Source organism: Apodemus sylvaticus, chromosome 6 (assembly GCF_947179515.1).
Source record: "Apodemus sylvaticus chromosome 6, mApoSyl1.1, whole genome shotgun sequence".
NCBI classification, from domain to species: domain Eukaryota; kingdom Metazoa; phylum Chordata; class Mammalia; order Rodentia; family Muridae; genus Apodemus; species Apodemus sylvaticus.
Genome location: NC_067477.1, coordinates 110,163,301 through 110,235,389, shown reverse-complemented (window position 1 = coordinate 110,235,389; position 72,089 = coordinate 110,163,301). Strand labels below are relative to the sequence as shown.

Here is a 72,089-nt window from a genome sequence, read left to right as displayed (position 1 = left end):
ACTTTGTGGTTGTCCCTTACATAGGATGTAATAGAGGGCCTGGACCAGCTCTCTCAGTCACCCTGTAAGCATCCTGTTCTAAACACAGACAATGCATCATTGCTGGAGGACGTCAAAGCACCAGAGATGGGAGATTCTAGAGGAGCAAAGGTCTGGAATATTTCCCACGTATGCAACAGAATCTGTGCAGATGAGAACAGTGTAGACCCACGTATCCACTCGTTCCCACAGTAAGTGGAAACCTACCGTGCAGTCCATCCACTGTTAGGCAGGCTGAGTGATGAAGGAGGTATACGCTGCTCCTCTAGTCGTCCTCAGGAAGCATCTCCACTAAGGAACTGTGAGCATTCACAAGTGGATATCATGGTTTCACAACTTCTTAAAGCTCTACACAAAGTCCCCGAGCATTTATGGATTTGTTTTATAAGAAAACTGGTTCATATCAGATTATCAAAGGATAAGTAGTAAGAAAATAAGGTTATATCAGTTTTTATGATTTCTTTATATGGTAAGGAAAGTGGTCTCATTCCTTAAATTAAAAATAAGAGTGGAAGTCTTTATACTGGCAGAAACTGTCATTCATGTGGCTGTCTGTCCCAACATCTAACATTTGAAACAAGAATCCAGACAGCAGCTTCTACCAATCACATTCTCTCAGCTTTGATGAGGACTTGATTTTCTGTAGAAATATCAGTTAGATTGCCTTGGACAAAACTAACATACAACATCCATCCGGCTTCTCCAACTCTACCCTCACTGTGGCAACATGTTCAAAAAAATGAACAGCATGATTTATGGTGCAAAGCAGCTAGCTACTCCTGTCAATGGAGGGATGTAAGAATGTGGCCCTGCCGCAGTAGATTCTGATGCAGAAAATGCAGAAAGCAAAGACCATGTGGACCCCATCCCCAAGCCCATCAGAGTGTTACTGTTTGAGTTGGCTCACTGCAATGCAACAGCCCATCTGACTAATTGTTCAGGTGATCACACCGTGTGCTTGTATGTATATATATATATATATATATATATATATATGTGTGTGTGTGTGTGTGTGTGTGTGTGTGTATATATACACATATATATATATATATATAGTGTGTGTGTGTGTGTGTGTGTGTGTGTGAGAGAGAGAGAGAGAGAGAGAGAGAGAGAGAGAGAGTCTGATTTTTTAAAAATCTGGATCCAAGCCAGGCGGTGGTGGTGCAGGCCTGTAATCCCAGCACTCTGGGAGGCAGAGGCAGGCGGACTTCTGAGTTCAAGGTCAGCCTGGTCTACAGAGTGAGTTCCAGGACAGCCAGGGCTACACAGAGAAACCCTGTCTCAAAAAAACCAAATCCAAAAAAAAAAAAAATCTGGATCCAGACAGATCTAAACTTTGTTCTTATTCTTTTGTGGAGAAAGCAAGTCCTTTTCTAATTTTAGAATATTCCTAATGTTGAGGAACTGAAAGAAAAACGTTTACATGTAGGAATTGTCCTCTAAATTGCTAAAGAAATGTAAATTAAGTCTAGCAGTTTTAGCAAAAGATGAACTGCAGTCTAATTCCACACGTAATAGCTTTCCAAGTAAAATAAAATGTATATACAAAGCAGGATTTTTGTCTTATTCACAGGTAGGACTTCACCTGAGAAGCAAAGACATAGGAATGATTGGAGGTGTTCTGGTCCTACTTATGGTGGTGTGTACCTTACAGATAATTTGTATATTTTCAAAACAAATTTATTCACTAAAAATTGCAATCATGACAGGTAAAACTCTGTCTTTAATTTATTCTCAATTATTTTAAGTTAATAAACCTCTTTATCAGAACTAGGTCATTACTCACAGAGTAATAAATTGTAGAGTTATCAGTTAACCATATCACGTGTCTTCAATTATGTAATGCTGAATGAGGACAGTTGTGTAAGATTTGCACAAAATAAATTCTGACTGGCTGCTAAGGTAATTGATATAGTCATCTTTGTGACAAGTGAGGCTATAACATGACATTTTTAAAATACCCATTTAATGCGTGGCAGTGTGTTTTAAATGATAATGGAAAAGATGATTAAAGTTATCTCAATGGCATCTTCCAGATAGCCTTTTTGTTGTTATTACCTGGTCCATCCTTTTGCTAAGGGACTGACCAGGTAGCCCCTGTAACAAAGAGTTTGTATTTCTAAGTCTGAACTACTATCTTTTTTGAAATATTTCATTATATAAAGCTTTAAGCTTATTACTGAATCATATAAAGAATAAGAAAGTACACTCTGTACATTTTCTCCCAATCTTTTGTAAAGAGAAGAGCTAGAAAGAATTTCTCATAATATAAGGAAGAGCATTCCCTTGTATCTAACCAGTCAGGGGAAACTAGAAAAGACCTCCATATGTTAATGTGTGTGAAGTTTCTCCTTAAACATTCACTAAACATTGAAGTGCACTGGGTTGGAGCAGATTACAGTAGTAATACACAACATGAGATCTGCCCATACACTAAATTTCTAAGTGTGCAACAAATTGTTGTAAATTGTATAAAAAGCCAGTTTCTCACACCCAGTCACTGTACTTGACTGAAATAGCTGGTTAGTGACCCCCATCCCCTGAATCTTGACAACTACCATCCCTTCTGTCTCAACTATTTTAAATAACTCATTCTAAAAGTAATTATGCAGCATTTGTCTTTCTTATTTGACTGTCTTATTTCTTATTTCATTTAGCATAATTCCCTTATGATTCATACACATTAGTGCATAGTAAAAATTTTGCTTCTTTTTAATGCCCAATAGAATCCCATTGTTCACAAATATTGTGATCTCTTGCTCTCTCTCTCTTTCTCTCTCTCTCTCTCTTTCTCTCTCTCTCCCTCTCCAGGTTTGTGAACATGGGCTTTGTCTCCATGTCTTGGCTATTGTGCATAATACAGAAATGAACAAGGGCTGAGGGGCCTACCCAAGACTCTAAGATCAAATCTCCTGGATAAATGCTCAAAAGGTGGATGATTATATCATACCAGAAATCAATGTTTTAAGATTTATCAAGTACATCTGTGAATAAATAATTCTTCAAAACGTGAGTAGGAATGGTTCCATTTTTATCCTGGTTGATCCTTTAAACTACACGTCTTATGAAAGGAAACTCATTTTAAGACATCACATCGTGCATTCAGGAAGCGTTCCTAACAATGCTGTGATTTAACCAAATGACAGTTTTTCATGGAACAATGGAAACGGTCTCAGAGGAGAGAAAGAGTGAACTTGTCATCTGAACAGACAACTAAGGCTTGGGAGGGGAATAACATAAATGACAGGTGCGAACTGATTATCAAGATATGATTAAGCATCACATATTTGTCACGGAAGATGGTGAAAGTGGATTCTTCTCACATTCGCAAAACAAAAGAGAGGAAAGGCTTCGCCAACTAATTAATTCGTTCACACGTCCAGCATGTCACATTTGAAATATTTGCAGGACATTGTGCCAGTCACAAACAGTCTGCTGTGCCTGGCAAGCAGTAACAAAAGTGAAAGTGTGTACCCACCATTCCAACTGTTCAGAGTATCAGGGGGATGAGTGGCCAAATGAACAATTACAGTAAAGCGAATGATTACAGTAAAACTGGAAATTTCTATCAAGAAACTATATACAAAGCACATGGGTAGCATTGGAAGTATCAATTAAATTTGCTGGGGATTTTTGTGAAGGCTATACAGAGAAATTTATGGTTGTTTTGTCAGACAGATGGAAAAGGAACATTCCAGGCAGATAGACATCTCCAAGGACTCCGAGTCATGAGACGGCTTGAACCACCGAGGAAACCAAGGAGTGATTTTGTGTCTGCTGCAACCAGAGAGCAGAGAATCTGTTGCAATAGTACAAGAGACCTGTTTAGATGGGTAGTGATTGAGGAGGCAGAGGAAAGGACATATTTGGATAGTCAGCTTTCCAGGTTTAATCATTGATAGGGATAAGAGTAGCGAGTGAGAGAGGGAACCGCAGCAGCTGCTGGGTTTCTGCCTGGGGAAAATAAGCATCGCTTAGTAAAATCAGGAGGATACAAGAGGTGGAGGTTTGTTTGGCATTGAAGATGCTTGAAATGTTGTATTCCACGAGATATCTGGTCAGCCATGGTATTCAACTATCTAGAAAGCGGGAGTGGGGTAGGGAACTAAGTTGAAAATATAAATATAGAGCCATCCGTATATTGCTGTAAGTTAAGGAGTTGCGATGTGACGTGGGAAAAGGAGGTAAAATGGACGGTATGAAACACTGAGCAAACACCGTCTGCATAAGCAAGGAGAAGAGCTATGGGACACAATGAACTGAGAGCAAGCAGCAACACCGGGACTTGAGACGTGGACAGTGCATGCAGTGACAAGAGCCACAGTGCTTGCCGAGGAACTGCCGTAGCGCTTTCTTAGTACTGTGCTAGCTTACGTCTCTGTCTACAGTGCATGAAAGTTCTCTGTCCCTATTTCCTCCCCAGCATTTGTCAACGTTTGTCTTTTTGATAATAGCCATTTTATTATCTATAGGGTGAGACAATGTCTCAATATGGTGATGTGCTTTAGTGTACTTGTATGCATATATGTGCGTGACCATGTGCACATGCATGTGCAGGGTGCTTACTATAGTGCATATGTATAATGCATTTGTGGAAATCAGAGTGATTTCCAGGATCAGGCTTCCTCTTTCACCATGTGAGGTAGCATCTCTTCTGCTTGTTCCTGCTGCTGTGCACCGTACTCCAGAATCTCCCAGCTCTGCCTCCCACCTCACAGTAGGAAACTAAGATTACAGGTGTCCATTACCATACCTATCCCTTTACACGGGTTCCAGAGAGCACAGATTAAGATCACCAGGCTTGAGCAGCAAAATACCTTTGCTTGCTGAGCCATCCCTCAGGTCTTCACTGTGGTTCTGGTTTTCATTTCCCTAATGATTGGTGATGAGGAATCTTTCAATTAAACCAAAACAGCTGGAGTTAGGTTAGTCAGGGAAATCATTGAGATGCTGCCACTGGGTTCATGCAATACGCTTCAGCAATGTTAGCAAGGCACTATTGTGGCTTTGAGCAGAAAAAAAAAGAAAGGACTACATCAGAGTGCACTGAACTGAGAGACAGAAGAGAAGGGATGGAGGTGACATGTATGACGTATATCGTGAACATGTTTACAAGGAGAACAGGGAGTGATGGGTAGAGACCATGTTCCAAAATACTCTTTAAGATGGCAAATAAACTGGAGAGATTTTATGTACAAAGACCATAACAATTTTCATATGTGCTATTTCAGTGCTTTCTATATATTTTTCCCAATTAACTTAGGAATCTCCCTGATGGATAATACTTAAAATTGTATTAAGCACCTACCATGTTTCACGTAGTAAGTGGCAAACAAAACATGCCAGGCTCGTTGTCTTACTTCATCTGACCTTCACAATTCTTATGAGGGGAAAAAATATTATTCCACCCATTTTTCAGGCAAGCAAAGAGGCACAGAGAAGAGAAGTATTTCTAAAGGGTTTAAAGCTCGGAATCAGCATACACTGTGGCCTCAAAGTCCAAGCAGGTGGTATCAAGATATCTCCTATTGACCTTATGGAGACAGAGAAGCTGATTCTAAGAAGTTAAACAATTTGCCTACTTTAAGACCAGTGAATCCTGATGCACCTGAGCACTCAAACCTAATTCCTGGCTTGGAACAACCATGTTGCCGAGAGAGCAGTCTCGAGATAGAGGAGACAGCCATGACAGGCGGCACAAGAAGCTGTGAAACCATCTGAGGGTCAGAACACAGCAGAGCAATTAGCCTGGTGTCTGAAACATATCACCAGGTTCTGGGATGTACAAAGCACAGAATTGGAGGGGAAAAGAAACAATCCTTGAGACCCTGACTCCTTAGCAATTAGCCAAAGCAGACAGAGAAAGGTAAATGTGCCTAGTTTGAAAAGTTAGAGGCCAGGAGATGGTGAGAAGAGGGATGGAAATAAGTCATGTGACCATCACACATGTGTGCATTTGCATGCATGCATGCATGCATGTGCGCACACGCGTGGTGTGTGTGTGTGTGTGTGTGTGTGTGTGTGTGTGTGTGTTATCAGCACTTATCATTAACCAGAGTTCTCTTTCCCTACAAAATGGCTTCCTGTCTCCACTTGCATATACTCCTCTGCTGGTTCTTGGAACAGTAGAGAAACAACCCAGCATCCTCTCCACCCAAAGAACAGGAAGTGCTGGTTCGAGGTCTGGTGCATCCAGTGTGGCTACCTTTAGTAGATATCATCTCACCGTGCCTTTATTCCAAAGAAACCCAGAGAGTCATAGCAAAATAACATTTCCCCTCCCTTGGACTGTCAGACTCAACTGGTTGGCAGCTTGCCCCAATAGTGGGGAATAAAACAAATCCTGAATTAGTAAGAGAAAAAAGCAGGAGCTCAGCATATTCTTTTGCTTACTCTTCACATTCCTCTATAACTTTCCGCTGCTTTCTGGTTTTACGAGAGTGACAGTCGAGTCGTCTGTGTCTTCCCCATGTGGATAGTACATGCAGAGCACGGGGTAGGGCTCAGACAGAAGTGCTGACAAGATGAATGACAGCATAAGAAACAAATAGAAAGCACAGAAATGCAAGATGACCTTGCATTTTGTGAAGGGTTCTCAAAAAAAAAAAAGAAAGAAAGAAAGAAACTGCATTCAAAACAGAAACTGGGGCTGGGAAAATAAGTGCAGAAAGATCCTGAGAAATGAGAAAATAGGAGTTTGCTCCTCTCTTCCCCATGCTGCCTCTTCCGGGGGTATCATTCCCAACCCCTAGGAGGTCTGTCATATGATAACTCACAGTATCGAAGATGGTATTTTTCTTAAAAGAGAAATTGCACGGACAGGAGCCTAGCCTGACTGCCCTCTGAGAGGCCCAACAAGCAGCTGGCTCAGACAGAAGCAGATACTTACACCCTATCAATGGACAGAAGCTGGGACCCCTGTATTTGAATTAGGGAAAAGCAGGAAGAAGTTGAGGAGGAGGGTGACCCCATAGGAAGACCAGCAGTCTCAACTAACCTGGACCCCCCCCCCCCCCGAGCTCTCTCAGACACTGAGCCACCAACCAGGCAGCATACACTAGCTGGCCCGAGGCCCCTGACAGATACAGCAGAGGACTGCCTGGTCTGGCCTCAGTGAGAGAAGAGGCACCAAACCCTTGAGAGACTTGAGGCCCCAGGGAGTGGGCGGGGGGGGGGGGGGGAGGACAGGGGAATGTCCTCTTGGAGACTGGGGAGGAGGAATGGGATGAGAAACTGTAAGAGGGAGGACCAAGAGGGGGATAACAACTGGACTGTAAAAAAAAAATGATTAGAGAAAATTTAAAAAATAAAAAAGAACTGTGGGTCTGTGGGTTTTGTTGTAAATTGTTTTGCTCATGACTCCATTATGGTGGCAGAGTAGAGCTTTGTGACTATCAATACTGTCTATCTCAGAGGCAGTCTCTCTCTCTCTCTCTCTCTCTCTCTCTCTCTCTCTCTCTCTCTCTCTCTCCCATATATATACATATATATGTTCAATTATAAATTAATATATATAGTTAATTATAAATTATAAGCCAATTCCCCTAACACAAACATTTGTCAGTTTTTGAAAGACAGAAATAGTGGTGAAGCAATGGAGTAAAAGCAAAGCCATGCAGTGGCTGTGTATGCTGTGTGTTTACACATGTATGCTGTGTGTTTACACATGTATGCTGTGTGTTTACACATGTTGGGATAAAGAAATGGCTGCATTCTTCTAAGTTGGGATGATTTTGGATTTAATTAGAAGTCTTTCATGTAAATTTTAGATATAAAGATTCTTCCACTGCTACTGCTCTTCTTTTTGTAACTCTACAGGACAATGGAGGACGGTGGTGACAAATGAAGAAAGATCAACACTAGGACTTGTAGAGTGGACAGAGCTGCAGGGCTGATCCTTCAAAGCGTAAATCCAGCTCATAATTCACAGCACAAAGAGGAAATATTCTGACATGCAGGTTTTACTTCAAGAGTCCATTTTTTTATTTTTCATTGAACCAAAGGAGATGTTCAATATTCGTAATTTGTGCACTGTAAAGATGGTGATGTCATGAGTAACTCAGACTAAGAGACAAAAACAGGTATTGGTATTTCTGGAGGAATCCCATCCTGTTCAGAGCAGGTCTACCAAAGGCTGGGCTGAGAAAGTTCTAGTAAGCATGTATAGAGGGTACAGCATGGCTTCAACACACACGGCAATAACGAAAGTATATGGCTAACACTTATATTGTGAAATAACTACTATTATCATAATGCTGTGACCCTATATTAACTTATTTAATCCAGATAATAAGAACATCTTTAGAAGGTAGGACTGTGACTATCTCTGATTTTACAGTGAGAACACTAAACCATAAGGATATCAAGCAACTCTCTGGAGATCAAAGGTTCAAGCCCAGACAGACTAACTTTAGATGCCAGGGTCTTAACCTAGACTGCTGTCTACACTGCTATTTGGACATAAAGATTTTTGTCTTGGAATGGGGCTCTAGGGGTTCTAGGAGACTTGATCTCATGGGCTCAGAATCCTGGAAATCAATCTTTAGTGTTCATCCTTCCCTCCCTGCCCCTCTCCCATTCTCTGCCATTTCTTATTCTTCTGGCATCTCTATTCTCTGGACCCTCCTCCACCCCATCTTTTAAACAGACATTGCAGTTTCTTGTATATTTATCTCTTAGAATCCTTGCCATGATGTATAGGAATTTTAAGAGTTGATTGATATATATTGAAAATACCTACATAGATTGAATCTGGAACTCATAGGGGGCATTTTAATGAGATATAAAGGCAGCTGAAGCATGGAACTGTAGCTCTGTATTTTCTTGGTCTGCCAAGAATCACTTTGGTCTATGAGAGCAGGCCATGCCCCAGGCCCTCCAGTATTTGGAAACCACACACACCTTCCTTCTAGGTGCTTTATGTTGCCACACAGAAGAAGTGTGGTTAGTAAGGTAAATTAGCAAGCACAAACAAAAAACTTTAAAAGGGAAGTTACAAATACTAAGCTTGTCAGCATGATCATGTCAGCACAATCATATGCATGTGTGTACAGCATTATCATACACATGTGTACAGCATGGTCATACACATGTGTACAGCACGATCATATGTATGTGTGTATAGCATGGTCATACACATGCACACAGCATGGTCAAACACATGTGTACAGCATGGTCACACACATGTGTACAGCATGGTCATACACATGTATACAGCACAATCATATGTATGTGTGTATAGCATAGTCATACACATGCACACAGCATGGTCATACACATGTGCACAGCATGGTTATACACATGTGTACATATGTACATACACATAGTCATATGTATGTATGTTCCACATATGATTGAAAATCTCAGTTTTCTTAACTGAGCCTCATCATCTCTCTCTTTCAGCACCCGGTAAAGGACTCAGGATAGTGGAAGTCATGAATAAATACTGTTTTACTGGTCAGCTGATTAGCTGACACTCAGAAGGTTGTTTTTGTTTTAGAGACCCAACTTCATTTGTTCTTAAGAACTTCAACACCCTTGTCCCATAAACAAAAGAAAACCTGTGAGGATATAAACAAAAACAACAGTATCAACATGTAATATTAAACTGATATTTTTAGAAACTGAAAAAAAAATTCTCAGCATAACACATATTCTTTTTTCAATTACCCATGGAGCATTCACCAACAGAAATCATATTCTAGACTATAAACAAACCTCAACAAACTTAAAAGACTTGGAATCATACAGAGTAAATGCTCTGACCATAATAGAATCAAGCCAATGCTGTGCTCAGAGAAGTAGTACAACATTTTCACTTTATTTTGATATCGTGTTCTATTAGCATGCCTTTTGTTCATAGGCTGGCTTGATGTCCTCAGAGCCACCTTAAAGATATCACATCTAAAGAGCCAAAAAATGTTTCCTCTAACACGTCTTTGAAGACGCTTGGCCTTGCATATAAATGAACCTTTTCTAATTTCATAGCTTTTGGGTCTGTGCTTTTCCTACAAAGTGGTACTTTTATGTCTCTTATTTGCCAGACAAATCATTCACAACACTGAAGCACTAATCCCCCCCCCCACCAACACCCTGATTAGAGGAAAATGTGTGGCCGTGTTATCTCTTTTTATTGTTTCTTTTAGTCAACGTAGAAAATAAGGAGCCTCATCATTACATTTCCAGATGCACAGCATTGTGCTTGTGTTTTCTTTTGAGCTAAGGAACTGCTAAGTTGAGGGCACAGAAGAGAGCCTCTGGGAAGCTGCTGTTTATCCCTCTCCGGGGCAAAGTCAACAGGCCTTATCATGCTTCTTCCTGAGTTATTTTGCAGCAGTGAACAAGCTATCTTGGTTCCGGGCAGTTGTTTTCGAGGTTTGTCTTCCACAGAGGATGAATACCACACGGGGTGGAGACATCATGCTGACCTGCAAGATGCCACAGCAGCATTCTCCAATGGTGTCCTTTCCCAAAGCACTCACCACAGCTGAAGCGCCTTTGTGGGAGCGAGTGGAGGAGGGGAGGCCACACTTGGGAAACAATCACAAAATCAGTCAGGTCACAGTCTCTGTCACTTAGTGAACTAGCAAGGTCTTTGAGAAGCCGTCCAAAGCCATTCTTGGAAGACACAGGAAGTGCAGGTCAATGCTACTGCACACTCTAAGGAGCTTGTAAGTGTGTTTTCCAGTTACTGGGGGCTGAGGACCCCTTTACAGGACAAATACTCCTCAACAAAGTGAATAGAGATGGTCTTTGGAAAGTAAATAGGTTCAAATTAGGTCATGAGTACAGAATCCTCATGAAATAAATGTCCTTTTATGACAAAATGCCAGAGAGCTCTCTCCCTCTTAGGCTCTTGCTATGTGAAAAGACATCAAGAAGGCAGTGTCTACAAGCAAGGAAGAGAGTTTGCATCCTTCTCTCATGGTGCCAAATCTCCAAAAGTAAGAAAATAAATTGTTAAAGCCAAATCCAAGTGGGCTAAAGCATTGCTGGATGCTCTGAACCCCAGTATCTCTAAAAAGGTGAACAAGCTATCTTATAAAAGGTTATAAGAGGTCACTAGCATGGGCCCTGATCCAAAAGGATTAGCATCCTTCTAAGGAGATGTTTGGAGCAATGGCACACACAGGGAAAGAACTTGGGCAGAAGATAGGCAGGAAGAAGATGGCGTCTTCAAGTCAGGAAGAAGAGACTTGAAGAAGCATGCTAACACCTTCCTCTCAGACCTCCAGGATCCAGAGTTGTGAGGGGGAAAAATGATTTGCTGTTTGAACCTCTCAATCTACAGCACATTCACAGAGCAGCCCAAGCTGACTAATGCTGAAGCTGTTTGAAGAGTCATCTAGGGAAATTCCACATGTGCTAGCATCACAGCTCATAAAACAATTCAAAATAAATCACTCAGAGATAGTGCGGCACTGAATGAGATGATGAGAAAGACACTGTCGGGCAGAACAGGACAGATCACTTTCATAAAGAGTATGGCTGTGAGAGATGAGTTTTGGCCTCTGGGGCAGGAGAGTGATGCCCAAGAAGACAAATATAAGAGAAGAGAATGGGAGGGGAGGAACATAGACATGGGACACTTTCACTCCCTCCACAGGAGACCACCAGGAATGTGGAGCAGGACCCAGAGAGTAGCAGCTTCTGCTCTGTCCAAATGATGGGATCAGGTCACCAATGAGGTGAGCCTGAAGACTGCCAAGCCTTAGGGTATGCCACCTCCCTGTCACTCTTTTTAAGTAACCTTCCAGTGTCTATACTGAGCAAAGTAGCAAACAGCTCATCAGCCTTTCTACAACAAGGAGGCTCCGTGATGCTGTCCGTGAGGTAAGAACAGCGCCTTTATCTGGATTCCAGCATTTATCACCACTTGCAACTGGAGATGTCCAAGCAGAAAAGATAGGGAGTCCAAAAAGGTATATGATTTAAAACAATGCCCTGATTTGCTCTTTCATGTCGTCGGAGTCGTCCAAATTAAGTGACAGAGTTGGCCTTAAGCTTTGCCTAAAAGGGACAGCAAGTGACAGAGTGATTCCAGCCACTCCCCGTGGACTCCAGTTTAGAGGACTGACCTGGTCCAGATAAGAAGACATATGTCTCATTACATATTGACTCAGTCCAGGTTTTGTTTTCTGGGTGTGATGCCGTGTCTCACACATCAGATTGTTAACCCAGTAGTACTCAGTGCTCTGAGCAGTAGTGCGCAAATGCCAGGTGGATATCCGTGGAGAAAGAACTAAGCTGGGCACAGCTCTTATGTTTACCTGCTTGGGGAAAAACAAAACCTACGAAGGCATGCGGAAGAGAGAGAGCCCCACAAACAGCATTTTTGTCAAAGCAAACACAGGTGTCTCTGCTTCTCCTCTGAGAAATTTCATCAGAAAGATGGATACCATGAAATCTATAGCCCAGGAAATACCCTTAAGCCCTATAGCCTTTGTCAGCAATGGAACACCCACCACAGGGTTTTCATATTATCTCCCTGGGTGCCCTCCGGGAGAGTCAGCTACCACTCAGAACCTCCCTATTGTTTTCCTAACAAATGTCATAAAGAATCTTGGCTCTCCTCGACGTCTTACCGAGATTCAAGATGGCAGAGTATGAGCTTCAGACCATAAAGTCAGAACCCCTGAGTTTGAGCTCTAGCTATTTATATAGCAGGTGGGCCTAAAATATATGTTAAAACAGGCAGCTCCAGGTACCTCACCTACAATATGTAGCTTAAACCCCACAGTTATCAGAATTAAGGGGATTAATGGACACTAAGATAATCAAGTTCAATCCTGTAGTATGACAGTAGCTCTTTCCCTAGGAAGACGTCAAAGCACAGAGATGCCATTGTTGCTCATTTGATGTGTGTGTGTGTGTGTGTGTGTGTGTGTGTATGTATCTCTATACATACAGAAAATTGCTTTTTCTAGGTGCCCATGCTTGTAAATCAATGCAGTGGAATTTGATTTCACATAAGCTATTTTTGCCTTGACTTTCTCACGCGTAAGAATGATGGTTATCATTATCTATCTTACAATTTTTACCATTCAATTATTAAATGAGGTCACTTCTGCTCAAAGACAATAAACAGAACAAGAAAGTGTGGTATATGCATACAATGGAATTTTATCCATCCATAAAGAAAAAAAACAAAATGATTAATGAAGTAATTAAAAATGTCATGTCCGTGGAAATTGATGGGGCCAGTAGTTAGTGTGTCGAATGAAATAAGCCAGACTCAGAAAAATAAATGCCACATTTTTTTCCCCGCATGGAAAATTTGGGCTTAAATGTACACTTATTTACACATCTACATAGGATGTCAAAGTAGAACTGGGAACTACAAGGGGAGACAAAGAGGCGTAAAGATAAAGGAAGGACAAGATAAGGTAATTAAGGGTGAAAAAGACAAGCTATGGGGCATTTTCTCTCATACACATAATCTAGGTTTAAACACACACATAAAAAGAGCAGGGAGATGATTATTTTAGGGAGAAAGAGGAATGAATAGCAGGAGAGGAGGAGAGATGGCGGGAGACAATGGGGGGTGGATATTACATAAGAAAGACCCACCACATTGTACAACTACTAGAAATGAATAAAAATGTAGGTAAATGAAATGGCCTATGAAAAGAAACCATTACAACGTTTGGACCTTGGTAAATTTTAAGTTGTTTTTTTCTATATTCTTTGTTTACATTCTAAAAGCTTTCCCCTTTCCCAGTCCCCTTCCCATATGTCCCATAAGTCCTCTTCTCTCCATCCATTCTCCTGTCTTTCCCCCTCCCTTTTCTCTGTCCTGGTACTCCCCTACAGTGCTGGATCAAGCCTTTCCAGGATTAAGGCCCTCTTCTTCCTTCTTCATGGGGATCATTTGATATGCTAATCGTATCTTCAGTATTCAGAGCTTCAGGGCTAATTAATAACCACTTATCAATGATTGCATTCCATGTAGTACATACAATGCCAAAGTGTTTTCTGCAGCTGCTCAGGAGCGGAGAAATGAACAGCCCACTGCAGAGCCCCCAGACCCCTTCGTGAGGGGTCACCTCCTTTCCTCGGGTTGTCTCCAACCTCAACTGCCCAGCCCCAACCCCACTCTAAGATTTATTCCTCCCGTTCATCAAAACATAATCATCTCAAGGTGCCTGCTGTCCCTTTGCCTTATTCCTGTTGTTAATGCTTTCCATAAGAGATGTTGGCCCACTTCCTGCCTTATTTCTCCGACCACACATACTTTCTAAAGAAACGGGGAGAAGGTCATTCTCGGGGCTCTCTGGGCTCCAAAGGAGCTGGTGATTTCAGTTTCAGACACTCAGAATGTCTCATCATTCCTCCTCAAAAGACAGGTCTCAGGTCTGTCCGTGCAGGGGCATACAATGCTCCAGGGCCAGCCTGCTCCTGCCACTTTGGGAAGCACTGTGAAGGGCAGAGCTTAGTAATCAGCAATGTATCATTAAGCAACAGAGTTGATGTCATTCTCTTAGGGACTAGGTCACACCCTATGAGCAAGGAGGCAATGGTGGCACTTCAGAGCCTCTTACCAGCTCACAGAACCTAGAAATTTCCCAGGGCATGGCTGAAAAGGAATCCTCTATATAACATTAACTCAAAATGGATTATAGACTCTTGTGACAGGCCTGAAACTGTCAGCCTACCAGGAGGAAACACAGCAGCAGATTTGCTTGACCTAGTTTTAGACAATGCCTCTTCAGAGATGCCACCAGAAGGACACGCGGCAGGTGAGAAGAATACATTGGGCTTCATCAAAATTTAAAGTGGGTGGACTGCAAATCAAGTTAAATGACAGTTCAGATTGGGAGAAAATATTTACAAACCCTGCATCTGATAATGGACTTGGATAGAAAACATAAAATCTTAGAATTTAACAACAACAAAAAATGCCCAAGAAACTCAACTGAAGATGTCAAAATCCAAGAAGCTGAGGCAGGAGGATTTCAAGTTGGGGGACCACAGTGAGACCATGTCTCAGAAATGATGATGATGATGATGATGATGATGATGATGATGATGATGAGCCAATGAGCATGTTTTTACATGTTTACTCATTTAATAAGTGAAAGTGCTTATCTTGGGGCTGAAGGAATGGCTCCAGCATTAAGACTACTTGCTGCTTTACCAGATGACACAACTTTGGTTCCTAGTACCCACATTTGGCATCTCACAACTTCCTGCAATTCCAGCTCCAGGAAATCCCATATTTCCTTCCAGTCTCTATGTGCACACATGCATAGATGAGCTGGGGTTTATTCCCTTTTACAAACCCGTAAATGCTAGCTGACTAGGATGCTACTTAACATCTTCAAATTCCAACAGTCAGGCAGCCTATTAATGTTGCTGGTATTGAAAGACCAATGAGCATGCGTATTGTAAGGAGAATTATTCAAGGACCTCTGGCCCTTTAAGACCCCAAACCTTTGCATTTCCATGAACTAAAGAGTAATGTTCATTCTAAATTCAAACCCACAGAAAGTCAATTACATTTTTTCACTTTCATTAAGCAATAAATTATAAGTAACTATTCTGATACTAATTAAAGAGTCATTTTTTAGAGCAATCTCTAAGCAATTTTATGAAGTCAATATAGTACAATTAGCATAAAATGACTATTCCAGATTGTAAACTAGGTGAACCCAGTTCAGTTATTGTCATGAAAAAAATGTTTTTAAACCATGTAAAGCAATGACAAAACAAACAAACAAACAAAAATCCCTAATTGTCTTGATCTCAGTTTCTCCATTCTAAAGTAATACAATTAGTCTCTAGTTGATGTCTATGATCACCTTTATGTCTGGGGCTCCTAATTCCTGTTCCTAAATCTTCTTTCACAGCTCGTAACAAGGAGCTTCCAGCCCAGTGCTCACAGCCTTCTGTGTGATCTACAGTTTTAAAGCCACACATGCCACACTCAATGTCAAGTATATTACGTGCTGTTATGGTAACCTGCAATAAAAATGATGACTTAAATTAGTCTGGCAGACCTGGCCCTGGCCCTGGTCCAAGCCTGGCATATTGTGATCCCTCTACATCCCAGGTCTCACTTTTCTCAAGATCCTCAGTGTGCTGGCTACATCTGAGACTACCAGTCCCTTCACACATAATCCTAACTTGCTACCAACTTCAGTAACAGCACTCACCCAATGGCCCAAATCTGGCCCAGTATTCAAGACCAGGTTCAATATTATCCATTCTGGACTCATAGGCTACACTAGTCCTCTTCAGTTCAGGGGCACTGATGCCACACAGACATGTTTGGCCTATACACATACATGTTTGACCTATACACATACATGTTTGACCTATACACATACATGTTTGGCCTATACTCAGAATTTTGAGCTTCTTCTCACCAGTAAGCCATCACAGGACAGTGTTTGGGGGAGGGTCCCCCAAACCTGACAGACTTACTTATGCATCCAGCTGTCTCTCCCTAGCACAGGCCTTACCCTTCTGAGCACAGTGTCCTTCTGGCTTTAGTCTTATGAAAATATAAAGTTATCTCTTTTAATAAAGATGGAGCCATATAGCTAATTTGGTGGGTATATACTTGCTGCACCGATTTCCGGAACCCGTAGAAGGAGCTAGAAATGGTGATGCGTTTGTGTGTAATCCCTGAATTATTATGACAGTATGGGAGACAGAGAATAAAGAATTCCTCCAAAGCTCATGGGACAGCTAGCCTGGAGTACTCAACACAGCATCAGACAAAAAGACCCCACCTCAAAGCATGGAGACAGCAAGGACCAACTTGCCTTGTTCCCTGTTCTTTGCACACTCATTGTCACACACTCATGCATAAGCACACACATGTTCACACACACACACACACATAAAAAATATTTTAAATGATTAATAAAAAGCAATTAACAACACCGAAGTGAATGAGGTCAACACAGGAAGGAAACATAAACCCAAACTTGAATAAGAAATTGCAGAGGCTATGATTGATGTGTCCTGTTACCTTGTCCCTGGAAAAGTTTGTCTTCTCCTCCCTCAGAAATCTGTTAACCTCTACCTTGTAGGCAGCATATATATATCTCTAATTCTGAGAAGAATTAGAGAGCCTCTCAGAAAGCCATCATGTTCAGGAATTCTGAATCCTTAGCCTACCCTAAGCTTCTAACCATGACTTAGTTTAGTAACAATGTGCTCCATATATTTATTTCTTAATTCCCCAACTTTCCATGTGTTGGCAACAGTCAGTTTTAGATAGAATAGGCCTTGGAGATCATCTGTCCACTACAGAAAGAGACTGACACCAGTCTCAAAGGCTGCCCCACAATCTATGCTAGCCATTCCGTCTCTCATAGCTTCAAGTTCATCTCACATCCTAAATCCAGACACAAAACATGCAGCCATGTTGAAGCGTACTTATGAAGGGATACAGAAAAAACACCTCTCCCAAGGAGCGTGGGACATGCAACAACAGTACTTATCCCTTGGCCATGCTCTCCCTCATCTGGCATGAAGTGCTTGAGCTTAGGAAGCCAAGAGAAGGATGCATAATATACACATCATGGACCTTGCCTGCCAAGCTCATTTCTCTGGAAAGTAAGATAATACGCAAACAAGTGAAAAAAAATTAAAGAATGATGCAGGCTAAAATATAATTAATTCTGTCAGCACTAAACCCTATTCATCACACACATGTGTCAGGGTCCTTCATGATTCCATACTGAAACTGATTGGGAAGAAGTTAGGGCCGGAAGCCATGAAATCTACCTGGAATGGTCCCAAGGGAAGACTCCTTTCAGGGGCCAGGAAAGGAGTGGAGGGATGATTTGAAGTAAACATAGAGATAAGCCCTACCCAGGGGATCTCTCTACACAGTGACTCCTGCTGCCCTCTGACCCTTCTCCCTAGGAAAGGAATGGCCACCTGACATTCTGACCTTATCTCTTGAGTAGCAGAATAGCAGAATATAAATGTTTGCTTTTGCTTCCTCGTGAGAGATTAATAATCATTCACCTGTAGAGTTTCCATTTGGCTGACACTGCTCTCCATCAGAGCCTTCCCCCCTGAACCATCCACCAAATGCTCCCCTATTATCTTGATGTGTATGCGTATGTGGGCATGGGTGTGTTCCTATGTATATATTTAGGCTTGTGTTTATGCATGTTGTGTGTGTCATACACGCTTCGTTATTAGCACGTTCTGAATTGCTGGGCATGGCTCCATCTACAATCTCTATAATTCTTGAAATTTACTTCCTAGCCTCCAGACATCATTTGCAATTATAATGCTGTCATGAGCAGCAAAGAGATGGCCTAATTAATCATTGTCCGTGCCAGTCCCTATTTGCCACACGAGTTTTGCCGTTGTTTTCCGTAACTGCCTGGCTGGGAATAATTTATATCAAAATGTATTTCTTCATTTTATATCACTGAAAACGTTTACTTAGCATCATGGTCACTGTCCATAAATTCCCTGGAAGCAATGGGGTATAACTAAATGGCAGAGATTCATTTATTATATTCAGCAAATTACATCTAAGCAGCTACTCCAGCACTCAAGCCCTACGGTGTTCAGCATAGCAGGCTGTTGGGGGCTTTAAAAGCCTCTGGGTTCCCCTGACCTTGGTCACCCACAAAAAATCAGAATAAAGAGTCTGCTCCAGAGGTTATAACTGTGTTGCTTAACGTGATCTGGTTCCTTGAAATCCCATTGGTCATATGACTTTCTGATAGACACTCCAGAGCCCTGTGATTATCTGTTCAACCAACAGGCTTTGCATTTGGTAGCCGAAAAGTCATAGTGACTAGCTGAGATGAGTCTCTGTGTAATGACAGTGACAGCTACTAGCCAGCCTGCCTTAGCTGGGTCTCCATTTTCTTTGGAAAGAGTTGTAATGTTAAACATTCAGAAACCTGAGCTGTCGAATGGATAATGAGTCAGGATCACAATCCCTCCCAGATGCCCTCGCCACAGCCCTTTCCTTTGGCCTTCAGTCGCCACCTGTGTTCTGTTACCCTCTGCCCCTGTGTTGTGGTTACTGAGTTCAGACATGTACCCAACAAACATGTATCCGCTGTAACATACACAGAAGGAGTGGTAACCATTATCCTTTATCAAATGCCTTTATTTCCCAGTCATCTTGCTAGATGGTTTGTGTTTCACATCATTTTCCTTAATTTTCAAAAAAAAAAAATCCTAGAAAATAGATACTATTAATCCTGTGACCACACAGAGACCTAGAAGGCTGTTGTCTTACTAACCTCCCGTGACCAGATAGAATTCAACCCCTACCTCCTCCCGAGCCAAATACCCACATAGCATGTGGCCTCTCTAGGGACCGTGATGTACTCTGCTCGGCGAGTTCCTTAGACCCCGGGGTCTCCTGGCTCTTCATTCTATTTGAAGTCTCTCTGCAAAATGGCCTCTGAAATTTCCAAGTCATTCAGTGCAATGAGCTGAGAAGAGAGAGCTCTGCTTAAGAAAGACAGAAGAAGGTCACAGTGGTGGTCATGAATACCACCAGATGGCTTTTGGCCAAGCTGTGTGGTGCCTGTGCACTGCGCCCTGTCCGCAAATAAGAACAGAGGGGAGACCCAGCCTAGGGGACACTTTCCAAAGACCACCAAGAGAAGAGAACAGAGCTGAACTCAGTACTCCAGAGGCGTGGGCTTTTTCCTGTAGAGATGGTTCTGAGCATCCAAGCACCTCAGCATCTTCCCTGCATCCAGCATCTTCCCTGCATCCAGGTCATTGAATCCATCCTTCATACCCCCATTGATGCTGACAATAGGGCGTGGCCTTCATCTGTCAACCACAGAGTGAGTCTGGACTTTGTCCATTTACTATAATCCTCCTCCTCACTTCTGTTCCTGACCATTCTTCCAGTTCCCCCAGAGCAAACATGTATGGGAACCATTTCCCCAAACACTAACAGTGTTAGACCCATGCCCAGAGAAACGAGGCTTCAGAGTGATAACTTCACTGGTCCTTTAGTGTTGTGGGTCTCGGTTAGCCTTCAGGTGGGACCTTTAGAACGACCACCTTTACACATGGGCATGCACACCCCAAAGCAACAAACCACTAAAGAGAGTTTAGCTGCCCATGGGGAATTTGTGGTTACAGACAACACTGCAATGAGGACAGATATGAAGATACCGGTGCGGAGACTGACTAATTGTGATGATGAGTCTCTTCTGAGAAAATGGGAGGGTGTGTATGCTCATGGAGGCCGCGCATGCTCGGTTATGGGTCCATAGCAAAATGGGAGGGTGTGTATGCTCATGGAGGCCGCGCATGCTCGGTTATGGGTCCATAGCAAAGTGGGAGGGTGTGTGTGCTCATGGGAGGCCACGCATGCTCGGTTATGGGTCCATAGCAAAGTGGGAGGGTGTGTGTGCTCATGGGAGGCTGCGCATGCTCGGTTATGGGTCCTTAGCTGATGCTCTAGAAGCATCGGTCAGACTAATCAGAACATTTGAACGAGTTCACAAAAAGCTTGTCACATATCATGAATCAGGTACAACTGGCACACTGGGGGCTCTGGACATAAAATACTTGCCCTGTGACCAAGAGGACCCGATAAAGATGGAGACAGCGTGCTCTTGGAGCCCCAGGGCTGAGCACTTGGACACACAATCATTGGAGCTTGCTGCAGCTGCTCTAGTCAAACTAGTCAGCGAGTTCCAGGATCTGTGAGAGACACTGTCTCAAAAGCTAATGTGAGGAGCGATTTTGAAAACACTCAAAGTTGGCTTATGGCCTCTGTATGTATGTATACACAGGTTCATTCACATCTACACGTACATGCCCATGAACATATATATATATATATATATATATATATATATATATATATATATATATATATATATATATATATATGTTCATGTGTGTGCATGTATGTATGTATATGTGTATGTGTATATGTATGCATGTATATGTATGTGTATATACACACACGCATACACACACACACCTGACATACTGTACCCTTTTGTCCCTAAGCTACAGCCTATTTCCACTCCTTCCCAAATACCCCTCCGTCCCCAAACACCCACACAGATTAATGTTCACCACGCCCTACCTCAACTGCTCACCTGCAGCCTCCTCTCCGCGGGACTAGACTGGAGATGCTTAGACAACACAGCCCATCCCAGACATTCGACTCTGCAGTCCACCCCAATTCCACCCTAGCAGCTTCCTTCCACGACTGACGCTGCCCACAGTGGACCCTGGGAGCTCGTCTCCTCTGGGCACCCCTCTTCACTAGTTTTCTGGGAGACTTGGACACCAAACCCAGCACTTACCAGACTTCCCAGGTTGCCTCTCCCCCTTTCTCTTTCCTCCTCACAGCCACCTGTACTGGCTAAATTAGTCAGGACTGGACTGTTTATTCAAAACCAAAGTCCACCAAAATGGGAAGGAACTTAGGAAGACACCTCCACCAGTACATTAAGAATAATTTTCTAAAGGGCTCCGCAGTCAGAGCGGGAGCAGGGCACAGGGTAGGACGTTGTCCCTGTGGTTGGTGGTCTCCTGAAGAAAGTCAGGGCTGGCTTACAGGATAGTAAGTCCACTATCCACCGCCTGAGACCCCCTGAAAACAAACAAGTTCCAGGAAAAGCCCCAGGTGGCGGCGGCTGAACCAGCAGTGAGACCCCCATCAAATCAAGTCTTATCCACCTAGAAACAAGCTTGTATGGAAAAGCAAACAGACTCGGGCCGTGCCCTTTGGACCTTTGGCAATTCTCCTTAAGCCAGCGCCTCCTATAAATGGAGCACTTTCAAGTGGCCAGGCATTCTCATCGGTGCCTGTGGTGGATCAAGTACCTGCCTGAGAGCCGCCTCCGAAGACCCTGCAGAGCCAGCAGCGGGGCTAGGCCCGTGGCCAGGCCACAGCCGGGAAGCCACCCCACCCATCCATCGGCCATGGGCCCACGGAGGCCTGCTCTGCGGGCGGCACCGCTGCTGCTGTTCCTGCTGCTCTTCTTGGACACCACCAGTGTCCGGGCTCGTGAGTTAGGGGTGGAAGCCTGGGCGAAAGCCAGTGTGGGGACAGAGTGCTGGGTTGTGCTTCAGACCACCAGTTTACATGAGGGAGTAGAAACGGGTGGCAGGCTGGCTATTAGGTAGCTTGGGCTAGGTGAGAGGGAAGGCAATCGCAGGGGTCCTAGGGGAGGGGGTGATGAAAACCAGAGCTAACAGGTGGCTCCGGGTGAGGGCACTAGATAGGAGAGTTAGAAAGAAGGCTTTGGAAAGCTCTAAAATAATTAAGACCGTAAGGGGTCCCTTCTGTCAGCCCCTGGAAGTCACTGGAAAACACGAGAAAGCCAAGGTTCTCCTTTTCTCTTACAGAAGATGAAGTCCTGGAAAACTTCAGCTTGAACTGCCCAAGTAAGGCATTTCCTCACAAGCCGCCGCCTTGGGCACCTCCCACCCTGACTCTTCCCTCCATCCCCGCCTCTGCGCCTGATCCTAAGGACCCTCCTTCCATATATTATCCACGGGCTCAGATTAGAAAGCACTGCTCAGATCCCTGCAAGCGAAGGTGTTGAGTCTCTGTGCACCCAGTCCCCTCCAGCAAAGGATCTCCACTCTTTCTATATTGGCCTTCTGTTCTGTTCCAAGGCTTGGTCCCGAGGTGGGGTCGGGATGAGACTGTGGGCACTGTAGAGAGACATTACTGTGCCGTTTATCACTGACTAATCATTGATTCAGAGTATGTGAGGGTGAAGAAATGCCGACTTTAACCTTTGCGCAGAACTCCAGACCCCTCCACCCCTTCCTATTTACTCTACCCTAGGGGTCAGAGGATCATCAGGCTTGCCGCAATACCCAACTTCCTCTGGAGAACTCTAGGTGGAGAGCTCTAGGATGGCCTCTCCTCTGATGGGGCAGCATCTCCATCTGGTGGTCATATGGCAGTACTACATCAGGGTTCCTAATCAGTTGTTTTCTCACCCCAATCACAAAATTCCTGTCATGGACAATGGAATCTTCCAGAAGTTTCTTCTTAGGGAGGGGTTGTCTGGAAGTCAACCAGACACTCTTAACAACTAACTTTGTCTCGGGTACTTCATAGGTTCTAGTCACATGATAGCATCTTCAAATGGAGAAAACACTTAGCCCTGTCTCTTTGAAAACTTAATTTTTCAAAGGGCCTTCCCATGGATTTTTGCAGTTCCATTAATTGATGCTTGACCCCCCCCCCTTCACGTACTCTAGACGATCTACTCAAGGAATCCCGAATGATTTAAACACCAGACTCAGTAAGAAAAGTAGCGATGTTAAATCTATAAAGACAAATGATGTGAAATCAAGCACCAGTAACTTGTGCTCAGTGACCTTTATCACCTGTGCCGCTGTCCCGCTCTGCCCAGCAGCAGCTGCCTCGGAGAGATGTTTCATCTTCGGGGCTGACTCATTTCCTCTTCGTTTTAGAAGACGCAACTCGATTCAAGCACCTCCGAAAGTACGTGTACAACTATGAAGCTGAGAGCTCCAGCGGGGTCCGGGGCACTGCTGACTCCAGAAGCGCCACCAAAATCAACTGTAAGGTATGGAGGAGGACAGGGGCTGAGGAACCTGCAGCCGGAACCCAGCCTTGCTCCACCGGGGGGTCCCTTATAGAACCTTCTAGCCGTTCCCGGCACATGCTGGAACTTCAACTGACAATATGCCGCCTGAATGAAGAGACTTCCATAGAAAAAGATTTCCAGCCAAGCTTTCCGTCCCATTAGCTTCCAAAGTGTAAATGGAGGGCGTGGCCTAGGAGGCCAGCAGGACTGGCCTATAGAGCTGACCAGGAGATAGACCCAGTAAGTATAGGGAAAAGGTGGTCCTCTCGGGAGAATGCTGGGCGTGTAGCATTTTATGGTGTCAACATTTAAAGAAACATTTAAAGACCTGGTTTGTTCAAATAATGTGCTACTACTTCTCAAGAGATTTGTTAGACTTTGTCTGTTGTCATCAATCGTAGACAAGGGCTGCCGTTGAAGTCTGTGTGGGGAAGAGATGTCCATTTTGCTAAGCTACCCTCTTCCCTCTTGGGCCTTACTGCTGATCTGCACCGTCAAACGCAGTGGGCCTTAGCCACAGGTTAAGTTGAATGAATGCAACTTTTATTCTCGCTGGCTCTATTTCAGTGTAGCCAGCATCCACCTGTGGCTCATGCTGCTACATTAGATCAGACAGCACAAACACGGAGCTTCTCCATCATGCTGGAATGTTCTTTAAATAGTTCCAGAACACAACCAAGGGTCCGTTTCAATCCTGCCCACCTAGGAAGCTCTCATCAGACTTGTCGATACAGTCTGGGGAAGCGATGTCAGGAAAACTTTTGCTTTTCCTGCTTGCTGTCTATTCTTTGCTTCATTTTGTTTTCTTAAGTCTCGGTCCACTCTGCATTTCTGCTAAGCAGACACCCAAATTCTTTACGTGTAAAGTGAATAAATGTAAAACCAGCACAAGGACCTTCTCCTTTTCATAGAGGCAAACATAAGAAATTTCCTAACGTAGGAAGAAAAAATCCAAATTGAGGCATGGGGAGGCAGAAGATGTGTTTAGAACATGTGGTTCTGGGGACTCCATAACCACGTTCCCAAATACTGTCCCCTCCATGTCCTCATTGGACACCAGGCTGCAGAAATCTCTCCCATTCTGGATGGAGAACCTCAAGGAAATATTACTTTCCATTCTCAGGTAGAGCTGGAGGTCCCCCAAATCTGCAGTTTCATCATGAGGACCAGCCAGTGTACCCTTAAAGAGGTGTATGGCTTCAACCCTGAAGGCAAGGCTTTGATGAAGAAAACCAAGAACTCTGAAGAGTTTGCAGCTGCCATGTCCAGGTAAGGTGCGGGTTTGTTATGTCTCTTAAGTATCCGAGCTTTGTGAATGTTGTACGGTGGTGCATGCAAGCGTGCATGGGTCCATGGAGATAAATGTGTGTGTGCGTGTCAGGCGTGCCTTTGAGTGCCTACCATGGATCAGGATGGTGTGAAGTTTTCACATCCATCTAAAAGGGAGAAGTATTATTGACTCTCCTCTACTTAAGTTCCCTTGATTATCATTTAAATTGTTCTAACAGATCTCACGGTTGAAGCACTTTTGAGGCTATAAAGCTGAGATTGTTTGCTTAAACAATCGAGACCTTGTTTATAGAACCAAACGAGGAAGATGCCTGGGGGTCTTCGGGGTAGATCAGGCGGCAGTTGCTGCTCTGAGATCATAAAGGCTGCATGGAGCCCTATGTGTTTATGAAGGTGTGGCATCTGTGCAAGACAGAACAAAGGGCAAGCAGGACCTTAGCAGTCTCCTACCCATGACTGTGCACTGGAGACCAGTGTTGCCATTTATAGCTGACATCTTTCCCAACGCATCAGTGACAGTGCAGTACACAATATGTATTCCCAACACCACCCTTGCCTTACACCACTTAGCTTAGGAGGCCTTAAGTGTGTGGAATACAGGCAGACGCATGGATGTTAACATGGTAGTAGGGGATACCTTCTTTTGCCTATTTTTAGATTCACTAAATGTCAAAACCTAGTCCTTTCCCTGAGAAATGGGCAAAAATGTTTCTATCTTCTGTCAAAACATTTTACTTTATTAGAGACCTAGATGAGAGGGAAAGGCTGAGGTGGCAGGAGAGAGAGGCAGTTATTCTATGGTTCTTTCTCAGCTACAAACACAAGAGATCCTCTTCTTGACCATGAGGACTTGCCAGTCTTGCACTGCTGTGTCTAGAATATTCTGAGAGGTTCAGAGCTATGGGACATGAGCCCAGTCCTCTTCCCCTGTGAAATTAACCAGGGCCTTGACAGATCAAGCCATCCCCAAGGGAAAGGCAGCCCCTAAGATCAAAGTTAAGCTGAACTTCCATCTTGGCCTGAGACTAAATTAGAAAGTGAAGTCTGACAACTGTATGAAGAGAAGCTCAGATTCCCTGGCCGTGGAGAAAGGCAAATGACCTGTTAGGAGAGGATTTCTTACTCCACACCCACCAAGCTACCAACGTTGAGATGGTACCTATTGCTACAGGGAAGAATGGGATATTTTCATCCACTAGTGGTAGAAATGAAAGCCATGGGGGCAATTCAGAGTCTGGTTGATGATATTTATGCTTTGACAGAGCAGTTCTCATCTCTGGAACTCTGCTCAATCCAAATAAAGGCAGCCATGTGTGGAACTAGATGTATATGGATGTTTATTTCAATATCATCTGTGTGACCACAAAGGAAACCCCAGAAGAAAGAATGACAATGCTCTCAAATGGTGCAATGTTTAAGGATCCATATATAACCATAGAATGAAATGCTGTGTACATTTTAGTAAAGACTCTGGTGGAACCACACCAAGTCAATCAGATGTTCCCAGAGTATAATTAAATAAGAAGACCAAAGTGAAGAAAACATGCATAGTGCAGTGTCATTTCTGTAAAACATGGCAAAACCACTGTGTTAGCGTCCCCCTGAGTCTGTATGGAATCACCCAATCAGGTGCTGAGATTGTAGGATACCAGAGATGTCCATAGAAACAGGAGAAAGTCATGGGGAACAGAGATGGGGTGGGGGATGAGTCAAGTCAAAAAGAATAGAAGAAAGAGAAAATTGACTCTTAGTTGAAGACTGGGGGGCGGGGAAATGTGTGGGAAGGGGGACTACATGTATAAAGAAAATTCATCAAAGAAGCACTGAGGTGCTTCCCATGTCCCTGTGGGCTCTCCGAAAAAGAATGGCTTTTCTGTGGACATGTGACTCCTTTCTCCTGGACAGGTACGAACTCAAGATGGCCATTCCAGAAGGGAAACAAATTGTCCTGTACCCTGACAAGGATGAACCTAAACATATCCTGAACATCAAGAGGGGCATCCTCTCTGCTCTTCTGGTTCCCCCAGAGACAGAAGAGGACAAACAAGTGTTGTTCCTGGTGAGAATCTTGGAAGTGAATAATAGTGGCCTTTGCAAAGTCCTCTTCCCATGTCAGAGGCCAGCCTCACCTTAGATGAAATACACTGCCTGTTGATTAGATGTATAGCAGTTACACAGGAAACCCTAGATTTCCTATGAGTACCGGGGATCATCACTCCCCACGTCCCGGGAGCTTACTGATAGACTCTCTTTAACATGTTGATGGTGTTGAGTCTAATTTTAAAGCTTTTCCTGGAGCTTTTAACTACTCCACTATCTACGGTTCAGGATGTTTTTCCTGTGCCCATATCATAACACAGGGAAGCCTTGTGTATTTTAGACACTAGGAAGATTAGAAAATATTGTATTTTAAGTCAACCTTGGGGAGAATTGAATGTATTTCAAACACAAGAAAATTTCTGAGCTTTGACTGTGCTCTAAGCTCTCAACTATACTATGCTTGGACAATAAAGAGACTCATGCTGCCTGGCCCTGCCCTCAGAACCAACCGTCATGGGTCTGTTCCCTCCCACCCCCAATATTAGCTAGCCAGGCACAGCAATGCTATCCTCTGCCTGGGAGCAAAGAAAACTCCCTCAATCCATATCCCTCCTGCCTCTATATTCTGATGTCTTTCTGAGTCCCCCTCAAGCACCTGGTGATGTTTTCCCACACTGAATGTACCTGCCCATATCTTGGGCTCCCACAGGACACTGTGTATGGAAACTGCTCGACTCAGGTTACCGTGAATTCAAGAAAGGGAACCGTGGCAACAGACATGTCTACAGAGAGAAACCTGCAGCAGTGTGATGGCTTCCAGCCCATCAGAACGAGTGTCAGCCCTCTTGCTCTCATCAAAGGCCTGGTGAGTCTCAAACCACAGTATCATGCACACTCACTAACAGCCTTCTTAGGAAAATTCTGGAATGTCCTAATAGGGATTTCAGAGAAGAACTTGCCTAACTTAACCATTACATCGACGTGAGTGAGGCCCTGAAAACCAGAAACGAGAAGGACTGACAGGCTGAAGGGCTGTTGGAAATTATCCCAAGATAGTGGATCTGGGTCCTGGACTCCCACCACTGAGCTTGGTCCTTCCTGCTCTCCTGTCACAGCACCAACCATATTCCTGGGTAACCTTGAGGTGATATACCTGTCACTTTTCTTCCCTCGTGTATCTGTCACTTAGGACAAGAGTTGGTTGTCCTGAATGAATGCCCTTTACAGAATTTATGAGGCCTATGTTCTTTCAATGCCTTCAGGCCATGACGTGACATGACTGTGTCTCAACTTCTTGTTCTCCTATCCTGAGTAGAGCTAAGCCCTTTAGGTCCTGCCTAAGCCCCAGTTTCACAGCCCCCATGTGCTGCTACACAGTGTCCGTATGGTACATGTTCCCAGAGTTTGCCCTGTCCCTGTAACACATCCTAGGACATGAGTCACAGGTTGTCTCAGTCAACATAAACTACTGAACAATTCCTGCCATCCTTGCCAATCTTCCTGGACATTGTCACTGAAGCTAAAACGAGATGGCCTGATGACCATGAGGGCTAGAGTTAGACAAGGCCAGTGCACTGGCTTGGCAACTTTTCTTGCAATCTGCTCTGTATTTATCCTTATACTGGGTAGTATTGAGGGAGGGAGGAAGACAGAGAAGGAAGGAAGAAATGAAAGAGGGAACCAGATGAACCACAGTCAGCCTCCCCTCAAGGTGCTTCTAGGCTAACATGGCAACAGAGTTTACATGTCTACCAGTCAGAGACGTACTATAGTTGGTAAAAGAACTGAGTTGTGCAGAGAAGCAGCCCTGGGCCTGACCAGGAAAGATCAAGCACCTACTATTCTCCTATTGCACTGGGCAGAGTCATAGAAGATGTGGAAGAAAGCTGAAAAACTAAAAAGCTTGTGTAAATGATATGCATGTGCATGGGAGATAACATAGGATGCAAGGTACACATTACAGATGGTGGACACTCCATGGGGATGGAGTTACATGCTTGAGTGTGCTGTCTTACATCCCCTTAGCTAATGTCAGTGGTTGAGTTCTCTCCCTTTCACTGAGTTCACTGGTGCTGCAGACTTCTAGCCTCTGCTTCCTTGAAGACAATGCCCTATAGCTGAAGACTCACTTGAAATCCCAGGGACTAATCAAAATGCTTTCCTCTGAACCTGTGCACAGGTCCATCCCTTGTCAACTCTTATCAGCAGTAGCCAATCTTGCCAGTACACCCTGGATCCCAAGAGGAAGCATGTGTCTGAAGCTGTCTGCAATGAGCAGCATCTTTTCCTGCCTTTCTCCTACAAGTAGGTTATCTACGGCCTCCAATGCCCATCATGTAATGGGATTGTGGAGCTGTACACATGAGTGCCCAGTTCCAGATTAGAATAGGCTTAAAGGAAGCTGTGGAAGGTACAAGGCTATCATCTCTGTCTTGCTTTTAAGTTCACAGGGAATTTGCCAGAAAGGTCTCAAGCAAAGAATTTGAGACCAACAAAAGGTATCTCAGACTCAAACCTTAAGGGATTATAGATCCAGAAAAAATATAAATTGTTTATTGCATGATACCTTAGTTTAAAAGAGCTTTCTGAAGGATTTGGGATTTTCCAACTGAGACTTATATATCCAAATTCATGTTAAAAACTGACATTCAACTAACATTTGTTAGGAATTGCTATGTCCATGAGACTGTGATGCGGGAGTTATAAAAAAAAGTTTTAAGACAGGGCTATAGTCCCCACCCTCTGGATTCTAGATTGGTGTAAAGCATAATAAAGGATAATTAGTGTGAGCTGGGAAGCGATGGGCACCGCCCACTGGAGGATCAAGACATATGGATTTTAATATCTTTTGAAAGGTGGGCAGAATGAGGACAGAAGAATAGATGGAGACCTTTCAACTTGAAAAAATAGCATTTTCTTTAGAACTGGTCACCCATGACATAATGTACTTCCTGTGTTACCAGGAATAAGTATGGCATCATGACGCATGTTACACAGAAACTGAGCCTTGAAGACACACCTAAGATCAACAGCCGCTTCTTCAGTGAAGGTAAAACTTTATGTCCCCTGGATGCCAGGACATACCCACAGGGTGTCATCTACGGCTTAGCTCTTAGTGTTCTCTGTTAAATGCCTGCAGACCAATAAGTGATGTGGACTCTCGTGTTCTGGTCACTGAACTACAACTATATAGAGAGAATCAAGAGATTGGGAGATAAAGGGAAGGGAGGCAGTATCCAACTGCACAGTAGTTTATGAGTAAGAAACTGGAAGACTGAGTTGAATGTGATCACTCTGGTACCACAGACAATATCATACATCTGTAAAACTCAGATCCATTCCAGAGGATGTGGGGCCTGCAGAAAGGAACTTCAGGACAGGTAGTAATCTAAGGAATTGATCTTTAGTGCTAAAAAGAACTTTAAAGAATTTTAGTCTAATCCCAGGCCAGCAATGCTTTGTATGTCGGTCTGACAGCCCTTGGACTTGTGCATTATTTTTTTATTATCTTGTTTGGCAGATCTTGTGAGTTCAGAGGATGGAGACACATGCTTATATGTCCATCCCATAGACCAGTGGTTCTCAACCTGTGGGACATTACCCATTTGTGTCAAATGTCCCTTTCACAGAAGTCGCCTAAAACCCTCAGGAAACCCAGATATTTACATTATGATTCATGACTTACAAATAGCAAAGAAAAATAATTCTATTGTTGTGGATCCCTACAACATGAGAAACTGTTATAGGGTCACAGCATTGGGAAGGTTGAGAACCACTGCCATAGAAGGAAATGACACAGTGAGGCTTAATGAGGTAGTCTCTGTCATAGAATGAGTGCCTAAGTCTAGTCAAAGTCAACACTATAACTCATTTCCATGAGCTAATGGGGCTACAGGAGAGTATCCCCTCTCCATAGGCTCCTAGAAGAAGGACTGATAGGTAAGGACCACTGATATTGCTGTGATAGGAGCAGAGACTCCTAGACATTCTGTATAGCACAGGATGATCTGATACCAGATTCACACAAGCTTGGATTCAACTCCAGGTTGACCTCACACACCTAGAGAGTTCTTGGGTAAGAATTCCCAAAGAAATAGTACTAGAGAGATGGCTCATAAGTTAAGAGCACACACTGTTCTTCCAGAGGACCTGGGTTTAGTTCCCAGAACTCCCACTGGGTGGCTCACAAGTTCCTGAAACTCCAACTTAAAGGGATCTGACACCCTGTTTTGCCCTTTGTGGGTACTTGCATTTATGCACACAAATTCGCACAGATAAATCCATACAGATAAATGAAGAAATAAGATTTTTTGAAGAATTATCAAATCATGTCACTCACCTTATTTCCCTTCTGTCTTTAATTGTAGAACAAACATTCCCCCAAAAAAAGACAGTGAGCGAGGGAAACTATCCAGGTTGATGACATAGTCATTGTCTTTTCTTTTTCCTTCTGCTGATACCTATGCCATTTCCAGTTTCCAGTCAACAAAGCCGTTGAGCTACTTACAGAAGTAAAAACTACCTCGACACTTCTCTTCTTCCAGGTACCAACCGGGTGGGTCTGGCCTTTGAGAGCACCAAGTCCACGTCACCGCCAAAGCAGGCTGATGCTGTTTTGAAGACTCTTCAAGAACTGAAAAAATTGTCCATCTCAGAGCAGAATGATCAGAGAGCAAATCTCTTCAATAAACTGGTTACTGAGCTGAGAGGCCTCAGTGGTGAGGCAATCACATCCCTCTTGCCACAGCTGATCCAAGTGTCCAGGTAGGTCTTTAAAGATTACAAATCACATTCTCAAATGACCCGTGAAAGCTGCAGAACCTTTAGCTCAAGAATCACGGGAACTATCTAATTGTCAACTCACATAACCAGTTAATTGGCTAATACCTACTGCCTGGAGAACTATCATCTAAGTTGCTTAGAGTTTTGTAGGTAAGAAAAAATAACATTGAAGGCATACATGTATCTGTGTGCTAATGTACAAGAGTAATGTGTAGCAATCACATTTTATGTGTATCTTCTAATTCCTAATTCCATTGTGAGCACCTTAAGAACCTCCACTGAACCTTTAAGGTTAGCAGAAAGAGAACTCAGATGAACAAAACAGTACAGTTTCACCACTTGCTATACAGATACTACTTGTTCTACATGCTAAGAAGCTTCACAGGAGGGACTGAGGTCAGGAATGGGCCATGCTTATGCTGACAAGGCACAGTCTATGTCACTACAAAAGGACAGTAATAACCTCCTCGTTGGCTGCAGATCTAGGGGCCCTTTGTCTTCCCTCCATGATGTTTCTGTAGTGGTAACATGCCTAGGGAAGACATCATGGAGGAAGTCATTATGATCACTGGACTCTAAGCTATAGTGTGAAAGATGGTTAGCTCTGGGTAATGAAAAGGTTGTGTAAGTACTCTCCTGGCAGAAGATTTGCCAGGTGCTGAGGATACTGGATTGGTCGTGAGGGTCCTCTGTGTAACTCTCTCTATACATCTCTCCTCAGCCCCATCACTTTGCAAGCCTTGGTTCAGTGTGGACAGCCACAGTGCTACACTCACATCCTCCAGTGGCTGAAAACTGAGAAGGCTCACCCCCTCCTGGTTGACATAGTTACCTACCTGGTGGCTCTGATGCCAAATCCCTCAACACAGAGGCTGCAGGAGATCTTTAACACTGCCAAGGAGCAGCAGAGCCGAGCCACCCTGTATGCACTGAGCCACGTGGTTAACAGGTGAGATGCCATCTTGCCTTGCTCTGTCTTACATCTCTTGTCCTGAGAGCAAAGAAGTCTCAAATCTATGCTTCGTGCTGGCACTTTCTCCATCCTCAAATCCTAGCACTTTCTCCCATTTTTCCATTGTTCAATTCCAGAGAGACAGCTCGAAATGAGAATTAGAAAACATGAGCTTGGATTTTTAAAAAGGTTTAACTATGCCTCTCCTTTTTTCTTAACTTGGTAGCTATTTTGATGTGGACCATTCAAGGAGCCCAGTTCTGCAGGATATTGCTGGTTACCTGTTGAAACAGATTGACAATGAATGCATGGGAGAGGAAGACCACACCTTCTTGATTCTGAGGGTATTCTTTCCATATTTTGCATTATATACATCATTTCAAAAATGTCCATCTTGGAAAGCTCTTATTTCTGCACTGTGATGAGCTCTCATTTCATTTCTTCATGAAGGTCCTTGGAAATATGGGCAGAACCATGGAACAAGTAATGCCAGCCCTCAAGTCCTCTGTCCTAAACTGTGTGAGAAGTACAAAGCCATCTCTGCTGATTCAGAAAGCTGCTATCCAGGCCCTGAGGAAGATGGAGCTGGGAGATGAGGTAAAGTTCACTATGCAGTTCTAAAAGTGAAAGTTGGTGCTGATGAACAAGACTCAGTAAGTGTAAAGACAACACATTGTCTGTTTCACCAACTGAGTTTTCCAGTACCACCATCTGTGTGTTGGTTTCAATAAACCCATTGACATCCTAGGACTATGTGGACATGAAAGACACACTACTTTATAGCTAGTCCGTGAGGGAGAACACATTTTTTTTTTTTGCTACATGTTCTTCTACTACCAAAGGGATCCTCATCTCATCTTAGGAAAACATTGGTACTACCCAATCAAATCCAATAGTGAATTTGATCTTACCTTAGGTGGCAAAAACTCCAGAGAATTAAAAACCATCTTATCCAAACTTACTATCATTTTCCATCTTTTTCCTTATTAAAAGAATCTTATTTAGACAATGACTTATTGTCTAATAATTAGACAATTCGAAAAAAATCTACATCAAGACAAATTTCTCTTAAGTGGCAGGTCTATGAGCAAGTCTTAAGTTGGTGATGATTTATGTGCTGTATGCCACTGACCTCAGCACATATTCTATATAAATCTTCTGGGGACCGTTCCTTGGGCTAGTCACCCTGGGGATACTGAAGAAGACTAGGTGTTAGCATTTGCAGACATTTTAGAAAGAAATTAGACTTCTCATAAACATGTGCTGGCAGACATGTCAGCATCCACCAGATATGCTCTGTCTTGACCAAACGAGAACGATCTCAATATTCTCTTCGGCTGCAGGTCCGAACGATCCTTTTTGATACTTTTGTGAATAGCGTTGCTCCAGTGGAGAAGAGACTGGCTGCCTATCTCCTGCTAATGAGGGGCCCCTCCTCATCAGATATTAACAAAATCAGCCAACTTCTCCAATGGGAACAGAGTGACCAGGTGAAGAACTTCGTGGCATCACACATTGCCAACATCTTGAATTCAGAAGAACTGTATGTCCAAGAGTAAGTGAGAGTCATTTTCCCTCATGAGCCACTGAGAACCCTGGCTTGGGACACCAATCCCGCATTCTGGCACTGCCTGTCCTCAGGGACAATTAAAGTGATGTACACAGACCTTTAGCTAAAGTTTTGTGACATATAAGTCCATATACTTTAGTTGCCATTAGAAATTTATATATGCTTGGGACATGAGATGTCAATAGACAAGTGACATAGGGTTCTGACTCAAAGTATATTCTTTCTTTTTATTTAGTCTGAAAAATTTGATCAAAAATTCTCTGAAGGATTCTCAACTCCCAACGGTCATGGACTTCAGAAAATTTTCCCAAAACTATCAAATTTCCAAATCGGTTTCTCTCCCATTGTCTGACCCATTCTCAGCCAAAATAGAAGGGAATCTTATATTTGATCCAAGCAGTTATCTGCCCAAGGAAATCTTGCTGAAAACAACCCTCACAGTCTTTGGACTTGCTTCACTTGATCTCTTTGAGGTATGTGTGTAGTTTGCCCATTCTGTACAGCACCATCTTATCTCCACTAGGAGTCATCTGAAGCATGAGTACTTAGACTACATAGAGCCAAAGATGTCTCAGAGTAGTCCCTGGAACCCAAACCCTAGAAAAGACACACCCTCTCCACTGAGCTGCAGACATGATGCCTCCACTTCATCAAACCCTGAATCTGCTCCCAACTTTAAATCCTTAATTATTTATCCTTTCTCATCCTTAGCAGTATCTTCTAGGAAAAGCTAGAAGAGTGCTATCTTTCAGGAGTCTAGTGAGATTTAAGTAAACAACTTTCTTCAAGTGTTTCTGCCATGTTCATCTGCTGCTTGTTTAATTACATGAGCTTAAGTGCCTAGGATGGAAAGACGGGAGTTTCCGTACAACCAAAAGCCTAATGGCGTATTTTACCTGGTTTTCTTTCTCAGATTGGTTTAGAAGGAAAAGGCTTTGAGCCAACACTGGAAGCTCTTTTTGGTAAGCAAGGATTCTTCCCAGACAGTGTCAACAAGGCTTTATATTGGGTCGATGGTCGAGTCCCAGATCGTGTCTCCAAGGTCTTGGTGGACCACTTTGGTTATACTAAAGATGACAAGCATGAACAGGTATGTGTTTGTTAAATGTCTTTTTTTAAGGGAAGATTTGAGTTTCACTGACAGATATTCATCTCTATATCTAAAAGCCATGAAAGTTCTACCTACCTGAAATGGTCACTGTGGCTATATATTAGACACTTTTGTAGGACTAAGAAAGAGTCAGTGTCCTCTACAGATAGGGGCCTCTTGGAAATTTAGTGGGAAAAAGGTTGATTAGAGGCACCCCAGTAAATGTATGTCATTATCAGACAAGAGTTTGGATTCACACCTTACTGTCTCCAAGCCGTGCACCCTTGACAGGGTTGCCTGATTCTACATATAACTGATCTGTTTCTAGATCAATGAGGTACTAATAACAATCCATATCTCACATCATCACTTAATGGCTAAATGAAATAAATTACTTGGGTCCTGAAATTACTACTGATTGTTCAATAAGCAGACTATTATAAATTTTTTAAAATATTTTTTATTTATATTTAAAATGATTTCCCCTTTTCTGGCCCCCCACTCCCCGAAAGTCCCATAAGCCCTCTTACTTCCCCCTGTTCTCCCATCCACCCCTTCCCACTTCCCTGTTATGGTTTTGCCCTATACTGCTATGCTGAGTCTTTCCAGAACCAGGCCAATCCTCCATTATTCTTGTACATCATTTGATGTGTGGATTATGTTTTGGGTATTCCAATTTTCTAGGCTAATATCCACTTATTAGTGAGTGCATATCATGATTAATCTTTTGAGACTGGGTTACTTCACTTAGTATGATGTTCTCCAGCTCCATCCATTTGTCTAATAATTTCATGAATTCATTGTTTCTAATGACTGAATAGTACTCCATTGTGTAGATATACCACATTTTTTGCATCCATTCTTCCGTTGAGGGATACCTGGGTTCTTTCCAGCTTCTGGCTATTATAAATAGGGCTGCTATGAACATAGTGGAACATGTATCCTTATTACATGCTGGGGAATCCTCTGGGTATATGCCCAGGAGTGGTATAGCAGAATCCTCCGGAAGTGACATGCCCAGTTTTCTGAGGAACCGCCAGACTGATTTCCAGAGTGGTTGTACCAATTTGCAACCCCACCAGCAGTGGAGGAGTGTTCCTCTTTCTCCACATCCTCGCCAACACATGCTATCTTCTGAGTTATTAATCTTCGCCATTCTGACTGGTGTAAGGTGAAAATTCAGAGTTGTTTTGATTTGCATTTCCCTACTGACTAATGAAGTTGAGCATTTTTTAAGATGCTTCCCAGCCATCAAAAGTTCTTCGGGTTAAAATTCTTTGTTTAGCTCTGTACCCCATTTTTTTAATAGGGTTATTTGGCTTTCTGGGATCTAACTTCTTTAGTTCTTTGTATATATTGGATATTAGCCCTCTATATGATGTAGGGTTGGTGAAGATCTTTTCCCAATTTGTTAGTTGCTGATTTGTCCTTTTGATGGTGTCCTTTGCCTTACAGAAACTTTGATAAAGAATAGACTATTATACAATTTAAGCTAGTATTTTAATCATTATTAACAACTTTTCCTCGCCTTTCACTCACATCAGTGCATTGGCCAATGAGAACAAAGTCTACTTTGAAGCTGGCAATGAACTCTTGCTTTAAGGAGTAGAAAGTAGGTTGTCTATGCTGGACTTACTGTTCTGACTGTTTGAACTCAGAGTATAGTCTGTGTGATTGGCACCATAAAAACACTTGTTAGAAATGATGGTTCTTGGGCTTACCCAAGTTCTATGAATCAGACCCCATTTTAACAAGACTCCAGGGAACATAGGTGTGTATTTAAGGTTTAGAAGTAGGGTCACAGCTTGTTTTCAAGTGTTAAGTTGTGGTTGACTCCTGATTTCTGACCTCCACCTGAAGCTGATCCACTTGGGATCTTCTCTCTGATGCCTTATGTCAGTTCTTGAAGCTTTTTGTTTATTTGTTTGTTTCTAGTTGTGGATCTGTAGTCACGTGTTTTTCATACTTCCGTCTGATTTATATAATACCCACCCTTTCTCAAGAAATCCCTAGCACTCATTCCTAGTAAAGGTATAGAGGACTAAGCAAGGGAAGGGAACAGAGAGCATCCTAACTTATGGATCCCCAGGGATCCTGGCATCCTGGAGAACAGGAGTTCCCCTAATTATCCTTCAAGTCAAGCATTGCTTTGAAAACTCTCCTATCCCTGACAAGTGCTTGTGATTCTTCATCTCTGTTTAGAAGAGGTCTCCTTCACTAAAAGGTGGGGCCCAGTTCTTGTACATGTCTTTTATTTTGATCATGCTTGCAGTGAAATCGTGAGTTTGAGTACACCACAGCTGTACCAGGTAGACTGGCCCGAGGAATCTGTAAGTGTTGGCAGAACTGGTATCTCATTAGATATTTTGTTACTAAAACCCTAGGACATGGTGAATGGAATCATGCCCATTGTGGACAAGTTGATCAAAGATCTGAAATCTAAAGAAATTCCTCAAGCCAGGGCCTATCTCCGCATCCTGGGAAAAGAGCTTGGCTTTGTCAGGCTCCAAGACCTCCAAGTTCTGGGAAAGCTGCTGCTGAATGGTGCGAAAACTTTTCAGGGACTCCCCCAGATGGTAAGTGACCCAGGTCTTGTCTGAGCACTTAGATCCCCCAGCCTCACAAACATGAGAAAGTTTTTGTATATCCTTCAAAATACAAGTTTGCCCCAAATTTCAATTAAAGAGGAATTTGGGGGGTGGCTAAGAAGGGTGCTCAATCAATAAAATTTGACCTGATCAGAAAACTCACCTGAATTTAGACCCCAGAAACTACATTTAAAAAGTATATTGTGGTAACATACTCTGATAATTTAAGCCTGGGGAAGACAGAGACAGGCAGATCCCTGGGACTTTATGGCAAAACAGCTTAGCCAAATAAGCAGGTCCCAAGTCAAACTGAGAGATACTGTATCCAAAACCAAAGGTGAACAGTATTCTGAGGAATGACATCAGAAGTTGAGGTCTACATACACATATGTACTTACACATGCACGTACATGGAAACCCACTCTCATATGTGCACATGTAAACATGTGTATACATGGACACATAGTCTTAAAAGGTAAAGTGGCTGGGGATGTGGCTCAGTGGGTAAAGTGGTTGCTAGGTAAGCATCAGGACCTGAAGCTGACTCTCCAACACGCTAGTAAAAGCCTGACACAGCCATTCCCATAATGCTCCAAGTGCAGAGGTTAGAGACAGGCAGATTCTGGGAGCTCATTGGTCAGCTAGCCTGGCCAAAACAGGGAAGTTTAGAAAAACACCCAGAATTAACTTCTGACCTTACAGTAAAATGCGCGCGCGAGCGCACACGCACACACACACACACACACACACACACACGCATGCACGCATGCACATGCACACATACACACACACCTATATGCACAAAACTCTACTGAAGAAGATGATAATGGTTCTTATTATCTAAAACCCTGGTACAATTTGGAAACAAAGTCATCATAATAGCTGTATCTTTCAAGCTTATCAGTTTGAACTTTTAGTTTGATTAGAAAACAATTTTCAGCATACCTTCCTCCACCTAAGCTGGCAGCTTTTTCAAATATATTGAAGTGATATGATAATTATGAAATAAAGTGTTTAGCTAGCTGTAACCCGCTATTGACATTTATGTTATATTTATACTATATAAGTTTATCATAAAAGGGGGGAAAGATACAAATATGTTCCTTATGGTTAGATAAAAAATAATGTTCGCTTTAAGAACAGAGGTCTCAAGAGCTGGGGTGTAACTCAGCGACACACAGGTCACGTAGCATTGAAAAGCCTGGGTCCTATCTCACACACTTTGAAAGGAAGAAAGAAAAAGAACACGAGTCTCAAGTTCTTTTGTGAAAATATTATGTGAAATAAAGCAAGATTTGATATATATTAACACAGACATTGCCTCATAGCCACTAACTTTCCCAACGTTGACTTTACCATAATATAATACACATCTGGTAAAAATCTCATTTGCAATCAAATTTTTACAAGAGGAGAATAATGTCATACATCATACTTAAAGTTCATAAAGCTGTGAGGTTCAGCTAGGGACGTCTAAATCAGCAGTTTTAAATGACGTGACATTCAAGCCAGAGAAACTGCTCAGACCTGATGTGTTGACACCAGTAGCCATGAACTTACATTTAGTGGATCCTCCAGATAATCAAAATGTACTAGCTTCCCCTTTCTAAATAAAGAGGCATTATGTGTGGCATTTAGGAGAGCACATTTAACACAACTCACCCACATCCAGCTTACTGTAAATTTTTGTCTCTTGTTGGATTTTCAGGTTGTACAGGCCATCCGAGAAGGGTCAAAGAATGACTTGTTTCTCCACTACATCTTCATGGAGAATGCCTTTGAGCTCCCCACTGGAGTAGGGTTACAACTGCAAGTGTCTTCGTCTGGAGTCATCACCCCCGGGATTAAGGCTGGTGTGAGACTGGAATTAGCCAATGTAAGTGCAACTCTGCATTCATCTCAGTCAAATCAATGACTGGTTCTTTACCTTTGGAGTGGGATTCTTGCACACATGTGTAAGACATGCTCCACTTCAAGGCAAAGAGCATCACGATTGCAATCTTCTTGCTAGTTTTTATGAGGAATTTTAGGATTCTACCAGCACATATCATCTCTCAACATCTCTATTTGAGATGCCGTAATGGAAAGAGAAACCAGCTCTTCATTCATTCTCTCAATGAATGAAGACCCTAGTTATCTTTATATCCGAGAGTGCTTAAAGTTAGTTTAGGCTCTTCTGAGTCCTGGGAAATGCACCCTGGCTCTGCAGAAAATGAGTGTTTCAGCTTTTCTTCCTAAAAGCACAGTTGTGGTCCCTGTAGTAAGAATTTGCAGAGGCATTTGCCAGGGTTCAAAAAGAGGGGTTGAGCTAAATACCAGGGTGCCGAGGTGCTGCATAAAACTTAACAGGTCACCTTCTGACTTACAGATTCAGGCAGAGCTAGTGGCAAAGCCCTCTGTGTCCTTGGAGTTTGTGACAAATATGGGCATCATCATCCCAGACTTTGCTAAGAGCGGTGTCCAGATGAACACCAATTTCTTCCATGAGTCGGGCCTGGAGGCTCGAGTGGCCCTGAAGGCTGGGCAGCTGAAGATCATCATTCCTTCTCCAAAGAGGCCAGTCAAGCTGTTCAGTGGCAGGTAATTCTGTCACAAAGGTCTATCTGGCCTGTTTGAAACAAAGAATTGTGTGTGGATCTGCAAGAGTTAGCCAAGCTAGGCAACAATTGGGTGACACAAGTTCCTCGGAAAGAGGAAAAGATTGCCTTTGACTGTACTTTGTACATTTCACTAAAGGCTTTTCTCCCTCTCTTCATCACACTTAGCGTCTGCTGGTTAGTCAGTAGCTATGTGGCTATGGAGTTCTGTTTAATTTCATAATCACATGATTATGGGATCCAGCCTTACATTAAGAGTTCCAATTTGAATGGTATCCTCAACACATTCATTTCCTTGCTCGGAAATGACACTTAATTGGCTAGTTTGTATCAATCTTGTTGAAGGAGATGCACAAGGACCGTGGTCCTCTAGATTTTAATTCTACAAGGAAGGTATGCACTTATGGAAATGGCAGTAATATGTCATGGGCTGGCTGAGAGGAAGAGTAGTATACTATGAAGTCATAGATCATGAAGCCTATGAGACTCAGAATGCTTTCTAAAGGCCTATGTCAGGGTTACTCAAGCAGAGAAGAAAGGAGTGTGTGTCTATGCAAGGAGTGAAGTATGTGTAATGGCCTCAGAGATAAAGAAAATGGCTGGAAGAGCTAAGACGAACTGAGTTAGTAAAGAACACGGGAAGATTAAGAAAGCTACAGTGGGAAAAGGTAGTCCATCTTGAACTATAGCTAGCCTCCTAATTCCCTGGAAAGAGTGTAGACTCTTCTAAAGCCAAAGGAATCAAGGAGTATAATGAGGATGAGCTAGTGTTTCTGGGGAGCAATAAAAATTAAAAGGGAAATAGGACTGGAGAGCTATTAGAAATTAGGACTGAAAAGAGATGGGGGTTTGTATTACAGGAATATTTATGGGATATAAGAGAGAAGTTAAACTCTAGAAATTATGAGGAAGTAGAAAACTGAGTGTTTGGGAAATGACTGGTTATGGAGTAAAGAAAAAGAAGAGAGGGAAGTAATGGGGCCTTCATTGAAATATGAAACAGAGACAGAGAGGGGGGGAGAAAAAGAAAGGTCACTAGGAAAGGGAAAGAAAGAGGAAAGAGAGAGGAGAGGGGAAGAAAGAGAGGAGAGAGAGAGAGAGAGAGAGAGAGAGAGAGAGAGAGAGAGAGAGAGAGAGAGAGAGCTGTAGCTTGGAGTGAGCTGATGGATTGTTACTATGAAACAACCAATTTAAACTACCTAGTCCACAAATGGACCTATGGGTCTGAGCCCAGTAAAGAAATAGGCACAGAGAAGCAAACCCAAACAACAGTTTGTGTAGGACAAGAATCAAGAAACTGGGTCCAGAACACACACAATATAAACATATGAAATGGAGGTGGAGTTAAGTAAGAAACAGTGCTGTGGGTTGCAAAGTCGACATAACTTAAACATTGACACTGGCACATCAGGAAAGTTTGGCTTAAGATACCCCCAAAAGTAGAGATGGAGATCCTGAAGAAAGCATGGACGTGGGTAAAATTGGTTCTATTTTTTTCATTTTTAAATTGCATCTCTAAAATGTCACAAAGTTTAATGAGGTTAAACTCTAGTATCTCAATCTGGATATGAGTGAGGATCTCTATAAAACACTTCCGAGAGGTATAGGAAGTTAAAGAACAAACACACACACACACACACAGCACAACACACACACACAGTGCCATTGCATTGCAGAGGAAGGGAGGGATTGGCAGACATTTACAGGAGCATAAGCGGGAGGAGCCAGTGTGAGGTGTTAAGCTATTTGGAGAGAACACTGAAAGTAGAAAAAAAAATCTTGATTGTGAAGGACACAAAATAGAGCTAAGAAGGAAAGAGAGATGCAGTAGGGGTCAGGGTGTACGGTGCACAGGTGACAACACTCGAGCATTTGTGTGCTAGTAGAAAGAACTCAGAAGTGAATGAGGCAGAGTTGTCACTTGTCCACCTGTATCTGACCCCCTCTATCCAAGCCTCTCTTTCCAGTGCAAACTGGGAATCCCAGACCTGCAGTGGAGGGGTCAAAGGTAATGCAGACAAAGGAGCCAGTGTTACATCTGAAACCAGAGAGTCCTCAACACTCATTTGGTTGATGCTCTTTGGACTCATAGCTGCTCCTCAGTAAGCTAAACAACATGAGGTGGGTTTGAACAAAAGAGAGGGGTAGAGGATGGGGTGTGTGCATGGTGAGGGCTCAGCAACAAGCATTTAGTTTATGAGGCAAAGACAACAGCGCCTTTTCATTCTTTGCCAGCAACACACTGCACCTGGTCTCTACCACCAAAACGGAAGTGATCCCACCTCTGATTGAGAACAGGCAGTCCTGGTCAAGCTGCAAGCCTTTCTTCACTGGCATGAATTACTGCACTACAGGGGCTTACTCCAATGCCAGCTCCACGGAGTCTGCCTCTTACTACCCACTGACAGGGGACACGAGGTGAGAGAGTCTCGGTGCTCAGCCAGCTTCTGCTTACTGTCTACTTGGAGGAACAAAGAGAAAAAAAAAAGCTAAGGATTGAGGTGCATGTTAGCAACAACAAAAGCTCACATCATCTTTTGGGAGCTTCAAACAGTGGTCCTCTGGCCAACATTTTGGGTTCTTCATTGACATTCTTCACACAATGGATGTGGTGGTCACAGCAGATTCCAGTCTGTCCTTTCCTTTTCAAGATCTCTAGATCCATTGTAAAAAGCTTTGTAAAGCTGACCAGTATGCAGAAAGACCTCGCAATGCTCTGGGGCTCATCCTCATCTCTAACCCCCATTCTCACTACTTGTTCTTAGCATGACAGGCATGGGTCAACATTTGAACTCATCCAAGAGCTCCAGGGATGCTTGCCCTTGGGAGCTTCCCTTGCTCATAGCTTTTGGGGAGATTAAGTAGAACCATTAGGATCATGAGATGATGTTAAAACTATAACATTTTTGTGATGTGTGAGACTGGATTGTTTAAGAGATATTGTTATTGTCTTTCATTGGATGTAATGTGATGTGTTTAGGTATGAGCTGGAACTGAGGCCCACAGGAGAGGTGGAGCAGTATTCTGCCAGTGCAACCTATGAACTCCTAAAGGAGGACAAGTCTTTGGTTGACACACTGAAGTTCCTAGTTCAAGCAGAAGGTGAGTATCCTAAATGAGGCTGCTGTATCTCGGCCTCAGTCTTGGGTTCCAAACTTACAAAGGGGACATCTTTATGACGATGCATTAGACAAATATTTTCTGAGTTCCCAGTAAGTGTCAGGCCTTTCTTAGAACTGAAGCTAGATCAGGGAGGATCCAGAAAAGGAGAAATCATTTGAAATGTAATTAAAGAATATATCTAATAAAACTATAAAAAGAACTGAGGCTAGAAATAAAGTCTTCACTTTCATGAAAGATATAGTAAACAGCCAAACAAGTAATCATTATGTCAAATTAAAAACAGGAGTTTCTATACACTGTATAAACAGTGTATAAACACAGGAGTGTATGTACACTGTATAACAGAGTATAAAAGGCTCTAGTCTAGAGGTTCTCAATCTTCCTAATGCTTATGACCTTTTAATATAGTTCCTTATGTTGTGACCTCCAGCTATAAAATTATTTTTGTTGCTACCCCATAACTGTACTTCTCTTACTGCTAGGAATCCTAATTTAAATATCTAAATTGTTATTCCTACCCAAAGGGGTCATGAACCACAGGTTGAGAACCTCTGCTCTAGGGACTATATATATATATGGTAGGGAGAAAGGAGGATGAGGATGTGGAACCAGTAAAGAGAACAAGGGGGGAATTTTCACTGGTAGGTAACATGAAATCTGTTTGTTTGTTTGTTTGCTTGCTTGTTTGTTTGTTGTATTTGTTTTTTCTTGTGAGACAAGGTTTCCCTATGTATCCCTGGCTGTCCTGGAACTCACTCTGTAGACCAGGCTGGTCTCAAACTCAGAGATCCACCTGCCTCTGCCTCCTAAGTACTGAGATCAGAGGCATGGGCCACCACTACCCAAAATTCCTTTTAAAAAGAGAGGGGAATGTGACAGGATGGAGAGATGAGCTACCAAGAAAAGAACTGCAGGCTAGGGGACCAGAATATGCAAATACTATGAGGTTGGAATGTGTTGAGGAAAGATAGGAAGGGAGCAGAACTGATAATTTAGTGTGTGAATGATTTCAGTAATCCAGGCAAGAAGAGGAGGTTATCTGAATTAGAGTAAATTTTCAGGATATTAGACTAGAAGTGGGGAGAGAAGGCAGCAGAGATGGATCCAGGATGTGATGAGAGGCTGTGGAAGGAAAGAGAGGGTTGGGAAGGCAGCAAGGCAAGCGTGATGAGCACGACAGAGATGTGAAGTCATTGTGTTCTTTCTATATTTTAAAGAATGAGAGCTTGCATTCCCTGACCATCTGAGCATTGCCCACCGTGGGTCTTTGCCCGCTTGCCCCCCACCCAGATCTCAGCATGGTCTATTAGTACTCTCTTCACCGAGGCCTTGACCGTATACCATTTACCATACCACATACCACAACAGGAAGACATTTCATGACCATGATGTAGGAAATAACCCCTCTTCTCTTCCTCTCTACCTCTTGTCCTCATAACCCATTTCCCACATCTTTACGATACTGCCATCTAACATAGGTAACTGATCTGCTTACTGTTTGCAAACCCGACTGACAAGAAGATGAACCATACAAGGGCTGGGTACACCAATGCCAAGAATAGTCCCTAGTTCATGATAAGCCACCAGTAAATACTTGAAAATTGAGTTAATAGATAATATATAGTCAATGGGAAAATCTTAACTGGTGTCATTGAAACACATAGTAGTCAGTCTTGTGGATTTCTCCTCTGCCTCTTTTCTTTGCATAGCTACACAGTACCCATCTCTTAACTCTCTCATATACTTTTTCAGGAGTACAGCAGTCTGAAGCTACTGCAATGTTCAAATATAATCGGCGAAGCAGGACCTTATCTAGTGAAGTCCTAATTCCAGGGTTTGATGTCAACTTTGGGACAATCCTAAGAGTTAATGATGAATCCACTAAGGACAAAAACACTTACAAACTCATCCTGGACATTCAGAACAAGAAAATCACGGAGGTCTCTCTCGTAGGACACGTGAGGTAAGGAAAGGTTTAAGAGACCTGAGCTGGGCTGGAGGCCCTGGCGGCTCTTACCTTTCTTCTTCAAACTTATTTTTTTCAGGTAAAATGGTTTTTTTTTTCCGATGTATTTTTTATTTACATTTCAAAATGATTTCCCATTTTCTGCCCTCCCCCACTCCCCGAAAGTAACAGAAGCCCCCTTCCCTCCCCCTGTTTTCCCATCCACCCCTTCCCACTTCCCTGTTCTGGTTTTGCCTATACTGCTACACAGAGTCTTTCCAGAACAAGGGACCACTCCTCCGTTCTTCTTGTACCTCATTTGATGTGTGGATTATGTTTTGGGTATTCCAGTTTTCTAGGTTAATATCCACTTATTAGTGAGTGCATACCATGATTCATCTTTTGAGTCTGGGTTACCTCACTTAGTATGATGTTCTCCAGCTCCATCCATTTGCCTAAGAATTTCATGAATTCATTGTTTCTAGTGGCTGAATAGTACTCCATTGTGTATATATATCACATTTTTTGCATCCACTGTTCTGTTGAGGGATACCTGGGTCCTTTCCAGCTTCTGGCTATTATAAATAGTGCTGCTATGAACATAGTAGAGCATGTATCCTTATTACATGCTAGGGAATCCTCTGGGTATATGCCCAGGAGTGGTATAGCAGGATCTTCTGGAAATGAGGTGCCCAGTTTTGTGAGGAACCACCAGACTTATTTCCATAGTGGTTGTACCAATTTGCAACCCCACCAACAGTGGAGGAGTGTTCCTCTTTCACCACATCCTTGCCAACACCTGCTGTCTCCTGAATTTTTAATCTTAGCCATTCTGACTGGTGTAAGGTGAAATCTCAGGGTTGTTTTGATTTGCATTTCCCTAATGACTAATGAAGTTGAGCATTTTTTAAGATGCTTCTCAGCCATCCAAAGTTCTTCAGGTAAGAATTCTTTGTTTCACTCTGTACCCCATTTTTAATAGGATTATTTGGTTTTCTGGAGTCTAACTTCTTCAGTTCTTTATATATATTGGATATTAGCTCTCTATCTGATGTAGAGTTGGTGAAGATCTTTTCCCAATTTGTTGGTTAACGATTTGTCCTTTTGATGGTGTTCTTTGCCTTACAGAAACTTTGTAATTTTATGAGGTCCCATTTGTCAATTCTTGATCTTAGAGCATACACTATTGGTGATCTGTTCAGAAACTTTTCCCCGTACCGATGTCCTCAAGAGTCTTCCCCAGTTTCTTTTCTATTAGCTTCAGAGTGTCTGGCTTTATGTGAAAGTCCTTGATCCATTTGGAGTTGAGCTTAGTACAAGGGGACAAGGATGGATCAATTCTCATTCTTCTGCATGCTGACCTCTAGTTGAACCAGCACCATTTGTTGAAAAAGCTATCTTTTTTCCATTGGATGTTTTCAGCCCCTTTGTCGAGGATCAAGTGGCCATATGTATGTGGGTTCATTTCTGGATCTTCAGTCCTGTTCCATTGATCCACCTGCCTGTCACTGTACCAATACTATGCAGTTTTTAACACTATTGCTCTGTAGTATTGCTTGAGGTCAGGGATACTGATTCCCCCAGAATTTCTTTTGTTGTTGAGAATAGTTTTAGCTATCCTGTGTTTTTTGTTATTCCAGATGAATTTGAGAATTGCTCTAACTCTATGAAGAATTGAGTTGGGATTTTGATGGGTATTGCATTGAATGTGTATATTGCTTTTGGAAAAATGGTCATTTTAACTATATTAATCCTGCTGATACATGAGCATGGGAGGTTTTTCCATTTTTTGAGGTCTTCTTCCATTTCCTTCTTCAGAGTCTTGAAGCTCTTGTCATAATTGTACTTGAGGTACTAGCTTGGGCAATTTGACAACATAAGGAGTTCAATGGATACAAATTAGAAAGGAAGAAGTCAAACTATCATTATTTGCAGATGATATGATAGTCTACCTAAGTGACCCAAAAAACTCCACTAGAGAACTCTTCTTCAAACTTTATATCTGTCCTCACCAGGGACACCTCTGCTATACAGTCTATCTGAAAACATAGTTCTCAACATTTTTACCCTTTGCACATGCTCAGTTGGACATTTCTATTATTCAACAAGCACTTGTTATTTATTTATCAAGTATTTGCTAAGTGAATTAAAATTATCTCAGGCGGGGCGATGGTGACTCACGCCTTTAATCCCAGCACTTAGAAGGCAGAAGCAGTCGGATTTCTGAGCTCAAGGCCAGCCTGGTCTACAGAGTGAGTTCCAGGATAGCCAGGGCTACAGAGAGAAACCCTGTCTCAAAAAACCAAAAAAAAAAAAAATGTCTCAGTTCCCTGTCCCTATTTATTGACAAAGACATGACAACTTGGAGTGGTTTAATTGCTTGGCCAAGTCTAGAGAGAAAGATGAAAATGTTCTTTACAAACTGCATATTCCATGCTGAATGTTGGCTTTATAAGTTAATGTGTTTGATGAGATCTCTAATTTGTGTGTTTGTGTCTATGTGTGTGTCTGTGTGTGTGTCTGTGTGTGTGTCTGTGTATGTGTCTGTGTGTGTGTCTGTGTGTCTGTGTGTGTGTGTCTGTGTGTGTCTGTGTGTGTCTGTCTGTGTGTCTGTCTGTCTGTGTGTCTGTCTGTGTGTTTGTGTGTCTGTCTGTGTGTCTGTGTGTCTGTCTGTGTGTGTGTGTGTGTTTTATCAATGAAACTTCTAATCATTGAATCCTATGTACCTACAGCCTTGGAATGGACAAAGATCATTGATGGTAACTTGTTTCTTTTTCAATAGTTATGACAAAAAGGGAGACGGCAAGATCAAAGGTGTTGTTTCCGTACCACGTCTGCAAGCAGAAGCCAGGAGTGAGGTCCACACCCATTGGTCCCCCACCAAGCTGCTCTTCCAAATGGACTCATCTGCTACAGCTTATGGCTCAACAATTTCCAAGAGAGTGGCATGGCGTTACGGTATGTGTCTCTTCCATCATGGGAGCCCTTCCCAGAGCACTGTGTGCTTAAGAGTAGCTGCTGAGAGTCATAGACATGAACTTATCTAACACCACTGACAGCCATGTTACATGTCCATTTTCAGATAATGAGAAAATCGAATTTGATTGGAACACGGGAACCAATGTGGACACCAAGAAGGCAGCCTCTAATTTCCCTGTGGATCTTTCCCGTTATCCTAGAATGTTGCATGAGTATGCCAATAGTCTCCTGGATCACAGAGTCCCTCAAACAGATGTGACTTTCCGGCACATGAGTTCCAAATTAATTGTTGTAAGTATGATCATGCAGCAGAATAAACACATGGCTGTAGATGCTAACTAAATCACCAATTGAGCTGAGTGCAGAAGTATTCAAAAATGCATACACAAAGCTTGAATGGCTAGTTTCCCAGTCACATAAAGCTGCATGGGACAAATATCCAATAGAAGCCATGAGCAGAAGAGTTTTTTGTGTACAGACACTAGCTGGGGGGTTAACTATGTCATACTATATATACATACATACATACATACATACATACATACATACATAAGTACATACACATGCAGAGAGAGAGAGGTGGAAGAGAGAGAGAGAGAGAGAGAGAGAGAGAGAAGGGAGAAGAGGATAGCTCCGTCAGTAAAGTGTTTTCTGTATAAGCATAGAGATCTGTTGTTGATCTCTGTCATCCTCATGAGAAGACAGGCAAGTGGTATACACTTGTGATCCCACCACAAAGCGGTCAGAGACAGATGAATCCCTGAGACTCACTGTCCAGACAAATTTACAAGTCCAGGTCCCAGTGAGAAACTTAAGCACAAAGCAAGCTAGGCAAACAATGTTAAAGAAGGAAGGAAGCCTGAGGATGTCATGCACTCTTCTAAACACATTCACATGTATGCACATGGGCACACACACACACACACACACACACACACACACACACACACACACAAATAAACTAGTAAAAAATAACTACAGAGAAATCAGGGACTAGAAATTCATGCTTTCCTGTAAGGTATTTTTAACTTTCAGTACATCTCCCTGCTCCTCCTTGACAACTGGTCTGTAAGCATAAACTGTCAGTTCATGTTGATTTCTACTTGGTGGTCCATACAGACCCATTTCTTGCTCTAAAACTACCCTGTCATTTTCTAGGCAACAAACACATGGCTTCAAATGGCAACCAGGGGTCTTCCTTACCCCCAAACTCTACAGGATCACCTCAATGGCCTCTCAGAGTTGAACCTCCTGAAAATGGGGTTATCTGACTTCCATATCCCAGACAACCTCTTCCTAAAGACGTAAGAGGGGAACTAATGGGCATTGTCTTTGTACTGGGCAAGGAAATGGGAAAGTTTTACCTAGACAGATTTAGTCTTTTTTGTTGAAAACTTTCAGAGAAATTATTTAAACACTTGGAGACAATGAACAGCTACAGAGTAAACACTGGTGTTTTTGCATCATTAAAAATGAGTTCCTAATGTGAACACCAGCCCAGTATGGAGAACTTACAAAAATTATTAAAGGTTCTGAAAATCCTGGTTATTAATGGTACATCTATAATAGCCTGAGTTTGCAAGGTATTCAAACTCAACTATGGAGGGTCAGAACGGAGCATTGAATGAAGGTACTTATTTCAAGAGATGGCTAGCCACGCACCCTAATCCTAATAGGAAATTCAGAAGTGCACTGCTCATTCCATTTCTGTGTTAACAAAAATGTGCATAATATGTTATTTATTTCATTTAAAAAATAGTGGAGCATAAGCTAAGAAGACAATGTTTTCTAAGTCAATGATTTGGTATAATTGTCACAATTCAGAATCTAAAAGCCCTGTGTTATATGGGCCCCTCAGTATGTAGTGGTTGAGGAACACAATTGAACATGACTGATAACTATGATAAAGCTGAAATCTTCCTAAGCCCCAAACAGACCAAAATTGCTAAAGATAAAATGTGTTCTTTACCACTGGAATTTCAATATGTGTGAATAGAACAGAACTTCAGTAGTAACACCTCATCTACCTGTTGAATGTGAAGGTCGGAACAGGCAGAATCCTTTCCATATTACTGTAGTACACAATGAATGGTTGTTCAAATATAACAAATACCACATACTTCATATTCATAGGCCATCATCATAGTCCACTCCATGTTGGATTGAAAAGATTGCAAAGCTCATTTGATACCTTAAAGCGATGTCTAAGATTCAGCAGAAATGCTTCTACTATCCAGATAACATCTCTAAGACCCAGATAAGCTAATCATAGCATTCCCAATTAGAAATAAGCTAAAACTGTCACCCACCTTTTTACTCCTTTTTGTTCTCTTATATATCAACTTGCTTCTATTAGGCTTACCAAATACTTATCAAGTTTCTGTAATATGAAAAGGAGTAGAGTAGAAACAGTAAGAAGACAGAAACTTAGGTAAGGTTTTGTCCTTTCTGCCAAGAAGATACCTTGCAGACACCAACAAATGAGTCAACAAATAAGAATATAACCAGAGTTAGGATGTGCTCTTTAAGACTGGTATAAAGAGCCATAATGACACAGAGGAGGCTCTTGGAAGGATTTTCAGAAGGTTTGGGAAGAGAAAAGGAAAGATATCCAAGCATAAGAAATATACAGGTGAAAAGAACATGTGGACTGGGGGAGAGTAAATGTAATATTGTTGTAGGAGTCAAACAGAGAGCCTTGCTTTCTTAATGTCTGACTATGGGGACACTTTGCTCATTTCAGTGACGGCCGAGTCAAATATACACTGAACAAGAACACAATAAAGATTGACATCCCTTTGCCTTTGGGTGGCAAGTCTTCAAAAGACCTCAAGATGCCAGAGAGTGTGAGGACACCAGCCCTCAACTTCAAGTCTGTGGGATTCCATCTGCCCTCTCGAGAGGTTCAGGTCCCCACTTTTACAATTCCCAAGACACATCAGCTGAAAGTGCCTCTCTTGGGTGTTCTAGACCTTTCCACAAATGTCTACAGCAACTTGTACAACTGGTCAGCATCCTACACTGGTGGCAACACCAGCAGAGACCACTTCAGCCTGCAGGCTCAGTACCGCATGAAGGCTGACTCTATGGTTGACCTGTTTTCCTACAGTGTGCAAGGTGAGGCCTGCTCAGGTTACGGGTCAGGAATTGTATCACACATTCTGATGGGAAAGCTGTAGGAGGAAAGGATATGGGCTTTCCTATAGAGGCTTTTTTTTGTTGTTTGGATTTGCTAGCTTATTTGTTTGTTTGGGGCTTTTTTTTTTTTTTTTTTTTTTTTGCTACTTGGATGTCACTTCACTCATTCAACTAATAAAAATATTTATTAAGCATGTGCTAAGTATTTAATAATCTGTTAGTAATAATAAAGCAGCTATATATCTGAGTAATTGTGTTTTAAGAAATACTATGATATATTATATACAATTCAGTATGAGATGCAGTGGAAGCATTTGAGAATGGAATCCAATGTAGTCTGCAACAAACAAGGAAGGATAACTGGAAGAATGCCTTTGGGTATATTATAAAAGTCACAATTACACAATTGACCCAGCTATGTGTAAGGTTCCTACTGAAAGATTTTCAACATAAAGGTTGTTCTGGAAATTTATTGCTTAATTTAACCAATATCTTTGATTTTTCTGTTAGGATCTGGAGAAACAACATATGACAGCAAGAGCACATTCACATTATCCTGTGATGGATCTCTACACCATAAATTTCTAGATTCAAAATTCAAAGTCAGCCATGTAGAAAAATTTGGAAACAGCCCAGTCTCAAAAGGTTTACTAACATTTGAAACATCTAGTGCCTTGGGACCACAGATGTCTGCTACTGTTCACCTGGACTCAAAAAAGAAACAACATTTGTATGTCAAAGACATCAAGGTTGATGGACAGTTCAGAGCATCTTCATTTTACGCTCAAGGCAAATATGGCTTGTCTTGTGAAAGAGATGCTACAACTGGCCAGCTGAGTGCCGAATCCAACATGAGATTTAACTCTACCTACTTCCAGGGCACCAACCAGATAGTGGGAATGTACCAGGATGGAACCCTGTCCATCACCTCCACCTCCGACCTGCAAGATGGCATATTCAAGAACACAGCTTCCTTGAAATATGAAAACTATGAGCTGACTCTGAAATCCGACAGCAGTGGGCAGTATGAGAACTTTGCTACTTCCAACAAGCTGGACATGACCTTCTCTAAGCAAAGTGCATTGCTGCGTTCTGAACACCAGGCCGATTACAAGTCCCTGAGGCTTGTCACCCTTCTTTCAGGATCCCTCACTTCCCAGGGTGTAGAATTAAATGCTGACATCCTGGGCACCGACAAAATTAATACTGGTGCTCACAAGGCAACACTAAAGATTGCACGAGATGGACTATCAACCAGTGCAACCACCAACTTGAAGTACAGCCCCCTGATGCTAGAGAATGAGTTGAATGCAGAGCTTGGGCTCTCTGGGGCATCCATGAAATTATCAACAAATGGCCGCTTCAAAGAGCACCATGCAAAATTCAGTCTTGATGGGAGAGCAGCCCTCACAGAGGTGTCATTGGGAAGTGTTTACCAGGCCATGATTCTGGGTGCAGACAGCAAGAATATCTTCAACTTTAAACTCAGCCGAGAAGGGCTGAGGCTGTCCAATGACTTGATGGGCTCCTATGCTGAGATGAAAGTAGACCACACACACAGTCTGAACATTGCAGGTCTCTCGTTGGACTTCTTCTCAAAAATGGACAATATTTACAGTGGAGACAAGTTTTATAAGCAGAATTTTAATTTACAGCTACAGCCCTATTCTTTTGTAACTACTTTAAGCAATGACATGAGATACGACGCTCTAGATTTGACCAACAGTGGAAGGTTACGGCTGGAACCACTGAAGCTGAATGTGGGTGGCAATTTTAAAGGAACCTATCAAAATAATGAGCTGAAACACATCTATACCATCTCTTATACTGACTTGGTAGTAGCAAGTTACAGAGCAGACACTGTAGCTAAGGTTCAGGGTGTGGAGTTCAGCCATAGGCTAAAAGCAGACATTGAAGGGCTGGCTTCCTCCGTTGATGTCACTACCACCTACAATTCAGATCCATTACATTTTAACAATGTTTTCCGCTTTTTTCTGGCACCATTTACCTTGGGTATTGACACACATACAAGTGGTGATGGGAAACTGTCCCTCTGGGGAGAACACACTGGGCAGCTGTATACTAAGTTTCTGTTGAAAGCAGAACCTCTGGCACTTACTTTCTCTCATGACTACAAAGGATCCACGAGCCACAACCTCCTGTATAAGAACAGCATCAGCACAGCTCTTGAACACACAGTCAGTGCCTCACTGACACCAGCTGAGCAGACAAGCACCTGGAAATTAAAGATCAAACTGAATGACAAGGTATATAGCCAGGACTTTGAAGCCTACAACACTAAAGACAAAATCGGTGTTGAGCTTAGTGGACGGACTGACCTCTCTGGGCTGTACTCTCCAATTAAACTGCCATTTTTCTACAGTGAGCCTGTCAATGTCCTTAATGACTTAGAGATAAATGATGCTGTTGACAAGCCCCAAGAATTCGCAATTGTTGCTATCGTGAAGTACGATAAGAACCAGGATGTGCACACCATCAGCCTCCCATTCTTCAAAAGCTTGCCAGATTATTTGGAGAGAAATCGAAGAGGAATTATAAGTCTACTGGAGGCCATGCAGGGGGAATTAAAACGCCTCAGTGTTGATGAGTTTGTGAGGAAATACAGAGAGGCCCTGAACAGACTTCCTCAGCAGATTCATGATTATCTGAATGCTTCTGACTGGGAGAGACAAGTAGCTAGTGCCAAGGAAAAATTAACTTCTTTCATAGAAAATTACAGAGTTACAGACAATGATGTACTAATTGCCATAGATAGTGCCAAAATCAACTTCAATGAAAAACTCTCTCAACTTGAGACATACGCGATACAATTTGATCAGTATATTAAAGATAATTATGATCTGCATGATTTAAAAAGAACTATTGCTCAGATTATTGATCGAATCATTGAAAAGTTAAAAATTCTTGATGAACAGTATCATATCCATAAAAATCTAGCAAAATCAATCCATAATCTATATTTATTTGTGGAAAATGTTGATCTTAACCAAATCAGTAGTAGGAGTGCCTCTTGGATCCAAAATGTGGATACCAAATATCACATCAGAATCCAGATACAAGAAAAACTACAACAGCTCAGAATGCAAATTCAGAATATAGACATTCAGCAACTTGCTGAAGAAGTAAAACAACAGATTGAAGCTATTGATGTCACAGTGCATTTAGATCAACTGAGAACTGTGATTCTATTCCAAAGAATAAGTGACATTATTGAGCGTGTCAAATACTTTGTTATGAATCTTATTGAAGATTTTAAAGTAACTGAGAAAATCAATACTTTTAGAGTTATAGTCCGTGAGCTAATTGAAAAATATGAAGTAGACCAACAAATCCAGGATTTAATGGATAAATCAGTAGAGTTGGCCCACAGATACAGCCTGAGTGAGCCTCTTCAGAAACTAAGTAATATGCTACAGCAAATTGAGATAAAAGATTACTATGAGAAATTGGTTGGGTTTATTGATGATACTGTCAAGTGGCTTAAAGCATTGTCTTTCAAAAATACCATTGAAGAACTAAATAGATTTATTGACACGTTGGTGAAGAAGTTGAAAGACTTTGATTACCACCAGTTTGTAGACAAAACCAACAGCAAAATCCGTGAGATAACTCAGAGAATAAATGCTGAAATCCAAGCTCTAGAACTTCCACAGAAAACTGAAGCATTAAAACTGTTGGTAGAAGACTTCAAAACCACGGTCTCCAACTACCTAGAAAGACTCAAGGACACCAAAGTAACTGTGGTCATTGATTGGCTGCAGGATGTTTTGGCTCGAATAAAAGCCCATTTCCAAGATACTCTAGAAGATGTAAGAGACAGAATTTATCACATGGACATTCAGTGGGAACTGGAGCGCTGCTTGTCTCTGGTAAGCCAAGTATACACTACACTGGTCACCTATATTTCTGACTGGTGGACTCTGACTGCTAAAAACATAACAGACTTCGCAGAGCAATATTCCATTCAAAACTGGGCTGAGAGCATAAAAGTGCTGGTGGAACACGGATTCATAGTTCCTGAAATGCGAACATTTCTGGGGACCATGCCTGCATTTGAGGTCAGTCTCCGTGCTCTCCAAGAAGCTAACTTTCAGACCCCTGACTTTATAGTCCCCTTGACGGATTTGAGGATTCCATCAACTCGGCTAAACCTCAAAATGTTAAAGAATATAAAAATCCCATTGAGATTTTCCACTCCAGAATTCACTCTTCTCAACACCTTCCATGTCCGTTCCTTTACAATTGACTTGCTGGAGATAAAAGCAAAGATCATTAGAACTATCGACCAAATGCTGAGCAGTGAGCTACAGTGGCCTCTTCCAGAAGTGTACTTGAGAGACCTGGGGATGGCGACCATTCCTCTTGCAAGACTCACTCTGCCAGACTTCCATGTACCAGAAATCACAGTTCCAGTATTCACAATTCCAAATGTCAATCTCAAAGATTTACAGGTTCCTGATCTCCACATACCAGAATTCCAGCTTCCCCGCCTCTCACACACAATTGAAATACCTGCTTTTGGCAAATTGCATAGCATCCTGAAGATCCAATCTCCTCTCTTTATATTAGACGCTAATGCCAACATACAGAATGTAACTACTTCACAGAACCAAGCAGAGATTGTGGCTTCTGTCACCGCTAGAGGAGAGTCCAAATTTGAAGCTCTCAATTTTGATTTCCAAGCACAGGCTCAGTTCCTGGAGTTAAATCCTAATCCTCCGGTCCTGAAGGAATCCATGAACTTCTCCAGTAAGCATGTGAGCATGGAGCATGAGGGTGAGATATTATTTTCTGAAAAGGCCATTGAGGGAAAATCAGACACTGTCGCAAGTTTACACACAGAAAAAAATACAGTAGAGTTTAATAATGGTATGATTGTCAAGATAAACAATCAGCTCACCCTTGATAGTCACACAAAGTACTTCCACAAGTTGAGTGTCCCCAGGCTGGACTTCTCCAGTAAGGCTTCTTTTAATAATGAAATCAAGACACTATTAGAAGCTGGACATGTGACATGGACATCTTCAGGGACAGGGACATGGAACTGGGCCTGTCCCAACTTCTCAGATGAAGGCACACATTCGTCCCAAATTAGTGTTACTATGGAAGGCCCCATTGCTTCTTTTGGATTTTTCAATAACATAAATGGCAAACACTTAAGGGTCATCCAAAAACTGACTTATGAATCTGGCTTCCTCAACTATTCTAAGTTTGAAGTTGAGTCAAACGTTGAATCTCAGCACGTGGGCTCCAGCATTCTAACTGCCAAAGGTCAAGCACTGCTCAGGGATGCAAAGGCAGAAATGACTGGTGAACACAATGCCAACTTAAATGGAAAAGTAATTGGAACTTTGAAAAATTCTCTTTTCTTTTCAGCACAGCCATTTGAGATTTCAGCATCCACAAATAATGAAGGAAATTTGAAAGTTAGTTTTCCACTAAAGTTGACTGGGAAAATAGACTTCCTGAATAACTATGCATTGTTTCTGAGTCCCCATGCCCAACAAGCAAGCTGGCAAGCAAGTGCTAGATTCAATCAGTACAAATACAATCAAAATTTTTCTGCTATGAACAATGAACACAACATAGAAGCCAGTATAGGAATGAATGGAGATGCCAACTTGGATTTCTTAAACCTACCTTTAACAATTCCTGAAATTAATTTACCTTACACGGGGTTCACAACTCCCTTACTGAAGGATTTCTCCATATGGGAAGAAACAGGCTTGAAAGAATTTTTGAAGACAACAAAGCAATCGTTTGACTTGAGTGTAAAGGCTCAATATAAAAAGAGCAAAGACAAGCATTCCATTGTTGTTCCTCTGAATATGTTTTATGAGTTTATTCTCAACAATGTCAATTCTTGGGACAGAAAATTAGAAAAAGCCAGAGACAATGCAGAGACAATTCCTAACATCAAGGTGCCTTCAAACAGGTTAGTGCTGCCATCTCTGGAGTTGCCAGTGTTTCATGTTCCTAGGAATCTATTCAAGTTTTTCCTCCCAGATTTCAAGGAATTGAGCACTATTGACAATATTTATATTCCAGCCATGGGAAATTTTACCTATGATTTTTCTTTTAAATCAAGTGTCATCACACTGAATACCAATGCTGGACTTTATAACCAATCAGATATCGTTGCCCACTTCCTTTCTTCCTCTTCATTGGTCACAGATGCCCTACAGTACAAATTAGAGGGTACATCACGTCTGATGCGGAAAAGAGGATTGAAGCTAGCCACAGCTGTCTCTCTAACTAACAAATTTATAAAGGGCAGTCATGACAGCACCATTAGCTTGACCAAGAAAAATGTGGAAGCATCAGTGAGAACAACTACCAACCTCCACATTCCCATTTTCACAATGAACTTCAAACAGGAACTTAATGGAAATACCAAGTCAAAACCCACTGTTTCATCATCCATTGAACTAAACTATGACTTCAATTCCTCAAAGCTGCACTCTACTGCAAAAGGAGGCGTTGACCACAAGTTCACCTTAGAAAGTCTCACCTCCTACTTTTCCATTGAGTCATTCACCAAAGGAAATATCAAGGGTTCTTTCCTTTCACAGGAATATTCAGGAAGTGTTGCCAATGAGGCCAATGCATACCTGAATTCCAAGGGTACTAGGTCTTCAGTAAGGCTACAGGGAGCTTCCAAAGTTGATGGTATCTGGAACTTTGAAGTAGGAGAAAATTTTGCCGGAGAAGCCACCCTCCGACGCATCTATGCCACATGGGAACACAATATGAAAAACCATTTGCAAGTATACAGCTACTTCTTCACAAAAGGAAAGCAAACATGCAGAGCCACACTGGAGCTCTCCCCATGGACCATGTCAACCCTTCTACAGGTTCATGTGAGTCAACCCAGTTCCCTCCTTGACCTCCATCACTTGGACCAGGAAGTAATCCTGAAAGCTAACACTAAGAACCAGAAGGTCAGCTGGAAAAGTGGGGTCCAGGTTGAATCACGGGTTCTTCAGCACAATGCACAGTTCTCCAATGACCAAGAAGAGGTACACCTTGACATTGCAGGATCCTTAGAAGGACATCTGTGGAACCTTGAAAATATCTTTCTACCAGTGTATGGCAAGAGCTTGCAGGAACTCCTACAGATAGATGGAAAGCGACAGTATCTTCAAGCTTCAACTTCTCTTCTATATACCAAAAACCCCAATGGCTATCTCCTCTCACTCCCTGTGCAAGAACTGGCTGATAGATTCATTATACCAGGGCTAAAACTAAATGACTTCAGTGGAATAGAAATCTATAAGAAATTAAGTACTTCACCATTTGCCCTCAACCTAACAATGCTCCCCAAAGTAAAATTCCCTGGGGTTGATCTGTTAACACGATACTCTAAATCAGAGGGTTCCTCTGTCCCTATGTTTGAGGCAACCACACCTGAAATTCAGTTAACTGTATCCCAGTTTACACTTCCAAAGAGCTTTCCAGTTGGCAGCACTGTCTTTGATCTGAATAAGCTAGCCAATGTGATTGCAGATGTTGATCTGCCTAGTGTCACCCTGCCTGAGCAGACCATTGAGATCCCACCCTTAGAGTTCTCCATACCTGCTGGGATTTTTATTCCTTTCTTTGGAGAACTGACTGCACGGGTTGGGATGGCTTCTCCACTGTATAATGTCACTTGGAGCACTGGTTGGAAAAACAAAGCAGATCATGTTGAAACATTCCTGGATTCCACAAGCACTTCACCCTTGCAATTTCTGGAGTATGCTCTACGAGGTAAGGAAATGTTCTTCCACATCTCCTGGATACTATGTGTTTCCAACTGAGTTCTGAGTAAATAACTGTATTTAATTAACATCAAAGGCACAGTTGTTATGTGTAGTGAAATGTAGACCTAAACAGAGAATATCTATGTACCACCATATATTATTAAAACAAAACTAGAAAACCTACTGACATTGAAGAACATTCTTTAAAATAGCTTTTGTCTGTTATGATTTAAAGACTAATAATACTTCCAATTTATTTAAAAGAAAAAAATCATAGGAATTTGGAGTATTGCTCTGTGGAACAGAACATTCTTAGCATGTATGAGGTACTGGTTTCAAATACTACCACAAACAATAATGATGATGATAATAATAATACATTTTTAAAAAATTTACAGACCAAACATGGTATGTTTAAAATATTTAAATTAAGTATTGGGTTAAGATATCTGTCCAAGTCTTCACTACATGTACACACATAAAATGATGTACCAATGACATATAAATTCTCTCCTATACAGTTGTGGAAACACACAAAATTGGAGATGATATGTTCACCTATAAGATCAAAGGAACACTTCAACACTGTGACTTCAATGTGGCGTATAATGAAGATGGTCTATTTAAAGGACTTTGGTATGAAAGTCTTATTTACATTTGGTATCTTTTCAAAACTTGCTTTGGTACCTTCCATCTCTGGACCCCTTCCATTACAACTCCTCTGCTTTTCTGCTTTCAGGGACTGGCAGGGAGAGGCTCACCTGGACATCACCAGCCCAGCACTGACTGACTTCCATCTGCACTACAAAGAAGAGAAGACAAGTCTGTCTGCCTCAGCAGCCTCCTCGGCCATAGGCACTGTGGGTCTGGATTCAAGCACAGACGACCAGAGTGTGAAGCTGAATGTCTACTTCCACCCTCAGGTGGGTCCCAGCTGACGAGTATCCCATGCTCAAAAGCAAGTAGAGAGATAGAGATTATGCATTTCATCCTAAACAGTCCCTGACAGCATGCTTAAAATAGGTAAGAGACAAGTGGTAAGCCAGCCCAGTGTCTCCAACGAGGACTGTGCTGAAAACATTATAGTCAGTCTTTGCTGAACTTAATTATTAGACACACCCATGATACCCAGTTAGCTCTATTATTTTGTGACTTCCAGGACAAAGATGAGGGCCACACCTCATCTCCTAAGACCTGCGTAAACTCTGCCACATGTACCTTTTTAAAAAAATTGCAGTTTCTGGATTTTATTTTTGAGGTTTCATAATTCCTTCCCTACAGTAAAATTGTTTGATTGGGGCACATTGAATACATATCATGTCATCTATAAGCCCTGCTGGGATCAAATCAAACATGGCATTGCTAAAAAGGAAAGACATAAGCCTAAAGCCTGTCACAGGCATGGCAAATGAATGATTAAGCTGGAATTGCTGGCTGTACTTTTCCTTCTTTATTCTAGACTGTGTCCTTTCCTGCCTCTCCCTTCCTTCTTCCTCCTCCTCCTTCTCCCAGTTCTCCATTCAAGAAGGACTTAGTGTTAAACACTACTAAGTAGATACCACACATATCTTTTCTATCCTTCCTAGAGCACGTGATAAAGAAACTAACATCAGTGGGCCTGTTTAACCATAAACCATGTTAGTTACCATGAAGTAACATGGGAAAGATAAATCCCGCTTCAGAATTCCTATGACCCTCCCCTCATCTTTACTTTTTAAATGCTAATGAAGTTTTAATGTAGTATATTATATAATCGGAGACATTGAAAACATGGTTTTTTTCATCTGTTTTGTTTTTCTGGTTTTAGTCCCCTCCAGATAAGAAACTCAGCATATTCAAAACTGAATGGCGGTACAAGGAGTCTGATGGTGAGACATACATCAAAATTAATTGGGAAGAAGAAGCAGCTTCCAGGTTGCTAGGCTCCCTAAAAAGCAATGTGCCCAAGGCTTCTGAGGCTATTTACAATTATGTCAATAAGTACCACCTGGGATATGTCTCTTCAGAGCTAAGAAAAAGTCTACAGAACAATGCTGAACATGCCTTAAGGATGGTTGATGAAATGAACATAAGTGTCCAGAGAGTAGCCCGTGATACCTACCAGGATCTCTATGAGGAGATGTTGGCTCAGGAGAACCAGCACATCCCTGAGAAACTCAAGAAGAGGGTGTTAGGCAGTCTAGCAGGTGTTACTCGGAAGTGCCACATGGCAATCACGTGGCTGATGGACTCATTCATTCATTTCCTGAAGTTCAATAGAGTGCAGTTCCCAGGGAATGCTGGAACATATACTGCCGATGAATTCTACACTATAGTCATGAGGGAAACCACAAAGTCACTATCTCAACTGTTTAACAGGTTAAGAAACCTGCTTTCCTATGTTCAGACCCAAGTAGAGAAATCAAGATTAATCAATGACATAACATTTAAATGTCCTTTTTTGTCAAAACCTTGTAAACTAAAAGATGTATTTATAATGATGGGGGACTTAAACATTTTATCAGACATAGCCCAAAAGGATATCAAATTTACAGCAATACTAAGTAATCTTCAGAGCTTTCTGGAAAGACTTTTAGACATCATAGAAGAACAAATTAAATGCCTAAAGGACAATGAATCTTCTTGTGTCACTGATCATATCAACACATTCTTCAAAATGCATGTCCCATATGCTTTTAAATTCCTAATAGAAGACATATACTTTGTCTTCAATGAGTTCAATGACTTTATTCAATCCATACTTCAGGAGGGGTCCTACAAGCTACAACAGGTCCATCAGTATGTGAAGGCCCTTCGTGAAGAGTATTTTGATCCAAGCATGGTTGGCTGGACAGTAAAATATTATGAAATAGAAGACAAGATGGTTGACCTGATCAAGACTCTTCTCATTTCCCTTAGGGATTTCTACTCTGAATACAGTGTGACAGCTGCTGATTTTGCTTCCAAAATGTCAACTCAAGTTGAGCAATTTGTGTCCAGGGATATCAGAGAGTACCTTAGCATGCTTGCTGATATAAATGGAAAGGGGAGGGAAAAGATTGAAGAGCTTTCTATTGTGGCAAAGGAAGCGATGAAAAGCTGGGCAGAAACAATGTCTGATTACCCCCAGCAGTTCCATTCCAAACTACAGGATTTTTCGGACCAACTCTCTGGCTTCTATGAAAAATTCATTGCTGAGTCCACAAGATTGATTGACCTGTCCATTCAAAACTACCACATGTTTCTCAGATACATCACCGAGTTACTGAAAAAGCTGCAGGTGGCCACAGCCAGTAACATGAGCCCCTACATAAGGCTTGCTCAAGGAGAACTGATTATCACCTACTGATTAGTCTACTAATGTATGCAGATTAAACCGGCACAGAGTTGGAGACTTTGGAGACTACTATAAAAACCATCCTGAGCCAGACCTGCTGCCAACAGCAAGAGCAAAAAGCACACAGGAACTACACCTGTAGCCAAGCTGGCACAGGACCAAGAACTTTGAAGCAGCCTGAACTCAAGACGACATATTTTACAAGTTAGAGAAAAATCGAGATCTAAGTTGTTTTGTCAACCTCAGGATGGAGAGTGGGAGGGAGGGGGAAAACAAATAAATACTTCCTTGTTGTGTAGCATACAACATGGCTTGCTTGTATTGGAACATATTAGATTGCGAGCAATCCGGCCTTCCTATCCCTGTTTTAGGGGGAAAAAATAGGGATAATCTCTATATAGGATTACTTGTGAAAGTATTTAAAGTGATAGGCTATTGTTATGAGGTGATTGGTTACGGTAAGCTTATGTTAAAGAGAGAAAGGAGGTAGAGAGATGGGTCCTGCTCAGGGATCATTCACCACATCCTCTACAGAGGTGAGGCCGTAGTAGATAACCTGTCTGCTTGTCCTTTTAGCTGAAGTGGAGAAGTTGTCTTCTGATGGGTGTTAGCAAATGACAGTGGAGACTGTTAATAGAAAGAGTTAAGGAGCAGAAAGCTGTTGTGGGAAAGGTGGGGATAGACTTAGTGAGATACGGACAATGAAAGAGAGAGATCGGTTCAAGAAGAGGAAAATGGGAAGGGATGCATGGGAGCGTGGTGTGAACACTGGATTCCCCATTTAGAGAGGAAACCATCTTTCGGTACCACACAACCCTGGGACATCTGGTCCCAGCAGGACTAAGCACTGCCTCTTCCACTGAGGCCCAACCAGGTGGTCCAGGTAGGGGAAGGGGATCCAATAGCAGAGAACAGAAACAAGAGACAGCCCCTGTTGCAATTGTTAGGGGACCCATATGACGACCAAGCTGCACATCTGCCACAAATCTGTGTGGGGCCAAGATGCATCCCCCCTGCATGTTCTTTGGTTGGTGGTGCAATCTCTGTGAGCCCCATGAACCCAAGTTAGTTGACTCTGTAGGTCTTCTAGTGGTGGCCTTAACCCATCAATCTCTCTCAATTCTATCCCCCACTCTTTCACAAGACTCCCCAAGCTTGGCCTGATGTTTATCTATGGGTCTCTGCATTATTTTCATCAGTTGCTGGTGAGGCCTTTCAAGAGACAGTTATGCTAGGTTCCAGGCTGCAAGCAAAGCAGAGTATCATTAATAGTGTCAGGGTTTTGCTCTCTCCCGTGAGATGGGTCTCAAGTTGGACCAATCTTTGGTTGGCTGCTTCCTCAGTCTCTACTCCATCTTTACCCCTGCACATCTTGTAAGCAGGACAAATTTTGGGTTGCAGTTTTCTGGGTGGGTCCTCCTCCTTCCTCTGGAAGTCTTGCCTGGCTACAGGAGGTGGATACTTCAGTCTCTATATTCCCTGTTGGTAGGAGTCTCAACTAGGATCACATCCATAACCTCTCCTTCGCAGATCCCCAGCTCATCCTAGAGATGCCTCCCACCTATTTCCAATCTCACTCCTAGCCCTCTCCTGTACCTCCCACACCTGATCATCATCCCCATACCCTTCCTCACCCCCTCTGCCACACAGTTCTCTTCATCCACCTCTGATGAAAATTTGGTTTCCCCTTCCAAGTGAGATTCAAGCATCATCCCTTGGGTCCTCCTTATTACCCAGATTCTTTGGGTCTGTGAAGTGTAGCATAGTACTTGTGTTTTATGACTAATATCCACTTATAAGGACACCATGCATGTCCTTTGGGGTCTGGGTTACCTCACTCAGGATGATACTTTCTAGTTCCATCCATTTGCCTGCAAAATTCATGTATTTGTTTTTAATAGTTGAATAGTATTTCGTTGTAAAAATGAACTTTTTCTTTATCTATTCTTTGGTAGTGACATCTAGAATTCTGGCTACTGTGACTAAAGCTGCAATGAACATAGTTGAGCAAGAGTCCCTGTGGTATAGTGGGGCATCTTTGGGGTATATGCCCCAAAATGGAATGATACCCAAAGGAATGATATAGCTGGGTCCTAGGGTAGAACTATTGCCAATTTTCTGAGAAACTGACAAACTGATTTCCACAGTGGCTGTGCAAATTTGCACCCCCACCAGCAATGGAGGAGCATTGCCCCTTGCTCCACATCCTCACCAGCATGTACCGTGACTTGAGTTTTTGATCTTAGCCATTCTGGCAGGTGTAAGATGACATCTTAGAGTTATTTTGATTTGCATTTCCCTGATGACTGAAGATGTTGAGCATTCTATTAAGTGCTTCTTGGTCACTCGAGATTCCTCTGTTAAAAATTCTCTGTTTAGCTCTGTACTCCATTTTTATAATTAATTTTTTATTATGTATTCACTCATTCACTTTGCATCCTATCACTTTACATATAATCACTTTACATTGCTTCGCCTACCAACACCCCCCTTACATAGTCCTTCAGCCCATCCCCCCTTCTCCTCTGAGAGGGTGGCAGCCCACCTGGGTATCCCCCTCCCTAACCCTGGCACATCAAGTCTGCAGGGCTAGGTGCATCCTCTTCCACTGTGACCAGACAAGTCAGCTCAGTTAGAGGAGTATATTCCACAGACAGGCAACAGCTTTAGATATCATCCCTGCACCTGTTGTAGGGAACCCACAGAAAGATTGGGCTGCATATCTGCTATATATGTAGGGGAGCCCTATGTCCAGCCCCTGTATGCTTATTGGTTAGTGTTTCAGTCTCTGAGAACCCCTAGGGATCCAGATTAGTTGAAACTATTGGTCTTCCTGTTGCGTTACTGTCCCCTTCTGGACTCTCAATTCTTCCCCCAATTCTTCCATAAGAGTCTCTGAGCTCCATCCAATGTTTGTCTGTGGGTTTCTGCATCTGTTTTCAGTCAGCCGATGGATGGAGCCTCCCAGAGGACAGTTATGCTAGGCTCCTGTCTACAAGCAAACAGAGTATCATTAATAGTGTCAGGGATTGGTTCTTCCTCGTGGGATGGGTCTCAATCTGGACCAGTTATTTGTTGGCCATTCCCTCAGCCTCTGCTCCATCCCCTGTCCTTGCATTTCTTGTGTACAGGATAAACTTTAGGTCAAAAGTTTTGTGGGAGAGTGGGTGTCCCTATCACTCCACTGGCATTCCTGCCTGACTACAGGAGGCAGACTTTTCAGGTTCCATACCCCCACTGCTGTGAGTCTCAGCTAAGGTCAGATAAGCTCATCCCCATTGATTCCTGGGAGCCTCCACACTCCCAGGTCTCTGGCATGTCCTGGAGATGCCCCCACCCCATCAGCTGCAGATTTCTATTTACCTCCTGGCCCTCTGACACTCTCTCCTGTTCCTCCCCATACCTGATCCTGGACCGCCCCATTCCACTCCCCTTGCCCTCACCCACCCAGTTCCCTCCCTTCTATGACTATTTTATTTCCCCTTCCAAGTGAGATTCAAGCATCCTCACTTGGGTCTTACTTCTTGATTAGCTTCTTTGGGTCTGTGGAGTGGAGTGCTGATGTCTAATTTCTTGAGTTCTTTGTATATCTTGGATATTAGTCCTCTGTTGGCTGTAGGGTTGGTGAAGATCTTTACCCATTTTTTTAGGCCACCATTTTGTCCTATTGATGGTGTCCTTAGCCTTGCAAAAGCTTTTCAGGTTTATAAGGTCCCACTTGGTGTTCTGTTCAGCAATTTGTGTCCTGTGTCAATGCATTCAAGGTAGTTACCCACTATTGAACCCAGGACCACCAGCCCAGGGATGGTGCCACCCACAGTGGGCTGAGAGTTCCAACATCCATTACTAGTTAAGAAAATGCACTACTTTCTTGCCTTCAAATAGATAATATGGAAGCATTTTCTCAATTGAGGTTCCTTCTTTTCAGATGACTCTAGTGTGTGTCAAAATGACATAATAACTAGCCAGGACAGTGATGAAATGGTAGAAGGAAAAGCAGAGTCAAGGAAAGAGTGAGAGAGGTGGGAGAAGGAAGAGAGGGCTAGAGGGAGGGAGAGAGGAAGGGAGGGCTAGAGGGAGGGAGAGAGGGAGAGAGGGAAGGAGGGAGGGAGGGAGGGAGGGAGGGAGCAGGAAGAAAGGAAGTAAGGAAAGAAGGAAGGAAGGAAAGAAGGAAGGAAGGAAGGAAGGAAGGAAGGAAGGAAGGAAGGAAGGAAGGAAGGAAGGAAGGAAGGAAGGCAAGAACAAAAGAAAGGAAGGCAGGAAATTGGATAGAATTCCCCCCTTTCTTTTCATCCATTTATAAGGTTCATACTCTTATCATAATACTTTTAGTTTGGAGATCAGGACAAGAACTGTAGGCTACTCTCAAGCCATAGTAATAAGCAAGGCAGACCTCAGAGTTATGACATTTTGAACCTGTGTAACCTACCAAAATAGAACCAGAGTGTTGATGAGAGGGAGATTACAGGAGCAGGTGATGGACTCAGAGACTGTCAGAGCCATAAATCACCTGTGGGATCACACACTAGGTTCCTATTTTACTGCTGCACTCAAGTGGAAGTTTCCTACTGGGATAAGATGGAGTTGCAGGCTGGAGAACAACAGCCAACAGAATGGAGACAACTTAACACTGATCGTACATAGCTTTAGAAAATTAATAGGAAAACACAGTGTTTTCTCATTGTATAATTAATTGGCCTATTATACAGCAAGTGAATCACCTTGTACATCTCCTAAGAACATACTGTGAGGTGATGCGGGGCGTCCTCCTATAATCACAGATTTTCCTCTTATAAAACAAACATCCAAGGTTCAAATCAAAGGAAGAATCAGATAATGGCACCCTGCCCAGGTCCCAGGAACTTTTTTTGCATGACCAAAACATGTGCTGACCTGACTCTGGGGCCCAGCTCAAGCTCATAACACTGTACCCAGCATAAGCCCTGTATGGAATGGGTTCATTTGAACTGAGCCCACCAGGTACCTTTGGTGAGATCTCCATTTTCTTTGCCTTGTCATTTGAAGACTGAGCAGATGAAGATCTCAAGTCTCCCTTTCTTGGTGAGATGAGTAAAAGTCCTCTCTCACAAGCCACTCTAGGGCCCCCTTCTGGTTCTGATTTATGACCTAGTCCCCATTCAGTCAGGGAAAGGGCCAAAACAGCCTTCAAGTGGGGCCTGCAATATGGGAGCCAGAGTGGACAAACAGATGTTCCCTCTAAAAGTGTCTAATAACCAAAGATAAATGTGCAAAAACAGACCCTTCCTCTTAGCTCATCTCTTTGTATGCTGTCTCACATTAAGAGGTCACTACAACTCCCTTTGGGGTGCTCCATTTGTTGGTGGGATGGCTGGGTGGTCACCAACAAATAACGTTCCAGGACCTCATAAAACATTGGTGGGGCAGGTACATGTGTGTCCTTAGGCCGAGAGCCCTGTTCTTATCCTCCAAACTGGTTCAACTCCCTGGATCAGAGAAGAGCTTCAGTGGGACCCAAAGCAATGGGCACTAAGCTCAGATCCTGTGTCCTTTTCTCCACCCTTCCCCACTGGGCTCGAACTATCTAGTCCAGTCTTGAAGTAGATGAATCATTCAAGCCTTGGGGGTGACCAGGTATCTGAGCTACAGGCCTGTGGCCCCACCTTTGTTTTTGAGCTTCAACTCTGGGCATCAGCTGTATAACAGGAACAGCAAGCCTCACTGGCCAGCAGCTACCAGAGTGGAGACGATAAATCAGACACTGGCCTGAAAAGAGAACAGCTCTGTGAAGAACCCAGATCCACAAATATCCCAACAAAGGTCCTTTTTGCTTCGTGCCCTCCTCCTCCAGTAAAGTGTGGTACCCCATCTAGAAGAGTACCAAGGTCCTCACAAAGTGCTAGATCCCAAGATGGCTTCAGGAGACACAAAGGCCTTGAATTGGAATTGAACTAGCCTGAGCAGAGCTGTATCTCTAGGGCAATGGTGTGGTACATTAGACGCTTACAGAAGAATCCAGAGAGGGAAGACTCAGTGCTATCCCATAGCTCTGCTGAGCATATAGAAAACAAGAAAAAAATGGCCAAAAAGCCAGTACACCTGCCCCTTGCTCAAGAAAAAAGATCCAGTAACAAATTCAAATTTCACCTCATCCATGAATTACCTAACTTACTTTTGCTAACCCTCAGATCATGACAAAATAGATTTCCCAGGAAATGAAGGTGCTTCCCTTTTGTTAGAGTTCTTGGGAAGATTGAATTAGATAACAAATGTCAACTCTGGTACGCAGAACAGAGATAAATAGATCATGTCCCAGTGGCGACAGTCAAAATTAATGATGTGTAAGTCCAATTACAATGATGCAGAGAAGTCATACCAATATAATGCAGAATAAAATGACAATTCTCAGAAGACAGAATAAAGTTAAAACTCAATGAAAACCAAAGACTTTTTTCAGGGACAGTTTTAAAACAGGAGAACGAAGCACCCCTCCTTGCTTCTAAGGAAGGGAGCCTTGAGTGGTTATTATGCTACTAGCTAAATTATATTAATGAATGGGCAAATTTATACAAAAGAAAGAATAGGAAAATCTTTAAGTTCCTGGCATACATTAATCACTTAAACTTCCTTATGCTGCCTTTTCTTCCCTGTGACAAGTGAATTTGTTAGATGGACAAACTCCCCACTTTGAGGCGGAATTGTTTCATGTCTTTGGTTGCGTTTAGCAAGTCTATTTTCTGGGCCAGGAATTATCCTAAACTTTCAGGCTTAAAATGAAAATGTATAAGTCCTTCCGTGGGAGACTGGAGGTTACCCTCAATCTTCAAGAGGTCCAGATGAGAACTCATAGCAATCCTGAGATCTGTGTGACAAATGGACTAAGAAGTGGGTTGCTCCTAAGAGGGAGGTCTGGCTGTGGGTTCTGAGTTTGCCACCTAAATAGCTGATGTGCTCTGGGGGACTCATGTCACCCTTTTGCTCCTCAGGAACTTCATTGGCAAAATGGTGACTCAAAGAATCTAGTCCGACCTAAGTTCTCCTGTGCTATCTAAAGTCTTATACTCAAAACTGTCTCCTTTCTGTGCCTTGAGGAAAAATCCTACAGGACTCCTAGGAAGCAGTCTTAACACCCACCTCTGACCATTTGCTCACACAGCTACTTTAATCTCTGCACCCTGACTCATGTTGCTGCCCAGACCAAAATGTGTCTCTACAGACCATCACCAGAGTTCCCTCTAGGATGTTATTGGATGTCTCCAGTGTTTTACCTGACTGCATAAGGCTTATGATTGCAGATTCCCTAAATTTACTGAAACAATCATTCCTTATATTGATACCTCCAAGATATTTCATTCAGCTCCAGTATGGACTATCTGGCCACTGAAAGATTAACTAACCATTTGGGAGAGGGTGTGCCTAATCCAGTAGAGACTTGATTCCCCAGGGAAAGGGGGGATGCCTGGAGTTGAGAGGAGGGGGAGCACACTCTCAGAGGCAAAGGGGAAGGGGCATGAGATGAAAAACTCTGGGAGGGGGGAGGGGAACAACATTTGGGATGTAAATCAATAAAATAAATTAATTTTTTAAAAACTGAGCACTGTTTTTAATTGCTAGAACTACTATTGATTCTTATACTAATAAATCAATTTCTCCCTTAGACAAAAAAAATTAACCATTCCGTGAAATCACTACAGCTTATGGTTCCTCTTATGTGTGTGTTGAGGGGGGTGAGTTCTATGAGGCTAACTTAGTCCTACAGAGAGAGATTGTCCCTGCCCTGTGAGGAAGCTGAGATGGCGGGGTTATTCAGAAAAACACCTCCTCATTCTTCTATTCTAACTCCAAGCCCTAAAGCTATCCTGGTCCCCACCAGTCCTTCCTGTCTCGTCTGACAACCTCTAGCCTCACCTTCTTGCCAGCTACCTTCCCAGGTCCCAGCGTTAGCCACATCGACTTCCTTTGTCCTACAGTGACACCTAAGTATGGACTTTGGTTTTATAAAACTAGGATTTAGTACATTAGGTCCATCTCCCAGAGCTTTTCTCACTACTTCCAGTTTCTCTGAAGTCTTTGAGCAGTGGTTCTCAGCCCTCCAAATTCTGCAACCCTGTCATACAGTTCCTCATGTTGTGGTGACCCCCAACCACACAATTATTTTTATTGCTACTTCATAACAATAATTTTTCTACTGTTATGAATCTGAGATGCAGGATATCTGATATGTGACCCATGTGTAAGTGTTGTTTAACAGCCCAAATGGGTCATGATCCACGGGTTGAGAACCACTATCTTGTATCAGTTTACTCAAGGAGCTTAAGTCCATGCTGTTTGAGAATACCATGCCTCCCTGACTGTCTAAGGCTAGCACCTTTGAGCAAATGTTTTCCATGACAGCTTCTTCGTGAAGCCATGCCAGCCTGAATATTGCCTTTACCCCACCATGCTGTCCCATACACACACCCAGCAGCCGTGACCCACTAACTCCTTTTCTCTGACAGGAAAAGAAATGAAGTGGGGGTATGAGATCTCCCCTTAGTCCTGAGTACAGCAAAGGCACAACACTATGACATTGTCCACAGACAGTCACAACATGCCAACAGGATAATGAATGCAGGACTTTCTTTTTTAGTTTAATTTTATGTTTTACTTATTCGCTTTACATCTCACTCACTGCCTCCTGGGTAATTCCCTACCCTGGCACTTCAAGCCTCTGTGAGGTTAGGAGCTTCCACTCCCACTGAGGCTAGGTAAGGCAGCCCAGCTAAAAGAACATAACCCATCTATAGGCAACAGATTTTAGGATATCCCCCACTCCAGTTGTTCAGGACTCACATGAAGACCAAGCTACACATCTGCTACTTATATGTTAGAGGCCTAGGTCCATCTCTGTGATTGGTGGTTCGGTCTCAGAGTCAAGGGTCCGGGTTAGTTGGCTTTTTTTTTTTATCTTCCTGGGAAGTTGCTATCCTCTTCAGAGCTGCAATCCTTCCTCCTGTTCTTCCATAAGAGTCCCCAAGTTCCATCCATGGTTTGGCTGTGGGTGTCTGTATCTGTCTGAGTCAGCTGCTGTGTGAAGCCTCTCAGAGAACAGCCATGCTAGGCTCCTGTCATGAAAGTCCTTTTGAGACTAGTGGTAATCACCTTCTGCAAAGTGGCTGGACACAAATTAATTCAAAGAAATCAGTACCCCCCCTTTACAAAAATTAGGGAAACAACAACCTTTACAATAACCATGAATAATATAAAATATCTTGGTGTAACTCTAACCAAGTGAGTAAAAGATCTGGATGACAAGAATTGAAGAATAAGTCCCTAAAGAAAGAAATTTTAGATCTCAGAATATGGAACG

General features: G+C 42.5%; 1 protein-coding gene across 1 annotated transcript; it reads left to right on the top strand.

The window, feature by feature from the left end:
- The first annotated feature begins 21,939 nt into the window (after positions 1-21,939).
- Apob (apolipoprotein B) lies at positions 21,940-62,988 on the top strand. The gene is made up of 29 exons (XM_052184767.1): positions 21,940-22,024; positions 22,366-22,404; positions 23,452-23,567; positions 24,712-24,857; positions 26,784-26,937; positions 27,628-27,783; positions 29,098-29,222; positions 29,882-29,967; positions 31,463-31,682; positions 32,422-32,649; positions 32,879-32,996; positions 33,103-33,249; positions 33,996-34,207; positions 34,458-34,695; positions 35,136-35,312; positions 37,697-37,888; positions 39,609-39,776; positions 40,269-40,480; positions 42,733-42,915; positions 43,478-43,599; positions 45,373-45,583; positions 48,348-48,523; positions 48,648-48,835; positions 49,703-49,848; positions 51,288-51,661; positions 52,193-59,452; positions 59,967-60,081; positions 60,185-60,368; positions 61,253-62,988. The coding sequence occupies exons 1-29, from the start codon at positions 21,940-21,942 to the stop codon at positions 62,771-62,773; spliced, it is 13,299 nt and encodes a 4,432-aa protein (XP_052040727.1). The 3' UTR covers positions 62,774-62,988.
- The last annotated feature ends 9,101 nt before the right edge of the window (positions 62,989-72,089 follow it).

What these genes read in the sequence shown, in the direction of transcription:
- Apob (XM_052184767.1), top strand. Translation starts at nt 21,940, where the DNA reads ATGGGCCCACGGAGGCCTGCTCTGCGGGCGGCACCGCTGCTGCTGTTC. An exon ending in ACACCTTCTTGATTCTGAGG is followed by an intron (nt 32,997 to 33,102) that starts GTATTCTTTCCA and finishes TTCTTCATGAAG; the next exon opens with GTCCTTGGAAATATGGGCAG. An exon ending in CTTCACTTGATCTCTTTGAG is followed by an intron (nt 34,696 to 35,135) that starts GTATGTGTGTAG and finishes TTTCTTTCTCAG; the next exon opens with ATTGGTTTAGAAGGAAAAGG.